At 40.5% G+C, this 72,089-nt stretch overlaps 1 long non-coding RNA gene across 1 annotated transcript; it reads right to left on the bottom strand.

Moving 5' to 3' along the window:
* Positions 1-17,788: 17,788 nt before the first annotated feature.
* On the bottom strand, positions 17,789-59,688 carry LOC114671699 (uncharacterized). Its single transcript, XR_013412582.1, has 3 exons — positions 59,660-59,688; positions 40,425-40,518; positions 17,789-17,817 (listed from the first exon to the last, which is right to left on the bottom strand). It is a non-coding gene; the product is annotated as an uncharacterized LOC114671699 (long non-coding RNA).
* Positions 59,689-72,089: the final 12,401 nt, after the last annotated feature.

The following is a 72,089-nucleotide window of genomic DNA, read 5'->3' as shown; positions in this document are numbered from 1 at the left end:
CACCCAATTCCCCCTCTCTTCCAATTTTAAGTAGCTAATGTTTTGTTTGGCTGCTGTTTTATTTGCTGTCAAAAAGAATTTGATGCAAAAACCATTTAAGCATGTATACAACCCATGGAGGGATTCATTTGACCTCATTATACTGCAATAAAGAAGAAATCCAGTTTGTTAAATATCACCGAACCGCATGCATTTCACATCAGATCATAAGAGCAATGCTTCAAAAGATTATTCCAGAAAGTGCTTAGAAAGATGGAATGGGTTAACTTTGCTTGCCAGAAGGTGTACTGACAAACACAGGAAAAGAGAGATATGTGCAGCCCCCTTTAAGAGCAGAGCAACTGAAGAAAAAAGAGATTTATGCTTTTAATTAATGGCAATTAAACCATGCCTGTTGGCTTGGCCTATGGCAATTGTTCCCTGCAAAAAGGAGGCCGAGCTGGTGACAAGCATTTGAATCCGCTAAGTTCTGTCAAGGGAGCTGACTCTGCAGGCATCAAAACCAAACTAAATCAATAAAAGAATTAAACTTTTATAAATTGCATTTTGACAAGTATCAGATACCGTTAAGCTTTGATATTATGAATTCCTTGGAGGTGATGCAAACAAGAAGGGCCGCAGTTAGAGATCCAAACAATCAAAGAGGCTTGTTAACATGCGCTGTCAAATGCATCAGTGCTATTAATTACTACAAATTAATGTGACTCTCTCTTCCTCTGGTGATTGGAATAATAATCAGCCAGATTTGTGGAATGAGCACAGAGAACATATGCAACCCTGCCAAAAAGAATAAGTTTTAAATACAGTAGACATTTACAATCTTTGCGTTCAAAGACTGGATGGTTTTCTGTTGCCAGTTGTGACCTCACTTTACCCCATCTTCCTGATTCCTGGGATCCTCTTCATGTGCTTTTTCCTGTGTGATGACAGAAGGAGGCATCATCCTCTTGCCAATGATTATTGGAGCATAGAATAAAATCTTTATTGTGCTTCACTGAGGTGTGGGGGAAGAATAGCCCTATCCAAAGTGATGCTTTTCTAGGAAATGAACCCAAATGCGAGAAGTCCCATAATTTGGCCTCTTCCTAGCAAGAAAACTTTGCTTTGCAGTAGGCTTGATAATTAAAATTACATGATGCTTTCTCTCTGGCAGTGCAGTAGGCAGGACTCATGGGGAAAATAGGAACCCTAATTATTCCTAATAGGAATTCTGGGTACCCAGAATGATTCAAACAGAAGAATTTCCGCTAGCATTTTATGATATTCTACATCTACAAATGACCATTGCTAGGATTCATCTGTTCCCCTTCAGATCCACATTTTAAGATAGAATGTGAATTTCATCTTAACAGCTAGAAGAATTGTGATTCTAGATCTCTCCCCTACTCAGTGAAATGCCACAACAGACTAGAGCTAAAGAAATATTTGTCATCATTAAATGTAATCATTTATGTTTTCAAAAACTGTTTTAAAGCAAACATACTACAAATTAATTAGTAATAACATACATCCTTGTGCTTTCTAACACATAACAATTTTTCTGTTTATTTTACTAATTTGGACATATTAATACCCTCCTTCCTAAAGTCTCTTTCTGCTTTTACTTTTTACTTTGTGAACCAATGGCATATGGTTTCTCACATCTGAGGAGTTTCCACACATTTGTACTGCATTTTCTTATTAATTGAAGAATGGAGTTTAGCCACAAACTATGGGGATTTATAATTTGGGGGTTCTTTTGTATGGTAGGCACTAAACTTCCTAAAATATGAACAAGTTTTCTTTTAATCAAAGGAGGTACGGGGCAGAGGTGGGAGTGACAGGGAGTGAGCTTCTAATCTCTTGCAGTTGGAAGTAAAATTTCTATTTGAAATAACATTCTGTCTCTTCCTATTGTCTTGGGATGATCTATGCTCTAGAAAATAATCAATTCACTAATTGCATTAGTAGGCTACAATGGTTACTCTATATTAGTTGGATGGGCTGTCTTAATTGGAGAGACACAGAAATTATAATAATGTACCTCCTAACTTGTAGTAGGAATGGTGCCAGGTATATATGGTGTTTGGACTAATTATTTGATTTTTACTATTGACTGTATCTAAGCGTGTGTTTTTAACACGGAGAGGAATTATCTTGACACCACCTGGTAGCAGTTTTTTGTTGTTGTTGTTGTTGTTGTTGTTGTTTGTTTGTTTTTTTATGTCTGACAAAATTTAAAACTCGGTTTGAAGCTTGGCCAGTGATAAATATGGTCAGGATTCTATGTGACCTTGGTCAACCTCTGACCTTATACATATCAGGGCATTTGTCTCAAACTGTGGTTACAGTATTTTATTGATGTGCCTAATCTGTTACCCAGGAACCGCAGTTCTTACGATAGATAGGATATTTGCTTGGATAGTGACAAGCAAGTTTGGGATGATTTTTTCCCCTTTTTCATTGTCAAGAAATGGATCCTGGCTCTAAGTCTGGATTTAAGTTTACGTTTCCCATTTCAAGGGCTTCTCAAAATCTGTTCAGAAAGAACATTAAAGGGGGAGAAAAGGGGAAACAAATGATTATAAAGGCTCCATAGAAGAGTCTGATAGATAAAAGTCTGGCTCTAAAGATGTGCTTATTTCCTTCCCTATGTGCTCTCTCTGCAAATGCAGAGGGAATTTATTGCTGGAAATTTGTGTAATCATTTTTATATGATTACTTGGCAAGATGCTACATGAGCTTGAGCTTCTCTCTGTTTTAGAAATCCTGGTTTTATTATAAGTATGCTTCAGTTCCTCCAATGTCTTTGTGGATTTGAAGGGGCTACTCAAGGTTTGTCACTGTTTTTAACAATATAATTTTCTAAGAGTAGAACATTCTTGCTATAAGCCTGATATGTGCTATGTAAGCACATATTGACCATTTGCTACTACTTTAATACTTCCTGGCAGCAGCAGTACACCAGGCAGAGTTCAAACAACATGTTTATTTGGAGTTCAGTATCCAAGCAAATCAAATTTGTCAGCTTTCTATCTTTTAATAGTTTTTTTATTTTTATTGAAATTCATGATAGCATGCCTTGATTCTAAGCAGGTGGAAAAAGTAACTAAAATGCCCCTGTTAATACAATAATGTAATGTCTTAATACAATAATGTAATTATCTTTTTCTGGACAGTTAATTTACAACACATTTTCATTTACTTCATTTTTTTTCAATATTATTTTGAAGGCCACTCATTTGTAAACGTACACATGTTTGGTTATGAATATGTGTATGTATTTTCATGGTGCAAGGAGAAAGTTCTTTCACCCCTCATTTCCACTTTGGCTTCCTCCACCTTTTCTCCTTTTTAAGCTTATAAATATTTTTCATTTTAGACTGGGAACTCAATTCACAAATTATATTATCAATCAGATAACAAAAAAGTTTGTGAATCCTCATGAATTTTATACAAAGATTTAAGAACTATTTTTCAAAATTCTTTCTTGTAAAAAAGGAGGGGGGATTGGTGGTGATGAGAAGGGTATTCAAAATTTTATACTCAGGTAGAAATATAGATGTACGTTCAAAGACACATTTATTTACATACATGTACACCGGTATAATCTATGACTGTTGATTTCTTAGGAAATGTCTTCATTTGAAAGGTGAGTTATCTTTTTTTTTTACTTTGCTCATGAAGAAAATGGCAGATGAATGATCAGCTGTTTGTTATTCCTCACCATGTAAAGTGATAGATGAACAGACACTTTAATTTAGCCCCTTTGTGTTTGCACAGAGTTTAAGATACTTCTGTTTTTTATTATAGTGTTTCAGATACGGTATAGCTCCATATAGTTAGTTCAACTTATAATGAGACAAATTGCAAATATAGATGTTGATATTTTTCTCTATTTATGACACTGAAAATTGTCCCAAGAAGAGATTTACAGGAGATACTTTGGATATTTCATAGGTGGATTAGTAACTAATGAAATACACACACACACACACACACACACACACACACAGAGGCACTGATTTCAACCAAGTTATAGTTGCTAGAATTGACTATAGTTCTCCCCCATATGACAATTTTGTGACTTGGGAGAAAAGAAATGACAGTTTTACTTCACTTCACCACCCTTTCAGTAGTTTCTTAGACAAGGGGGTACAGAACTGGATACTACTGCTGAACTTGATTTATATTTTTATGGTCATTATTTTTATGTGGAAAAAATAATAGCAAATGTTAACCCATTTCTATAAACCAAAGAAAGAATACTTCAATAGATATATCAAAGGTTAAATATAATCTTGAGTTATAGAGCATTTTTTTCCCAGCTAGCTATGCAAAAGACTTCTATAATCTGACCTTTCTGTAACCCAAATTGTAAGATTTGGGACCAGAATATATTAACTATCAACACTACTGGTTGAAGATATGGCCATCTCTTTCCTTCTTGGCTCTGGGAGGTAGCCCTCTTTTCTTCACTTACCTGCTTGCTCTGGTTTGATATTTAGTACATTCTATTCTGCTAGTTAACCCAAATGCAAATGTTTAGTAAATCCATTCAGTTTCACAAAGTACAACTCAACAACCATCATCAAACACTTGCTTTATTTAGTCATACAGTTAAACTTTAGTGAATGTGCCATTCTTTATTCAGAAATGGCAATAGGGAGTATAGTTCAGTGTTTGAACAATTCATTGCCGAAATGGCAACAATTCTGGCATGGTGTATGTGGTGCTTCTTGAGCAAAAAGAAAAAAATTAATATAGTAAAGATGCATACACAAGCTGATTTGTAGAGAGCTACATTGACACCCTGAGATCTTGGGTAAGTCATTAATTTAATGGAATTCTGTTTTCACATTAGAAAAAAAATGATTATGGCCAGGTGCGGTGGCTCACGCCTGTAATTGCAGCACTTTGGGAGGCCGAGGCGGGCGGATCACAAGGTCAGGAGATCGAGACGATCTTGGCCAACATGGTGAAACCCCATCTCTACTAAAATACAAAAAATTAGCCAGGTGTGGTGGTGCATGCGCCTATAGTCCCAGCTACTGGGGAGGCTGAGGCAGGAGAATTGCTTGAACCGGGGAGGCTGAGGTTGCAGTGAGCTGCGATAGCGCCATTGCACTCCGGTCTGGCAACAGAGCAAGATTCTGTCTCAAAAAAAAAAAAAAGAAAAATATTATATGTTACATGTTATTCATTCCACAAATGTGCCAGACACATTTCCAATCCCAATCCCAGAACACAATCTCAATCACTTAGGGACTGTATCCCTAAGGATACAATCATAAACAAAATAGGTAATCCCTGAGTTGCCAGACTTTATAGGCTGGAGAAAAGAGAGAATACAATAAATGTATTACAAGGGAGTTGATATGTAGAATGGTTGTAATATTACACATGGCCATGGGAGCACAGGGGAGGGACATCTAACCAAGCCCAGAGATGGCACAAAGTGTTAGGGAGTGCTTCCTGGAGAAAAGTACCCCTAAGGGAAGGGCCTAAAGGATAAGTAGATATTGGCTAGAGAAAGGGAGATGGAGAAAGGAGGAGAGGAAAAAGTGTTCCAGGCAGCTGGAAAGACAGGATGTGGAATAGATACACTAAAATTTATGGCAAAATCAAAACATGAAAGTCATTTATTTTGCCTGGACCAGAGTTTGAGGGAAGACTTTACATATAAGATAAAAAGAACTTTCTAATATTAGAGTATAATTCTTTAAAAGTACTTTGTACTACTAGTCTTGATTGCGTAAATATCATTACTAGCAGTGACGGCCTTGAATATATTCATGTGACCATATTTACTAGAGAGATATCTGATTGATTCAGTAGCTTTAAGGGTTGATCTGTATCATTATATAGAAAAAAAATTGAGGAGACTTAACATACATTTTGTTTCTGCTGATCTCTCACATGTGAGAGATATAAAGCCCTCCACATACATTAACTCATTCAATCCTGAGAACAGTATGTGAGGCAAATTGGACAGGCTTGGTGGCATGGCCCTGTAGTCCGAGCTACTCAGGAGGCTCAGGCAGGAAGATCTCTTTATCCCAGGGTTTTGAGGTTGCAGTGAGCTATAGTTATACCACTGACCTTCAGTCTGGGTGACAGCACAAAACCCTGCCATGTCTCAAAAGTAAAAGTAAAAAAAAAAAAATTGTGAGGTAGGAATCTAAGGGTCAGATCTAAGAATTATATCATTTCAACAACTGAGTAACATAAAAAAGATAGTTGACACGTTTGGAGAAGGTGGGCCTAAATCTGGCATTCACCCTGTAGTCAACTTTTAAGAAAAATACTAGGAATTAGAGATTTTTGTTTTTCTGGTAGTAAGCAGAAATGAAACCAATAATTTGGCTGTCTGTTCTATTTTGCTCACTTCATAGATTCAGCATATCGGCTGGGTGCAGTGGCTCGTGCCTGTACCAGCACTTTGGGAGGCTGAAGCGGGTGGATCACCTGAGGTCAGGAGTTTGAGACCAGCCTGGCCAACGTGGCGAAACCGGGTCTCTACTAAGAATACAAAAATTAGTTGGGCATGGTGACGCGCATCAGTAGTCCCAGCTACTCGGGAGGCTGAGGCAGGAGAATCGCTTGAACCCGGGAGGTTGCAGTGAGCCAAGATCGCGCCACTGCACCCCAGCGTGTGCGACAGAGAGACTTTGTCTCGAAAAACAAAACAAAACAAACAAACCAACAACAAAAAAGCATAGATTCAGCATATCTTAATGTTAAAATCTTTTATCCAGTCCTTAAAAAAGGGATCTCTTGCCTTTTGCTTGAATGCTGAATTCTAAGGGAGGGAAGCTTCCTTCTATTGAGATAGAATGTGGCATTCCATGACTTGCTCCACTGGTCTTAGTTCTTCATCAGCACAGACATTCTCAGTTCTTCTACAGCTTCTGGTAGGAGATGGTTTCCAGTTTCCTCACAGTACAGTGAGTGGATAAAGCTCAGGTTCTGGCGTCAGGGCCCATATGTGACCTCAGCAACTCACTATATGACCTTTGGCAACTCAAGCTTTCTAATCCTCAACATGCTCAAAGGTAAAATACAGTGAGGAATAAAAATGTAACGACCCATGTAACGCGCTTAGCACAGAACACAGTGTTTTTTAAATTATATTTTATTATGATCATTAATCCTGACCACTTCAGAACACACTCTAGTTAGTCAAAGTGCCTCTTAAAATTCAGCCTCCAGGCCGGGCGCAGTGGCTCACGCCTGTAATCCCAGCACTTTGGGAGGCCAAGACGGGCGGATCACGAGGTCGGGAGATAGAGACCATCCTGGCTAACACAGCGAAACCCCGTCTCTACTAAAAATACAAAAAATTAGCCAGGTGCGGTGGCGTGCGCCTGTAGTCCCAGCTATTTGGGAGGCTGAGGCAGGAAAATGACGTGAACCCGGGAGGCGGAGCTTGCAGTGAGCAGAGATCACGCCATTGCACTCCAGCCTGGGAGACACAGCGAGACTCTATCTCAAAAAAAAAAAAAAAAAAAAATTCAAGCCTCCAAATTCAAGCAAAATATTTCAGATGTAAGCCATATGTTTAGTAATTAATGAATTTGATTAATGTTCCCCTAAGGCTTGGCAGAAGAGAACAGCTCTTTCAATACAATAAACAAACCATATGCATAAATAGCATGATTAGATTCAGATATGTAAATAGTGACATGATTTTCTAACTTCAACCAAGTTATTTTAAGGATTTGTTTCCTAAGGTGATCTAAGACTATGTGGCTTGACTAATACTTACCAAGCAGCAAGAGTTCTTTCGCCAAATGTAAGCAAAAGACTTGCTCGCTCACACCACCAAGGCCCTCACTCCAGCAACAAAATTGAGTACTGGGACACAGAAGGGAGAACGCTTGTAGGCGGGAGTCTGTAATCTCATTATCAATAGCTGGTATATTGTAACTATAGTGGCCTACTGTTTTAATATTGCAGCACACTGGGCTGTTTTTCAAATACATTCTCTTTAGCCTGGAATTACCTCTTGGAAAAATTCATAGGTCCTGCCATTGTTATGATGCTGTGTTATAGACTAAAACCTTTTTCTTTACTCAGGTAGGAGCCAAAACAAACAAACAAAAATCAATAGCTCCCCCATTTCCTACTTCCCTTCTTCCATTAACTCTAGAAGGGAAATAGATGCCTTCTCATATCTTCATAGAGTCTCATGCGCATACATGGATGCATGAAAGGAGAGATTACCCAGCTGGATGACTAGATGGATGTAGAATAATAGAGGCATAGACAGAGGAAAGAATAGAAGGATAGATAGACAGGTGGATAGATGATGGATTGATTGATCTATGATTGCTAGGCAGAGGATGCTATCATAGAAAGCATCTCAGGCTGAGTATCAGGACATTTGAATTCCAATCTCGAGTCTGCTATTAAGTTGCTTGTGATTTTACTTAGTCCCTTAACCTCCCTTGGCTGTTGCAGTAAAATAGAGGTGTTGTCAACCAGCAAGTTGGGCAAATTGGTAGGCCTTGAACTCTAAAGAGGTAGCTCTGCAAGTTCATTATCATTGCCCTGCTTGCCACAATTCCTCCCTGTCTGCAGTTAGCCAGGATTCTCAGTGGAAGGTGTGCTGTTACTACTCACATCTCCCAATCACCCTCTCAGAGATGTCCATGTTTCCTGTGGAAATTACAAATTATTGGAAATTATTTATACATGAATAATCTCCTTAATAGGTAAATGAGAAGTGGTTTAGGTTATCTGGAACCAAATAGCATCTAGGTTCCTTCCATGCTAAATTCTGTTTTACCACACATAAAGATAGCCTCCTAACTATTGCTACTCATAATATATTTCCTATGAACATAATCCTTTATGTAAAAACTAATTTTTCTAAAATCTGAGGAGCAGGCCTGGTTTTACAGCTACCTGGTTTTCCTTGGCCCAGCCCAGTTTAAGGTGCTCAAATCTTAGGCAAAATGATGACGTGAAAATGTACCTATAGTTTCAGCTATATCATTTTGTGCTGTATCTTTGCACGGTGTCAAGAGCCCTTGTTACTTTTAACTTCCAACTCTCTATAAAACAAGGAAGTTCACATCATAAAACACTACATCATTATGGTGGGAAGGGGCTTCAGGATTTTGCTGGAGTGTCTGTTGTCAACTCTGTTTCACCATCACCTGCTTCTAGTCAGGAATTACATTTCCCAGCATCTCCTTCTCCATGTGGTCCCTGGTCAGAGTCAGCATCTCTTCCAATAACAAACATTCCTTTGAGGCTTGAAAGGTTGGAGGGGAGAGGCCATAATTCTCAGGATTTTGGTTCCCCCAACTTTTTCAATAGTTGGTATGCCTCTAATTCTCTGCATTAAAATCCTTTATATTGAAATATATAGAGTGGCTTCTATTTTCCTGACTGATTCCACACTGTGTAGTCATCACCTGATTCAACTACACAGAATATTTGGGTCCCCTTTGTAACACATCTGATGAGTGTGCATTCAACCTGTTCTTAAACACTTAAGGAAATGGGGAAATTGCCAACTTCCAAACAGTCCTTTACAACATAGGACTGCACAGATGTTTAGTAAGTGGTATCATAATGTAGAGTAGAATGACCATGGGACCATGGGTGTTTTTTTAATTAGAAAAGCCTGATTTACATCCCGTTTGCCTCTTATGAATGTTGGGAAAGTTGCTTATCAGCTTCAGTTTTCTTTCTGTAAAGTGAGGGCAGTAATTGTACCTACCTTTCAAGGCTGTTACAAGGATTAAATGAGATGAAGTTCATAAGCCATCTTTTCCTTATACTAACTACAAATCAGCTCCATATAACTTTAAACATTTGGGCCTAATTCTGTCCTCTGGAACATGAAGATAAGGCCACAACTGGCCCACAGAGCCTTTGCAAAAACAAGAGGTAGGTGCACCCTTTGAGCTGACTCTACTTGGGATCAATGTATACGGCTTGATGAGCAGAACAAGAGTTGGATTCCAGTGCCTACTTACCGCTCAAGTGAGCACCTTTGACCACAGTTAGAATAACCATCCACTGTGTCACTGCAAGCAGTTTCAATATAATCTGCCAGGAAAATCCTTCCTATATTTAAGACTTCTCTCAACTCCTCAATTCCCCTTTTCTCCCATCTCCAAACCAAACATTACCAGCTGGACATGAGGACCACCCTATGGTGAAATAGTACACTCTTCATTAAGGAGTAATTCCAGAGGATGAGGAACTGGAAGACTAATTATACCAGCTAAAAGTCATTCACATTAAGGTGTCACCTTAATTGTGCATTTGCATTTTTAAATGTTACTGTGAAGGTTTATGTTCTTGTTAAAGATTGTTGGACATCAGTGAGAATGTGGGGAGGGACGTGTATGTGCCTCCTGCTGGTAAAGGGGAAGGTATGTGAAATCTTAACTTGGCCTGCCCAGCTGCACCCAAGGGCCTCTCTGGTGTCATCTTTAGGTTGACACACCAGGGGAGGGTGGGGCCCAAGGTTGATTCTACTTCCCCTCCAGGCAGAGGACCCGCTCCTAATATTTGTGAGGCCCAAGGCAAGAGAACAAATGGAGGCCTATAGATCACATGTCTAAATATTTAGAAGTTATAAATAAAGCTAAAAAACTGTTAAATAAATTATGTTGTCTCTTACCTTGACAAATATTCGTAATGACAAAATTGAGAAAATGTGTGTAAAGCTATGTGTTTTATGTGACTGGCAGTCAGCAAAATATCAAAGATGACTGAATTAATTATTATTGTGCATGTCTAGGTGCTCTGTTGATGAGCTGATGACACTTGGATGTGTAATAAAGCCAGACATAATTCATTAGCTATTATATATATTACACAAAATTAATTTGTCTTGCCTTCATTTAAAAAAATAACGAATTACATTGGTATAACCAAGATTTTCATGTGTGTTTCATTGACATTAATGAAATTAGCCAATATTTTTAAAGTCATTGTAGTTCATACATATATTTAGTTCATTTAGACTTGGAGAAACTTCACTCTGCTAAGGCAGGATCAACTGGAATTCTAAATAAAATTCTTAAACCAATACTGAAGTTAGGAAGTGAACTTTATACATGAATTTAACAATTATTCAAAAACTGTAATGCAGGCACATGTAACAAAGTAGCATTATTGCAGAACATATAATCTATTTTAATATTAAATGTGTTACTATTATTTTAACATAACTATGTTAAAGGAATATCTAGATATTAATAAATAAAATATTTCTTACATTTTTAATTTCAAACTTTCCAATGTTGGGTCATTATAAAGGAATAAAAATTAGGGGAAAAGTTAGCATTTATTAACTTACTCAAATCTCTCTTCATTTGGGACTATACTCTGAGCCTGGGCAACACAGTGATACCCTGTCTCTAAAAATAAAAATAAAAATAAACCATTAGTTGGGCATGGTGACTCACTGCCTATTGTCCCAGCTACTCAGGAAGCTGAGATGGGAAGATCATTTGAGCCTGGGAGTTTGACGTTACAGTGAACTATGGTGGCACCACTGCCTGTAGCCTGAGTGTCAGAGCAAGGCCCTGTCTCAGAAAAATAAAAAAAGCAGAAGATTGTACCTTGTGTACTCTGATCTACAATGGCCAGAAACATGGTTCCTATTGAAATTATAAATTGTTGGGAATTATTTATACATGAGTAATCTCCTTAATAGGTAAACATTTTCATTTCCTTGCTCAAATGTCCTTACATTTTATTGGAACAATACTTTTGTTTCTTATTTTACAAGAAATTTTGACTTAGAAAAGAACACTTTGCTCAAATTTTATAAAATACTTTTTAGCCCTTTTAAAAATGAAATAGCCAAACTTAGGTCTATTTGAAATTTTTTGTTAATTTTTGATAATATTATTAGTAACAATAAACAGTTCGCTTCAAATAACTGTGGATAGCATCAATTAAAAATTAAATTTTTCAGGCAGGGTGTGGTGGCTCATGCCTATAATCCCAGCACTTTGGGAGGCCGAGGTGGGTGGATCACCTGAGGTCAGAAGTTCCAGACCAGCCTGACCAATATGGTGAAACCCCGTCTCTACTAAAATTACAAAAATTAGCCAGGCATGGTGACATGTGCCTGTAGACCCAGCTACTCAGGAGGCTGAGACAGAAGAATCACTTGAACCCTGGAGGCGGAGGTTGCAGTGAGCCAAGATTGTGCCACTGCACTCCAGCCTGGGTGACAGAGCGAGACTCTATCTCTAAAAAAAAAAATTTAATTTCTCTCCAAAGATCTGACTTATATTTTATTTGAAGTTCTTCTATTGCTTAATTAACTTTTGTGGCACATCTTGTGTCTTATCTAAATTAAACTTAGTTGCTTAAACAGCATTTAAGCAGCATTTCTATCATATGTCCAAGAGTGATTTTAAGGTCATCACCTTGTTTCAGTGAAGTAATTCATCTTTGGGAAGATTCTGAAAATATTGTATATCATCTTTGAATTGCTATCGAAACAAAAGGTTGACACCACATCTCCTAGTAACAAATTCAAATGTGTGCTAAACATGACAAATGCAATTTTTAAAAAAATTGGCCAGTATCCTAGATGATAAATCTTTCTGTTTATTTATCACGTTGCCACCATTATCTTAGATGCTGCCCTCAGAGAATTTTTAAACAGTTTAAATAAAGTTTTCATTTAATTTTTTAAAAATGTAATGACATCTTATTAAACATTTTGATAAAACTAAAATTACTTGCAATTCTAATGCTTAGAATCTAGTCATTAATGCAAAGAATAAATATCATGCTTCCTGAAGGTTGCATCTAGACTTACATACACAATTTTAAGAATGATATAAATTATTGCAAAATGTTCTTTTTCTACCCCATGCAACTGCAGCAAATACTGTGCTATCTCCTGAGTGTCTTTGGAACCAAACTTGAATACAAAGAGAAGCAAGAAAATGGATACTTGGCGCTACCGGGAAATGATACTTCATTATGAAAAGATCTATAGCATTCACACTATCTGAGAGGAAGGATTTGACAAGTTAGTCTTTTCTCTTACCTAAGTGTTTCTACCACTCAAATCCTCCCTGCACCCCACGACACTGTCTTTTACACAGATGGTGGCACAAGCCACAAACCCTTGTGGTTTCAGATGCGGTTTAGAGGACAAAGGGGAAGAGATGTGCCTTCTCCTGGGTCTTGAACTGTGTTCCTCACAAGAGTGGGTCACCCTGTGTCAATACTGACCTCCTATCCTAATTGTCTTTAATATACATATATATTGTGTGTGTTTGTCATTTGTGCAGCCCCAAAGGGCAATACTACCAGCAAGTTCCCTTTTCTCTGTGGAGGTCTGACCAAGTCCAGCCCGTAGGCCCTATCTGCATCTTATACCAGATCACATGCCCCTAGACCTTCCTTGCCTGAAGGGGCCAAGTTTGGTCTCTTCATTTCCTTTCCTTCTGCTCCAAGTCTTTTATTTGGAGGGTCTTTGAAGCTGTATTGGGCAAAAATCCCTCTTTTACAGATGCTAAAATTGAGAGTCAGACAGCTAAAGCTATTAGAAGTTCCTCGTTTGTACATGGCAGACTAGGGCCCAAGTTTTCTCATTCTTACTGGTCAAGTGGAAGCAGTGACATCTTTTGCCCAAAGAAGTAAAATAACCTTTTATTTTTCCCCCAAACAAGTGCTGCAATATCCCCTAAACAGAAAAACATCTATGTGAGCCTAACACAGACATAGCATTGGCAACATCTTCTAAAGTCTAGGTGTGGATTTTCATATGATGAAGTTGAGTTTTACAGTACACACAATTCCAGGTTTCATACTGATAAGAAGTGTGGATCAGAATTGTGCCTGCTGTGTGAAGGTGATGGCCATCAGGTCAGCCATCCAAGCAGGATACACTTGGTAGACAGAGCTCCCACGCAAGTCCCCCAAATCCAAGCAACATGTGGCTCAGAGCTGCCAAAGACTATGCTTTCCTTTCCTGGCCCTTCAATGATACATCTCCCCAGTGCCTTCTCTGCATATTTTCTCTCTCAAATTCATGGAGATTCTCATAAGGAGAGCAGAAATGCCTTTATTCTAGCACTACTCATTTCCCAATGACTCTTTCCACCTCCTCCCCCCATCCTCCACCACCAACCTCCAAGTTCCCCCTTTTGTGTACATTTATGTCCCTTCTATTGCATCAGGTCTCTACTGCAACATTTATCTTCACAGTATATACCTCAGACAACACTCCTATGTACCCCCTAAATTAATCTCATCTCTACAATTAGATTTTAAGCAACTTAAGATCAAAGGTTTTGTTCACACTTTTATGTCACACATAGTACAATGCTGAACACATATAGGGGCTCAATCACATTTGTCAATTGATGGATTAAACAAGTAAAGTCTTTTTTTTTTTTTTTTTTTTTTTTTTTTTTTTTTTTTTTTTGAGACAGGTTCTCCCTCTGTCACCCAGGCTGGAGTGCAGTGGTGCAATCATAGCTCACGGCAGCCTGGACCTCCAAGGCTCAAGTGATCCTTTCACCTCAGCCTCCTGAATAGCTGGGACCACAGGTGCGCACCACCATGCCCGGCTACTTTTTTGAATTTCGTAGAAACAGGGTCTCACCATGTTGCCCAAGCTGCTCTCAAACTCTTGTGCTCAAGCAATCCTCCTGCCTCAGCTTCCCAAAGTGCTGGAAGTATAGGCATGAGCTACTGCACCAGCCTAAACAAACAATTCTTAAACTTTTTGGTGTTATTCCCTTTATACTCTTAAAAATTATTAAGACTTCAAAGAGATTTTGTTTATGAGGGTTTATATCTATCAGTATTCACTACATTAGAAACAAAAACTGAGAAAATCCTGAAATACCATTGCAAAACAAGACAACAGAATTGTACTTCTTGTTATGTTTCTGCATAGTTGCAAGGTAAACGTTGGGATTTTAAACTAACAATTTATTGGACAACACTGAGGTTACAGAGATTTTACCAAATATAATTGACAATAACTACTTACAGCCTAGGAAGTACTGAGAATAACAGTTAATCTCAGAAAATGCACATTTTTAAATCTAAATCTACCTTAGAAAATTGTAGAAAACACAAGGTTATACAAGCATACATTTCATAAGCTGTTGGGGCAATGACATCATCTCATACATGCAGCCTCTGGAACATTACACCACATACTCATGAAATAATGAGAATGAAATCAGTAAGTAACATCTCAGTTAAAAAAAAAAAAAATAGTTTGATCTCATGGATTCCCTGAAAGACTCTTGGGGACCCCCAGAGATTTCCAGACCAGACTTTGGAAACAGGTAAATTACAGTCTTGGTTAATAAGACAACTTAAAGATGCTTGTTACACAAAATTACTAGCAGGAAATTATAGGACAATTGGAATTCATTTTCTTGTGACTGGAATTTGTATTAGTTATCTAATGCTGTATTCGTTCTCTCACTGCATTAGTCATCTAATTACCCCTAAAGTTCATTCCTTAAAGCCATAAGCATTTATTATCTCACAGTTTCTGTGGGTCAGGAATCTGGGTATCACTTAGCTGTCTGCCCTGCTCAAGATGTCTCATGAGGTGGCATTAAGCTTTGGACCAGAACTACATAGTCCCAACTTGCAGAGAATCGGCTTCCAAGCTTGCTTATATGGTTGTTGACGTACTATTGGACTGAGGCCTCAGTTTCTCACTGGTTGTTGACTGGAGGTCGCCACCACACAGACCTCTCCATAAAGCAGCTTACAAAGTGGCAGAGCAAATGAGTGAGAGCGTAAGAACGGAGTCCCAAGATGGAAGCCACAATCTTTTTGTAAACTAATTTGGTAAGTGACATCCATCTCGTTTGCTGTATTCTATTTGTTGGAAGCAAGTAAATAAGTCAATAAGTTCAACCCAATGCTCAAGGGGGGCTACCAAGGGTACAAATATAAAAGGCTAAGATCATAGAGTTGTGCCTTAGAGGCTGCCTACTATAGCATTTTCCTCTTGCAAAAGGAAAGGCATGATTCAGCAAATGATTGATAAGCCAAAGACCAGTTCCTTGCATTATTCTGTTCTTTTTCTGCCTAGCTTCCTCTTGTCGTCATACCATTCTTTTCTTCCTTGTCTAATACTGCTGTTACCAATTAAGTGGTGTCATGTTGGTGAGAAGAGCTCAAGATATTTTAAGATTAGAACTTTATGGTCTTGGTTCAGCTCATTTGAAATGTGTTGGATTGCTATCTTAATAAATATTTCTCAGCCATGGGCATGTCAGGCCACTAGTTGTCTTTCAAAACCTATCTTTTCCATATTTCTGGGCACATGGCCATCTAGCTAGCAATTAGGTCTTCCAGCCCTTTGACAGCTAGAAATGACATGGGCCTAAAGTTTGGGCCAATGGGGTGTGAAAGAGATGTGTGCAACTGCTGTGTTCTCTCCAACTTAAGAAGGGGCCCATGTGCTGGATTTTGGCTCATCATCCTCTCTACCAGCTGGAAATGGTGACAACTTGAGCAGCCTTGGAAGCCATATGTTGGGGATGGCAGATCCACCCTGGCTTCATGGGACAGAGCTACCCCTTTAATCTGAATCTGTCAGATTGTTCCATGAGAGAAAAACAAACCTCTATCTTATTTAAGTCACTATTTGGAGGCCGTGTTTGTTATTAGTAGTTCAGCTTTTTCTCCAGCTGTCATACTTGACATAAATTAGACAAGGAACCCAAAGACAAAACTGTTTTACTCTCGTTTAAAGTACTGTTTTAGTTGATAGTTGGGGAGGTTATGTGTGTGTGTAAGAGGATAGGGGTGTGTGGGAATGCTATTCGAAAACAGCATTTTCAAATTTGCTGTGAACCTAAAACTGCTCTAAAAAATAATGTTTGTTAATTTGAAACAAAATAAAACACTGTTTTATACTTAGCAAATAGTAAATATTTTATTGATTCATCCATTGACATCATTCAATAAGTATATAAGCACCTACTACTATGTGCCAAATACACTGGGGACATCGTGGTAAACGCCATGTTCTCATTCTTTATTTTCATCAAACTTTCTCTTTAGGGAAAACAAAGCTATATAAGCAATTACGCATGCATTAATTAATTACAATTATGGTAAATGATAAGAAGGAACGTATAGAGTGCTATGTGGTATATATAGAGAAACCCTAACCTATGAAACTCTAATAGAGATCATGTATTTTTAAAAAACAAAATAATAAAATCTCAATGAAAATAATTTCAAATTGTAATACATTTTAATCTCTTGAAAGAGATGCTCTAAGCAGTAAAAAATAAAAGTTGATATGTGACCTTAGCCTCTTTCCTCACCTGTAAAGTTAAGATAAAGTTTTCTCTTCCTATTTCCCTATCTCCATACCAGTTCTTCACACGTATAGCATTTTCCAATAACTCTTATGGTGCTGAATCTAGACAAAAAGCTCTTTGACTTCAAGAATAACCTGAACATGTGTGGAAAGGGACACATGTATCTGTGTTTCAATGAGACAAAATGGGCATGAAGGAGAAACCAGTCTCAAACCTAGGAGAGATGAGTTCGAGGTTAACTTGATATTTCATTTTTTGTTGTTGATTTGTTTTATTTTATTTTATTTTATTTTTAAAGCACAATGTCTGCCCTTCTGACACTTTGCTAACATACTGACAACTAAAAAGTTAGTTTGTAAAGTGCTTTGGGCCCCTTGGTGGTTAGACAGGCACGAAGTCATACATCAGAGAGAAGGCTTCCTGAAGATGACGACTTGGAACAGTTGAGGTTTCTGTCTGCTGTGACACCAATTGTCCCTTTGCTCTTCTGTAATTCTTCGCCTGTAGAGATAGCATGGGAAGCAGGCTGGAAAGTAAATAGAGAAAACTCGAAGCTTTGTACTCATGAGAAATCAGAGGTAGTATTGTGTAGTCAATCAATAAGCACACAGACACTACCTCCAGCCTCCTTGGCTCAAACCCTGGCTCGGACACTTATTAGCTGTGTGAATTTGTTTTATTTTTATTTTATTTTTTTCTTCTCATTTCTTAAGGAGTACAAGCTATGTGAATTTGAATGCCACTTAACTTCTCTGTTCTTCAGTTTCCTCATCTGCAAAACACAGGAAATAATAGCATTGATCTTATTTGTGTGAGAATTAACTGCGTTTTAATCCATGTCTCATCCTTAGAACAGGGCCTGCATGTGACAAGTATTTGTTACTAGCTATTATTATTAATCATAATTGGATGATTTTTTGTTTACAGTAGTTAGAAAATTTTGAGTTAGATTAATTTATCAACAAAGTGAGAGAGGGTGGAAGAGGCCACACACAGAGGTTAAAAAAAAAAAAAAAGTGCAGAAAACAGTTCTTTAAATAATTAGGTGTTTTGTTCTCAGAGAAAACTCAGTTTATTTCATAAAAGACCCCAAAGCTCTGCCTGGCTTTGCCCTTTCCTGGTTAGAAAAATTAAAGAAAAATGTCACTCTTTGTTCCCTGCTCTTTATCTTCATTGAATTTGGATCCCTAAATACAAAGTAGAGCCGTGATCCAAGTAAGTTTTTCCACCAAAGCCTACACTCCGTTTGCAAATACATCCTTCCTAGTCCATTGTTTTTCCTTCCTCATTGGAAAGAATTTAAAATCTCATCAAAAGTACCAGGCTTTCCCAGCAAGTCACACATCCCCAAAGCCAGGTTCAATCACACCTCTCAGTGAAAAGGAACCCACTCTGGAAAGACAGGGATGGCAGCTCCTCAGCACTGCGTAAATTAATATCACAGCTGCCACTTTCATAAGAAAAATCAAAACCAGAGTTTCGGTTTGTAAACATACACTTCACAGACCCACTGCAGGATAGAATGCTCCTAAGTATTCTGAATTTGTAACACCCAGAAAAACCTCCAGAGTGTTATTTACAGTACTTGCTTCATAGGGAGGAGAATTAATGTTTCAGTGTTTTAAGGAACAAACACAGACATAGGAAAGAAAGAAAGCAAATTATTTAATGAATACTTTTTAAAAATATGTCACTGTGCATAAAAGTGTTTAGAGGTACATTCAAGGCCCATGTCACTGTATGACACTTCTTCATTATCACTTCAATAGCAGTGAATCCAGGGGGTGGGAGCACAAATTCTTGCTGTGTATTTCTTCCATGTAACACTTCATACAAAAAAGAATGACTTTAGTCCTTTAAGCCCCACCCCAATACTTTCGAAAATACTATATTCTTGCCTTAAAACAGTGCTTTTGTGTATCTCAAACGTTTGATGCACTGTTTGCAGTAGTAATATTGAATGAGCATTTAATTGTATTTCGCCATTCCTCATGATGATCAATAATGTGTTCTTTCCATATTCCACCTTAAAAAAATTTACAGTGGGATAAAATAAAAACACATCAATGGAAAGATTGTCTTCAGTTGGCAATGCTGGGTGAATTTTAAATTTCCCTTTTCACAATGCAGCCATTGCTATGAAACTCTGAGGGCGGATTAATGCTTTTCTGGTACTTCAATGTATCAGAACATGGATTTGCCGACAACAGCTGCAGCAAATTCCCCTGACTGAGAAGAATTACAAGTATTATCACCTAGATCATTAAACTGGGTTCATAGATTGCAGAATGTCTTCAATCAATTCATCTAAGATAACTTGAAGCCAGCTGGACCCCCTCAGTGAGAACTTGACTTAATTGGCCAATAAGTGGCTGGAAAAGGTGCATGCTATTTGATAAAATTACCGAGTGAGCAAGTGATTACAGTTTGGAGAAGCACCGACGGTAGACTTCAGGTCAGCCCTTTTGGGGAGGGCTAAGTTAATGTCCACTATTAAGTGCTGCTGTGAAAAATGGTGGCTTGCATGGAGCTCAGATGGAAAAGAGGATCCAGGTCAGGCTTCAGCTGATGGAGTGGGCAAGAGGCACACATTTATCATCTCTTTGGCCTCATTTCTGCCTTGGTAATAGTCCCACACTAACCACTCTGCCGTTGCCTGGTTTTCTGTCTCCCTTCCATTTTATTGGCATAACTAAAAATATTGCCCTAGCCAATGAATCCATCTGGAAGGAAAAACCACTTTTTCCTCAATAGTATCCCAAGGGTCTTTTCCACAGAAAGGTTAAAGAATCAAGAAGTTGAAGAACACGCCATTTATACATACATATCGATAATTATTCTCTTCCTGTAGTGAGGAGAGTGAAGTATTATTGTTTGCCTATGACATATGTCTACATATTATCAGCAGAGTTTAAGAAAATGGGTAAATCAAAATTAAAATATGTTGCCAGCCTGTTGGCAAAAAATATTAAGTAAAAACAACTCTTCATGTTGAAACAAAGGTTTCTTAACATTTCTTCCATGACATTTTTTTTTTCTTGCCGCTAAACGTTTTAGCCAGTTTGCAAAAAAATAAAACTTTTGACAGATTTAGTTCAAGATTTCAGGTTAACAGACCTGCAACAACACATTGTCACTTGAATTATTGGTGTTAGACAATAATGTGGTATTATTCAGGGGGAAGTCCCAAGATGAAGGTTCCAGTACACAGTGTACTCATTTCTTATCCAGAAATCGACCTGTTTCATGGATTTTTACTAAACAATGTAATTTTACTACATAATAAATAGCATTGGGGTTTTCCACAAGCAGAAAGATGGAAAATAATTCAAACTAAGGCTATGTTTGTATTACTGCCTAAGCTATCATACACATTTTAAATCTGCCTGGTGTTCATAAGATAAATGAGTTCATCAGTTTGCAAATGCCAATTGCATTGCTAGTATCCTTTCAATTCTATTTGTTAACTTACTTTTGGAGGTAAGTTCAATGGTTCTGAGCTCTGCTTTCCTCATTAGTGTGTCATTTGGGCAGACACACTATGTACTACGGAAGAAGTCGGCCTGCTCCACTCTGGCGCCACATGCCTTCTTTCCAAGTGGGAAGTATATGCACACCTTGGAGCCTCTGCACCTACTGTTCTCTCTACTGGAAAACTCTTCCTCGTCTTCAGGCCTGTGTTCATATGTCACAGAAAGACCTTCCCAGGCAGTCTATTTAAAATGGCTACTTGCCAATCTTCCCTGTTTCTTGCCCTGCTTCACCGCTATTGATATCATATCATATATTTAGATTCTTATTTTATATCTACATCACTAGAATATGGGCTCTGTAAAGATCAGGTCATAGTTGGTCTTGTTCACATCTATATCCCCAGATTATATGCTCAATATACATGAATGAGTGACTATCTTATCCAAGAGTCACCAAGAATGAAATCCATAGGTTGCCATAAAGACAAGCCAACACACGCTCACCAGAGGCATTCCCAAGTAAAAATTTCTTGTTAGATACCAAGGTAGTTCGAGAGCATGTCTAGTATGATTTCATTGCTGTGCAGCTCATCACCCTTCTCAAGATCCACATGTCCCCCAGGGCCCTGCCACAGTCCGGTTTATTTCTCCTTGAAGCCTTTCCCCACTGCTCTTGCCTTTCATCTCTCCATGCCGTCCCAGCCCTCCCGTTTGTCATTGCTCCTTCTCTGGCTCCATCTTTCACCAGGCTTGCTCTTCATTTTCCTTTACAGTTTCATGTCCCCATATCATTTTCCCAATTAATTGAAGACAAGAAATAGGCTCATTGAAGGCAAGAAATAGCTCCAGATAACCTTTCTCAGTCCTCATTGTTTCAGTCTTATAAAAGGTACATAGTAAACACGTGTAACATTGGAAGATTTTCAAATAGAAGCCATTGATTTGCATGGCAAAAGCAGCTAACATTTACCTAGAGCCTAGTCAGCCAGGCAATGTGTATCCCATTTATGGAATAAAACAATGTCACTTAATCCTCCCAGCACACCATAGGGGTAGTTACTATTATTGCCTCCACCTTACAAATGAGGAACACAAGACCTAGAGAAGTAAAGTATTTGGATCAGGTGACGTGAAGATGTGGCGTGCACCTGGACTCAAACAAACCCTGGTCTTTCTGCCCCAGAGTCTGAGCTCTAAGCGTGTTGTTCTGTTGCATTTGTGACTTGCAGTCTTTAGGCTTCTCTGTCAATGCATCTTTACTTAGGTCCCAGATCTTCCAAGGACAAATTGAAAGTCAAACATATTCTGCAAGTGTATGTTTTAAGTTGTCTTATTTTTATCATAGCCATGAACTATTTCCAACTAATGAGAAAGCAAGTCGTTTTCAATGCAGCAGCTTAGAAATCAACATCTTATGAAACTTCAATCTGCATTGATTTTCTAAACAGCAGAATTTCACCTCCACACCACCAATCTCCTGCTTCTAAAATATTTCTTCAGAGTGATATCGAAGAAAAATAAGGCAGGAGGTAGGGAATCATCTTCACAAGCTTTTTGATGACCACATTGTTGTTCTATCAGCTGTTTGAAATGGAAATCACCTTCTGGGTGGGAAAGAGAAGTAGAGGTTACAATTTCCACCTCCCATGGTATATTCCTAGAGTATTTTAGTGAAGAGTTAAATCAGAGAGCACTGGACTGGTACACACATTTTTCTGTTACCCTGAGATCTTTTGGGTGAAAGGGCAGCACTGAATTAAGCATTTAGTGTATTCAAAATCTGTGACCCAGAGCTGGTGTCTGAAAGCATCATTGATAATAGGGCTGGAAGCACATTATACTTTCCTGGTACTTATCTCATCTTGCCTCGGACAATCTACTCCAGGAGTCATAATTATCCCACTAGGAAAACTGTCCCATTGTCTGCTAGTCTTTACTGGCAGGAAGTTTTTCTTGCTCTCTCCCTCTGTATCCTTTCTCAGCAGGGCCCATTATTTCTCATTTAATTAGTAGCACTTGATATAAATAGCCCTTTCCTCTTCATTTATGTTGTTTTCATTTAAATAATTACAAAGTACAATGTTCCCACTCCCTATAGGCACATGTTTTATAGGCTGAGAAAGAGGATTGCAAGCCACAGGCTTCAGTTTATCTTTCAAGCATGACTCCACCATTTTCAAATGACCAAGGCAGACACCTTTGTGCTGATGATGGACCTTCAGGAACATGGGCAATTACTCTGTTTCCTCTAGGAATGGATACAGATAGGAACTGGCTGGCAGGGAGATGGAGCAAGCTACCCAAACCACCCAATGACACAATTGTTGATGTGGTCTACTGGAACATCTGTTCTGGGCAGGACACCAGGCAGGTGCTGTAGATACAACAGTGGATAAGATGCAGGCCTTCCCTCATGGGGCTTGCAGTCTTACAATCTAGAAGAGAGACTTGGGTCAAGGCTCTTGGACAGTGCTCAAAATTTATATGCATACGAAATTATGGGAGATTTTGTTAAAAGATAGATTCTCATTCAGTAGATCTGGGTGGTGCCTGAGAGTCTGTATTTCTTTTTTTAATTTTTAATTATTATGGATATGTAATAGTTGTACATATGACACATGTGATATTTAATACAAGCATACAAAGTGTAATGATAAAATTAGCATAATTGGGATATCCATCACATCAAGCATATATCTTTTCTTTGTGTTAGGAGCTTTCCAGTTCCACTTTTTTTGTTATTTTAAATTATACAATAAACTATTGTTAACTATAGTCTCCCTATTATGCTACTGGACACTAGGTCTTATTCCTTCTATCTAACTGTATTTTTATACTCATTAACCATTGCTCTTTATCCTCTCTCTCCACCACCCTTTCCAGTTCCTGAGAGGTAACCATCATTCTACTCTCTATCTCCATGAGTTCAATTTTTGTTAAGCTCCCACATATTAATGAGAACATGGGATATTTGTCTTTGTGTGTCTGGTTTATTTCATTTAATATAGTGTCTTCCAGCTCCATCCCTGTTGGTGAAAATGACAGAATTCCATTCTTTTTTATGGCTGAATAATAGAAAATATGGTACACGGATGATTTCTTTTTTTTTTTTTTTTTCCTGGTCTGTCAGATTTCACAGCCTTTTATTTTTCTATTCTATTTCAGAGAGTCTACATTTCTAACACACTCCCAGGTGATGTGATGCTGATGTTGCTGCCCCAAGGACCACAGCTTGAGTAGCAAAGAGTCTAGAGAGTGGCATCGAGACTCATCTCGGCATCCCGGCTGCCAAGTGAACGTTTTGCATTTGGGCAGGTTCCTTAGAGAAGTGAAGTCTTACCCTCTGGCAAATGGGGCTCTAATATCATGCCCCCAAGTTTTTGTGAAGCCAAATAAGTGTGAAAACATTTGATGCATTTTTATGTGCTGTACAAATCTATACTATTACAAGGAAATTATATTCTTGTACTCTGCATTTTTGAACATTTTGAACATGCTTTTTAAAAATTTTAATTAATTATTATTATTTTTGAGACAGAGTCTCATTCTGTCGCCCAGGCTAGAGTGCAGTGGCACGATCTTGGCTCACTGCAATCTCTGCCTCCTGGGTTCAGGCGAATCTCCTGCCTCAGCCTCCCGAGTAGCTGGGATTTCAGGTGCCCACCACCACACCCGACCACACCCGGCTAATTTTTGTACCTTTAGTAGAGACAGGGTTTCACCATGTTGGCCAGGTAGGTCTCAAACTCCTGACCTTAGGTGATCCGCCTGCCTCGGCCTCCCAAAGTGCTGGGGTTACAGGTGTGAGCCACTGCAATTGGCTAAACATGCAGTATCTTTAACCAAAATCTGATGTTACATTGTTTTGAACAGTGATTACTTCCATGTCTCTTAAACCGGACTTTCAAAGCAAATGTCTTTAATTTTAAGACCAGGGGAGTTGTGTTTCCAAGTTAGAATGCCACAGGAAAAGCACATTTCTATGGTTAAAGCACTAACACATTTTGACTTCACTGTGAAATGGCATGGGCACCAGGCACCACCATAAAATGGTCTTTGGATGGAACTTGAATTTTTTGATACTTTTATTAAAAAGAACTAGGACATCCATTTGGCTGGGAAATGTTGATATTGGGGATCATTTTAAGTACATTTTAGGTGGGCATGGTGGCTCACACCTGTAATCCTAACATTTCGGGAGGCCAAGGCAGGAGGATCCCTTGAGGTCAGGAGTTAGAGACCAGCCCAGCCAACATGGTGAAACCCCATCTCTACTAAAAATACAAAAATTAGTCAGGCATGGTAGCCGGTGTTTGTAATCCCAGCTGCCCAGGAGGCTGAGGCAGGAGAAGCGCTTGAACTCAGGAGGCGGAGGTTGCAGTGAACCGAGATCACACCACTACACTCCAGCCTGGGTGACAGAATGAGACTGCATCTCAAAAAAATATATATTTATATATACACATGTGTATATATACTTATATATATATATATTTTTATATATACACATGTGTATATATATATACACACACACACATTTTAAAGCCTTGGGTTTCTCTGTTATTAAGTGTGGTTATAGGCAAGGGTTTTGGTTTGCAATGTATCAGCAGTATAACCTAGAGCAAGTTACTTACCCTCTCTAACTCTAAGTTTCCTATACTACAAAATGGGCACGATGACACTTCCTAATTAAGGATGTTATGAAGATTAAATAAACCAGTGCATTAAGGGACCGAGGTACAAAGCAAACTAATATCAATACCTACTTCTCTTTACCAGTGTTTGGAAGAACTAAATCTGGCCTTGTTCTGAGTCATCTGGTATCTTATACGTGTTCTGGCTCCTCCTTTAGCCAGAAGCCCTGTCCTGGGCCCATTACCCCTTCTTCTGCGGGTTCCCATTAGATTGCATGCTGATATTTAAAAAACAAAAAAACAAAAAACAAAAAAACAGGCTATTCCTTGTTTTTAGTAAGAAAATAAAGATTTAATAATTCATATTCATTATGATTGCAGTGTTTGCCCTAATTGTTTTTCGTATGGTAAAATATATATAACAAATTGCCATCTTAGCCATTTTTAAGCATACAGGTTAGTGGTATTAAATACATTCATAATGTTATGTGACCATCACCACCAACCATCCCCAAAGCTCTTTCCCTCTTGTTAAATTGAAACTCTGTACCCATTTAACAATAACTCCTCATTTCTGCCTCCCCCTAGACCTGGCAACCATCATTTTACTTTCTAACTCTCTGATTTTCACTGCTTGAAGTACCTCATATAATTGGAATCATACAGCATATGTCTTTTTGTGAGTGGCTTATTTCACTTAGCATAAGGTCATCCAGGTTCATCCATGTTGTAGTACATGTCAAAACTTTCTTAATTTTTAAGACTGAATAAGATTCCATTGCAGGCCAGGCGCGGTGACTCATGCCTGTAATCTCAGCACTTTGGGAGGCTGAGGTGGGTGGACCACCTGAGGCCAGGAGTTCGAGACCAGCCTGGCCAAGATGGTGAAACCCCGTCTCTACTAAAAATACAAAAATTAGGGAGATGCAGTAGCACGTGCCTGTAATCCCAGCTACATGGAAGGCTGAGGCACGAGAATCACTTCAACTCAGGAGGCAGAGGTTGCAGTGAGCCAAGATCGCACCACTGCACTCCAGCCTAGGAGACAGAGCGAGACTCCGTCTCAAAAAAAAAAAAAAAAAAAAAAGACTCCATTGCATGTACAAACCACATTTTGCTTATCCATTCATCTATCAGTGGACCCTTGGTGATATGGTTTGGCTGTGTCCCTACCCAAATCTCATCTTCAATTGTAGCTCCCATAATCCCCATGTGTCATGGGAGGGACCGGGTGGGAGGTCTTTGAATCATGGAGGTGGGTTTTCCCATGCTGTTCTCATGATAGTGAATAAATCTCACAAGATCTGGCCGGGCGCAGTGGCTCATGCCTGTAATCCCAGCACTTTGGGAGGCTGAGGTGGGTGGATCACCTGAGGTGGGGAGTTGGAGACCAGCCTGACCAACATGGAGAAACCCCATCTCTACTAAAAATACAAAATTAGCTGAGCATGGTGGCACATGCCTGTAGTCCCAGCTACTAGGGAGGCTGAGGCAGAAGAATCGCTTGAACCTGGGAAGCGGAGATTGCGGTGAGCCAAGATCACGCCATTGCACTCCAGCCTGGGCAACAAGAGTGAAACTCCGTCTCAAAAAAAAAAAAAATTCTCACAAGATCTGATGGTTTTATAAAGGACAGTTTCCACACACACATTCTCTTGCCTGCCACCATGTAACAGGTGTCTTTGCTCCTCCTTTGCCTTCCACAATGATTGTGAGGCCTCCCCAGCCACGTGGAACTGTGAGTCCATTAAACCTCTTTTTCTTTATAAATTTTATTAGCAGAGTGAGAACAGACTAAGACACTTGGGTTGCTCCCACATTTTAGCTATTGTGTATGATACTGCTGGGAACCTGGGTGTATATGTATCTCTTTGAGACCCTGAACAAGGACTATTTGAAACCTCAATCTTGAAGATACTGATCGGGCTAAGAATGAAGATTATTTGTAGTATCCAGAGCTATACTGTCCACGTGAAAAACTGGTATAAAGATGGAGAAAGGGAAAAAACAAACTATCAAATCTGTTGAGCATTATTACATATTGGGCACTGTGCTGAACACCATACAAACATTACCTGTGCCTTAGCTCCAGATGAGAAAACTGAGGTTCAGTGATGATAAGCAACTTAGCCAAGAGCTATGGACAATAATATTTGAACTCACCCACTTAACTCCGAGGTCTGTGATTTTAAAAACAGTTTCATATGCCTCGGTCATGTGATACTGCCTGCCTGTGAAGGAGAAGTATCTGTACCCTGCTCCTGCTGCCACTTTGTGCCCAACACACCCTAAGAGGACACCAAGGTCAAAGAGGTCTGCGAGTATCTGCTGCCTCATTGCCCACTGGCCAGCATGGACATGGAATAGTTTGTCACTGTGTCTTACCTGTCTGTTGTAGGTCAGGGTTCCCCAGGAAAAAGACTCTGAGATTCGTGCATAAGAGATTCATCAGGGAGTGCTCTGTGGAACAACGTCTGTGAGGAATGAGGGATGTAGGAGAAACACCTCACCCAATCCCACAGGGCACTCTGATACCAGGATGGCCCTTGCGAATTGTACCACCTTGAGGCAAGGGAGGAGGCAAACTTTTTGCGACAGGCTCATGCTCTGCTGGCCACGCTGCAGTTCAATGATGTGATCATGGCTCACTGCAGCCTCAACCTCCTGTGCTCAAGTGATCCTCCCACCTCTGCCTCCTGAGTAGCTGGAACTACAGACATACACCACCACACCCAGATAATTAAAAAAATTTGTTTTGTAGAGACGGAGTCTTGCTATGTTGCCTAGGTTGCGTAGACTGTTAATCTCTCCTATTGACCATATTTCTGCAGGATGCTTGTGGTTGGGGATAGGGGCATGATTTTAATAACCCAAGGAGAGTGACTTAGCTGAAAGCCATCAGCCATCAAGAACTAGAGGGATGAGTGTGTCAGTCTGAGGGGAACTGGGTGGTCACTACAGCGTTCACTACAATAGCCCCTTGCTTCTTGCCCCCTCCTCCTCCCTGGGCATTCTTTCCTATGCCAAGAGGTTAATTCCAGAGATTGGGAATGGGGGCGGGGGGGCGGTAATCACATCTCCTGGGATGTTGCAAGCTGCATTCAGTCCTTTTCCTATCTGATAAATTATGTGATGGAGGTGGGGGCAGGGGAATGGTACCCAGACTCCTGCCAGCTTGGTTGCAGCAGCACAGAAGCACATCTAATCCCCAAGCACCACACTTTGGGCATTTTATTTGCATCCCTGGGATTTTTAAGTTTAAAAAAAAAAATTCCCTATGTGAGAAAAAAAAAAAAGGAGCCAGAAAATAGTCTAAAAGCACATTACCAGGAAATTGTTTCTACTGTGTTTATGACTGTTCTTAATGTTTTATGAATATGCTAAAAAAATGCTCAGGCATATTTCCTTGGGCACTCTAGTTAATTACTTATTCTGAGTGCTTCTACTCCATTCCTTGCAAAATGTGTTGTGCATTAATTCTGATTACGTACAAAAACCCACCTGCAAGGAAAAACTCTGAATCAGTAATGCTGATAAAATGAGCAGCCCTCCTGGGGCTCCACTGAGAAGGAGGATACTGGACAGAATTAGAATCTTGTAGCTAGGGCTATTCATAATGTCATTAACATAAAGGCAATTAAATGAGTTTTTAACCTACAACCCTTTATTGTTATTAATGAACATTAGAAAAACACAGGAGATAAAATTGGTAATTATCTCTGCACCAAGCTATGCAATAATGTGTTTAAATATAAAAACAAAACAAATGATTATTGTTAGTATTTTCAGTAGCAGAAACCCCAGGAGCAGCTCCGTCATATTTAATCACATGGGCCCACACCAAGAGGGTTAATTAAAAGAGGGTTTTTCCTTCTATGTGCCTGGTTGTTCAGTTTAATATGGAATCAACAAACGTAAATGTAAATTTGCAAAATGTCCTGAGCAGTTGTTTCTGCCTGCAGGTTAACCACCTTTACAGAAACACTGACTAATTCCTCCTCCTTCAGGACAATGGTCTATGGCTCCATAACTAAGTTTTTCCTTTCTGAAAAAATTACCACACAATGCCTTCAAAGCCCCTTTCAAGAACAACTGTATAAATCCAGGTTCATTGCCTAAGCTTGCTGTTCAGTAAAAATAATTTAAGCATTTGAAGAGACATGTAGATTTAAAAAGTAATAATAAATGAGATCTCAGCACTATACCATATTCAAAGAGCCTCTGATTTAATTTTTTTCTTTCTTTATGCAAACTCTACAGCCTATAAATAAGGCCTCCTAGATAGAGCTTGTTTATGAGGATACAGCAGCTAATGTATGGCGGAACACCCTGCATCTAATAATAGTTTTCCATTAATTAATTCAGTTTGTATAGCTTACAATTGAAAATGTTAGTATCACATCCCTTAAAATTTGTTCCAAACTGGCTTTGTTTCCAAAGCCCATTTTTAAGATGATGCATACTTCTAATTTGTCTTTACAGTGGAGCCCAGGGCAAACAATGCCACACAAATGTGACCCTTGGAAACAGATTTTGAACAACTGCCATGTGGCAAAGCTAGTGCTTTTTGTGTTCACTTGATTTTTCTCATACATTCAATTCTACAAAATAATATAATAATAACTGCTGCCTATCTTTTTAAAAAATAAAATAACTGTAGCAACAACAGATTACATTTGTGTATTACTTTACAGTTAACAAAACACTTTGAATAACTTTGAGAGATGCGGAGATGAAAATTATGACAATCCACATTCACTTTCATATTTCATAGGCCTATTCTTTCTCATACATTGTATTACATGGATCAAGCTTCCCTACCTATATGCAAACCCCTTAAGGGTTGAAATTGAGCCACAAGTGCCAGGATCAGAATTTAGGTATGGGAAATAAAGGGGAGCAGTTTTCTTTTTTTAAAAAAGTTGATTATGCCACCCAAAGCTGCTGGGGCTCAGAATTTAAGGCCAAGGATGAATCCCACCTGGCCAACTACCTGATAGATCATTAGAGGTCAAGTCATCCAGCAAGAGCATTGATGAGGCCCAAGGTGAGCCCCTCAATTTTCTCCCAAGCTGCATTTTAGAAGGAAGGAGACAGCAGTGTCTGGGGCAGTGCCTGGGCCAGGGGAGTGAGGCAGAGCAGTGGGAGTTCCCCTAAGGCGTCAGTCCCTTCCATACCAGCTCAGTGCGCTGTGTCCCGGCTGGACTGAGAGAGCAACGCTGCATGCAACCCCAGGAGCACACACAACTGCCTGGTCTGTTCTACACGGACCCATTGCCAGTGTCAGATAAGTCCACAGTAGTGCCTTTACCTTCTCAGTTCTGGATTATGGCTCTCATAAAAGGCCAAGACACCTTCTCTGTCTGTAATCGCCCTTTGGCCACTGCCCTGAGCTGGGATCAAGTCTCCTGGGTTCAAGTGATTCTCCTGCCTCAGCCTCCCAAGTAGCTGGGATTACAGGCACCCACTACCACGCCCGGGTAATTGTTGTATTTTTAGTAAAGACAATGTTGACCAGGCTGGTCTCAAACTCCTGACCTCAAGTGATCCATCTGCCTCGGTCTCCCAAATTAATGGTGCTTCCCTAGGATCTAGGAAAGTCAGGCTGTGAGCAGGGGCTTTGACAGGATGGGTTTCTGTTTATGGAATATCTCTGTGCTGAAACTGTACTTTTAGATGCAGAGCAAGAAGTAAGTAACTTTTCCCTATAAACTGAGAAAAGTTTCTTTGAATACACGGAGCTTTGGTGTAGGGGGTGGAAGGGGAGAAGTATTCATTAAAGCCATTTGCATTTTCAAGTTCCATTATTCCTGATCCTTCAGAACATGCTGCCCGGCTGGTGCCTCTGCCATGTGGCAGACGCAAGCTCAAGGTCAACCTCCGGCTGTTAGCCAAACAATTGGGATCCGCAGCACACTAAACTTCCCCCTTTCTTGTCACCCTCCCTGGCTATTAACCACCCCTAGGGCACCCTCAGGGGCCGCAAATTTTCTCCTGGCGCCTCCTCTGACTTGTGAAAATTCTAGAGGCCTGTGAGGTGAATGAAGAGCAAGCACAGGGCCATATGCAAGGGCCTTTGATGATCTGACATCAGACAGCCGAGGGAGGAGGGACGGTGGCTGGGTGGCTGCTGTATTGTCCACCCTTTGATTTGACTCATTCTGGCTGCCCTGCGTGGCTGCTGCCAGTGGGCCGGCCAGAGAGAAGGTGGCCAAACAGCAGAACAATGGCACAGCCTTTCACAGCTGGAAAATCATTTTTTAAAGACCTCCAGGAGGCACCAGTTGGTCCTGGCAGCTGATATTTGATCTGGGGAGTGTGGAGCAGCTGATGCCAAAGCAGGAGTCTCCAGCCTCATTCCAACTGCAGGCTGGCTATAGAGCTGCTCGTTCACTCACCTCCCTTCTGCACTGACCCAGCCTCCCCAAAAAAGCCTGGGGCATATCTCCATGCTAAATCTTCTGTATTCAAAGACAGAGTCACCTGAGCTCTTCTACCCCTCCCTCCCCGTCCCAACACACACTGGTTTTTCACCAAGCTCTCAGAAAGAAAAACAATAAATACTATTCATAAGACAGATTTCTGCAAGAAAGAATGTCAATTTCACATTCCAGAAACTCAGAGAAACAGGAAAATTCTTTGCAAATGGTCCTGCTTGGACAATTTTGATGGGCTATTTATCTATGCCCAAAAGAGTGACATTCATTCAAAGTGATAGTTGCTTTTCAAAAAATACTAGTTTGAATACAATTTGTCTGCAGTCAGTGCAATTTGGTCTAAGTTGAAATGACTACAATTAAGAGTATATTATATTTAGAGTAACCATATAGTTAATCATCCAAAATATGACTTTTTTTAATTTTTATTTTATTTTATTTTATTTTATTGAGATGGAGTCTCACTCTGTTGTCCAGACTGGAGTGCAGTGGTGTGATCTTGGCTCACTGCAACCTCCATCTCCCGGGTTCAAGTGATTCTTCTGCCTCAGCCTCCCAAGTAGCTGCGATTACAGGCACCCACTACCATGCCCAGGTAATTTTTGTATTTTTAGTAAAGACCATGTTGGCCAGGCTGGTCTCAAACTCCTGACCTCAAGTGATCCATCTGCCTCGGTCTCCCAAAGTGCTTGGATTACAGGTGTGAGCCACTGCGTCCTGCCCAAACTATGACAATTTTTGGAGTGAAAGGGGACTATTATTAACTCCAAGACTGGCATAAAGTGCACTGTGCACTAGTTAAACTGGGATTCCCACATCTTCCTATTGTTTTCACATCATCCTCACAATATCCTTTGCAGAGTAAAGAGTCCAGAATCCACAGAGGACAGATCTACTTTCTATTATTAGTCTGATCTTCTCACTCTTAAAAGGGAGAAACACTTTAAGTCTCAAACCACACATCTAACCACTACATAGCAAAAAGGGAACAAGCATAAAACTCACATTGTCAGGTTTTGGAAAAAGGACTGAAGTTGGAGTCAGGATGTGTGGTTTAAATCCTAGTGTTATAAAAACAGGTCCCAATCCAGACCCCAAGAGAGGGTTCTTGGACCTCTCACAAGAAAGAATTTGGGGCAAGTCCATAGAGTAAAGTGAAGGCAAGTTTATTAAGAAAGTAAAAGAATAACAGAATGGCTACTCCATAGGCAGCGCAGCGATATGGGCTGCTTAACTGAGTATACTTATAGTAATTTCTTGATTATATGCTAAACAAGGGGTGGACTATTCATGAGTTTTCTGGAAAGGGGTGGAGATTTCCCCCGGAGCTGAGGATTCCTCCTCTTTTTAGATCATATATGGTAACTTCCTAACATTGACATGACATTTGTAAACTGTCATGGTGCTACTGGGAGTATCTTTTAGCATGCTAATGCATTATTAGGATATAATGATCAGCCAGGATGACTAGAAGTCACTTTCTTTTTTTTTAATTATTATTTTACTTATGTATTTATTTATTTATTTTGAGACAGGGTCTTACTCTGTTGCCCAGGCTGGAGTGCAGTGGCGGATCTTGGCTCACTGCAACCTCTGCCTCCCGGGTTCAAGCACTTCTCCTGCCTCAGCCTCGCAAGTAGCTGGGATTACACGCACTCACCACCACACCCAGCTAACAGAAGTCACTTTCATTGCTGTCTTGGTTTCAGTGAGTTTGGGCCAACTTCTTTACCACATCCTGTTTTATCAGCAGGGTCTTTGTGACCTGTATCTTGTGCCAACCTCCTATCTCATCCTGTGACTAAGAATGCCTGACCTTTTGGGAAGGCAGCCCAGTAGATCTCATCCTCATTTTACCCAGCCTGTATTCAAGATGTAGTTGCTCTGGTTGGAATGCCTCTGACACTAGCTCAGCTGCTCCTGATGCTGCTATAACATCTATTACTACTACTATTACCCCTGGTAGTAGTACTGTTACTACTAATGCTACTGTTCTCCTACTGTTACTATTTCTACTAAGAGCTACTATTTATTGAACAGTTACTGTGTACCAGGCACTGTGTTAATGGGAACCTGTGCAGAGCCTCATAATAGTCTCAATAAGGAGGCTAAACAGGGGTTTACCATATGATAATTAGGTACCTTATAGGCACAATAATCTATGATGTAAGTGTCATTATCATTCTCATTTAAGAGAGGAGGAAACTGAGCCTCTGGAAAGTTGAGTAGGTCTGATTCAAAGCACACATTCTTGACCACTGTACCACATTGCCACAAAGAGCTTGCCACCTCTTCTTCCAGCTCCCCAATGGCATTCTCTCAGTGTTGGCTCTTAAATACTTATATATGCATAACATAAAATTATGTGGCTTCACAGGCCTTCGAAAATGCAGAAGGCATGACCAACGAGCCACAGTAAAGATGATGTAGGGCAAAATAGCTGAGGATGAAGATCACTAAGATTCCATGTAAATCGGAATCATCAGACCAGACTGCAAGGCCCAGATAAATCACAAATGCAGAGGAGTGCCTGGCACTTGGTAGACCTTGGTGGATATCAGTAGAGTGATCTGCCCATCAGATGCTCACAGTCCACCTCTACATCACTGTGCAGCTTCTGCTTAAGCATTTCCAGGGACAGGTTGCTGACTACCCACAAAGGGAAACCATTTCCTTTTACAGCAGGGATGGCGATTATAAAATATTTTCTTATGTTAAGCCAAAATTCCAACTTCCTATAATTGCCACTCTTTGATCTTTGTTCTACTCTTTACATACCTACATAATACGTTCTCTGCTCCACATATTTTCCAGTAGAGAAACGTCTCTATTTACCAACAAGTTATAACTTGATACCTGTCCTTGGGTCCATTGGTTTCCAAGTCCACAGAGGCAAAGAAAGGTTTCTGTTTGCAGTCTCTGGATGCATTTTCACAAAACAGAAATATGAGTTGATATTTCAAAGCTTTACAACCAAGCATAGTCTCTTCTTTACTGCTAGTTTTATTGGGCCTCCTTTTCCATTAGTAATCTAGCATTATCTCTTTTTTCACATATGCTTTTCTTTTTTAAAAATATAATTTTAAATTCTGGGATATATGTGGAGGCTGGGCAGGTTTGCTACATAGGTAAACATGTGCCATGGTGGTATACCTATCAACTCATCACCTAGGTATTAAGCCCCACATGTCTTAGCTATTTGTCACGCTGCTCTCCCCCACCCTGCCCTTCTGACAGGGCCCAGTGTATGTTGTTCTCCTCCCTGTGTCCATGTGTTCTCATTGTTCAGCTCCCATTTATAAGTGAGAACAGATGTTGTTTGGTTTTCTGTTCCTCTGTTAGTTTGTTGAGGATAATGGCTTCTAGCTCCATCCACGTCCCTGCAAAGGACATGATCTCATTCCTTTTTATGGCTGCATGGTATTCCATGGTGTATATGTAACACATTTTCTTTATCCAGTCTATTATTGATGGGCCTTTGGGTTGACTCCATGTCTCTACTATTGTGAATAGTGTTCCAATAAACATATGCTTGCATGTATCTTTATAATAGAATGATGTATATTCCTTTGGGTATATACTCAGTAATGGGATTGCTGGATCAAATGGTATTTCTGTTTCTAGATCTTTGAGGAACCACAACACCATCTTCCACAACGGTTGAACTAATTTACATTCCCACTAACAGCATAAAAGCTTTCCTATTTCACCACAGCCTCACCAGCATCTGTTGTTTTTGACTTTTAATAATCACCATTCCGACTGACATGAAATGGTATCTCATTGTGGTCTTCATTTGCATTTCTCTAATGCAGTGATGTTGAGCTTTCATGTTTGATGGCCACATAAATGTCTTCTTTTGAGAAGTGTCTGTTCATGTCCTTTGCCCACCTTTTGATGGGATTGTTTTTCTCTTGTAAATTTGTTTAAGTTCCTTGCAGATTCTGGATATTAGACCTTTGTCAGATGGATAGATTGCAAAAATTTTCTCTCATTCTGTATGTTGTCTATTCACTCTGATGATAGTTTCTTTTGCTGTACAGAAGCTCTTTAGTTTAATTAGATCCCATTTGTTAAGTTTTGCTTTTGTTGCAGTTGCTTTTGATGTTTTTGTCATGAAATCTTTGCCTGCGCCTATGTCCTGAATAGTATTACCTGGATTTTCCTCTAAGGTTTTTATAGTATTTGGTTTTACATTTAAGTCTTTTTATTATTATTATTATACTTTAAGTTCTGGCGTACATGTGCAGAATGTGCAGGTTTGTTATATAGGTATCCAGCTTGAGTTAATTTTTGTATAAGGTGTAAGAAAGGGGTCCAGTTTCAATTTTCTGCAGATGGCTAGCCAGTTTTTCCAGCACCATTTATGAAACAGGAAATCCTTTCCCCATTGCTTGCTTTTGTCAGGTTTGTCAAAGATCAGATGGTTGTAGATGTGTGGTCTTATTTCTGAGATCTCTATTCTGTTCCATTGGTCTATGTCCCTGTTTTTGTACCAGTACCATGCTGTTTTGGTTACTGTAAACTTGTATAGTTTGAAATTGGGTAGCGTGATGCCTCCAGTTTTGTTCTTTTTTGCTTAGGATTTTCTTGGCTATACGGACTCTTTTTTGATTCCATATGAATTTTAAAGTAGTTTTTTTCTAATTCTGTGAAGAATGTCAGTGGTAGTTTAATGGAAATAGCATTGAATCCATAAATTACTTTGGGCAGTATGGCCATTTTCATGATATTGATTCTTCCTATCCACAAGCATGAAATGTTTTTCCATTTGTTTGTGTCCTCTCTTATTTCCTTGAGCAGTGGTTTGTAGCTCTCCTTGAAGAGGTCCTTCACTTCCCTTGTTAGCTGTATTCCTAGGTATTTTATTCTCTTTGTAACAATTGTCAATGGGAGTTCATTCATGATTTGGCTCTTTGCTTGTCTGTTGTTGGTATATAGGAATGCTTGTGATTTTTGTACATTGATTTTGCACCCTGGAACTTTGCTGAAGTTGCTTATCAGCTCAAGGAGTTTTGGGCTGAGATGATGGGGTTTTCTAGATGTAGGATCATATCGTCTGTAAACAGGGACAGTTTGACTTCCTCTCTTCCTATTTGAGTACTCTTTATTTCTTATTGCCAGGTTTCTCTTGCCAGATTGCCCTGGCCAGCACTTCCAATACTATGTTGACAGGAATGGCAAGAGAGGGCATCCTTGCCTTGTGCCAGTTTTCAAGGGGAATACTTCCAGCTTTTGCCCATTTAGTATGATACTGGCTGTGGGTTGGTCAAAAATGGCTCTTACTATTTTGAGATATATTCCATCACTACCTAGTTTATTGAGAGTTTTTAACATGAAGTGATGTTGAATTTTATTGAAGGCCTTTTCTGCATCTATTGAGATAACCATGTGGTTTTTGTCTTTGGTTCTGTTTATGTGATGAATTACATTTATTGATTTGAATATTGTTGAACCAGCCTTGCATCCCAGGGATGAAGCCGATTTCATCGTGGTAAATAAGCTTTTTGATGTGCTGCTGGATTTGGTTTGCCAGTATTTTATTGAGAATTTTTGCATCGATGTTCATTAGGGATACTGGCTTTCAGTTTCCTTTTCTTGTTGTATCTCTGCCAGGTTTTGGTATCAGGATGATGCTGGCTTCATAGAATGAGCGGGGAGAAGTCCCTCCTTTTCAATTGTTTGGAATAGTTTCAGAAGAAAGGATACCAGCTCCTCTTTGTACCTCTGGTAGAATTCAGCTGTAAATCTGTCTGGGCCTGGGCTTTTCTGGTTGGTAGGCTATTTATCACTGCCTCAATTTCAGAACTTGTTATTGGTCTATTCAGGGATTCAAATTGTTCCTGGTTTAATCTAGCATTATGTATGTGAATCATCTGTTGAGAAACAGAATTTTCCTTTCCTGTTAATCTCTGTCAGTGTAGTGGAAACCCCTTAGCAGGGTTGGTTATTAATAGTACATAGTTGTACTAATTTAGTACATTATCTGTACTTAGCTCCTCACCATTCATTTTGATGCTGTAGAAAATAAAATGTCCTCCAACTTAGGAACCCTCCGTGGCTGGGGACAACCTTTCAATTGGTTTGTTGAAATCAATGCGTTCAACAAACTGAGGCTCCAAGTTCTCAAACTAAATCCTTGGCTTCTACATCATAGTCTTGGAAACCCTCTTTCATCCCCTTTTGAAAACTGTGATTATATTTGCTCATTTCCAATTTTCCTGGGATGTAGTAGGTTCATAAAAATCCTCAATATTAGTCAATATTCTCCTTTCCATCTTCTTACCAAGACTTTAATGAACATCTTATATGTAAAGCTTTTGTTTCTCCACCAAAACAATAAAAAAGGAGCAAAGAGGAATCAGATCCAGCCTATAGAAAACCACAGGTAATGAAGACCCACTGTAGTAAATTATACTTCTGAATCTGTTAGCTATACATCATGTGAGATATATACATAATATGTATGCTTCAGATTAACTCTGGATTCAGGCAGAATCGGGTTCTGCACATGATCCATTTATCCTATGACCTCAAGAGGTGCCAAAGAGCATTTTATAGATAAAAACACAGACCAAGGGAGCCTCGCCCCCACAGCTCCCCAGTTTGTGAATCAGGATTCACGTGTGGCTGGTTCATCCAGTGATTCACTAAACAAATTAAGAAAAATGACCAATGAGCACAGAATTCAGATTTTAATGGATTTAGCACAAAGCACTTTTCTTTTGTATGTGCACACAGAACATACACTCTGTCTCAGCATTCTCAGCTTTCAGTTAGTGAGCAGATTCAGGGGCGATTCCTCAGTCCTGGTTACACTCTAGGAAAAACACAGGCAACTTTGATTGCACTATTGATGAAATTCTATTCCATATACAATTCTGGAATGTTGTACCAGGTCTCCTTTGGCTGGAGTTGTACCATGTTGCATTGGCAATCTTTTGGCATTTGAACAATAGGCAAGCATCTGAACACCTGTGTCTACATAAATGATTTTTCATAGTGGTTCTTTGAAACTTGATTTAAATTCCTATCCCAGGAACACTATGCAAGTGTCTGGGAGAAGTAATCTTGCATAGCAATGGCGATAAAGTCTCTCTTCAGCCAGGCTTTTTCTTTGGCGTGTGTGTGTGTGTGTGTGTGTGTCCATCCAGTTGTGCATGCATTTACTCATGTGTGTATACACCTACAAGTACACGCATATAAACACTTGATTGATAATTTTTGAGCACTTACCAAGTGCCAGGCCCAGTGCTAATTGCTGTCAATCAAATTAAGGTAAAAGATTGTAAAAATCCACAGTACAGTAAGAAAGACAAACAAGTACTATAAAAGAAATAGGAAGTCTGAGGAATAGGTGTGCACAGAGAGGAGAGGGTGTCAGGGAGGGCTTTAATTGAGCTGGGTCTTTAAAGATAAGTAGACGTCTGCTAAGTAAATTAAAAGAGAGAGTAGTGTAATCAGAGAGGAGTCTGCACAAAGATTTGAAGAGTGTGGCATTTCAGGGGACAGTGGGAGTTTAATGTAGTATAAGATAAGGCAGACAGCATTAAGGGGAGAACAATGAAGCTGATGGAAGCAGGAGTACATCTGGAAGGGGTTCGAACATCAGTTCTGAGAGTCTGAGCTTTATTGTGTAGGCATATGAGAGGCTGACTCCATTTGGGCAATGATCTGGGGTTGCAAATGGTTATGGAAAAGATACTCCTATAAGCTACTCAGGAACACTATATAGAGAAATTATTACATATATTACTAAAGCTATATTGTGCCTCTCAGGGTTCCCCAACCTTAGCACTACTGACATGTTGGGCCAGATAATTCTTTATTGTGGGGGCATGGCCAGTGCATTGTAGCATGTTCAGCAGCATCCCTGCCATCTGCTCACTAGATGCCAGTGGCTCTCACCCCCAACTCGTGACAACCAAAAATGTCTCTAGGCATTGCCAAGGGTCTCCTGGGGACAAAATTGCTCCTCATTGAGAACCACTGGTATAGTTCTTGTGGTAGGTGCTATGCTAGGAAATTCTTCCAGAGGCAAAGTAGAAGTATAGAGTGAGTTGGCATGGAAAAAGAAACACTTTAGCACAATCTGCAGTGGCTGGGGGCAGTCTGCTCTTCCAGATTCCACTTTGAAGAAATCCAGAATTTTTTTCTGTCATGTAGCCTATACATCCCAGGTAGACTCTATCTTTTGACTGTGTAATTAGGTAATCTTATCCTGGCTGTTGGCCCAGGGCCACACGAGACCAGAGCATCCACTCTGAAGACCACCCTTTAGCCAACTGTATTAGAAAAGTAAAACCTGATATACCCTGGCATCCAGTCAAATAGACTTTGTTGTCATAGGTGATTTTTACACAGGAAGAATACCGAGATCAAGCCTGCTTTCAGGAAAATGAGCAGTGACTGTAAGGCACATGTACTGGAATAAGAAGAGATGAGGGTCAGGCCCCGGAGCTCTAATAAGGAGGCTGCTCCTATACTCAAGGCAAGAAGTGCTGAAAACTTGACTGAGGAAGTGACACTAGGAATCGGAGGAAAGGACCACCCCAGAGGACAGTTCCACAGTAAAATGACAGAATTTACCAGCCAATCAGATGGGAACAGAGAAGTAGGACCTGCACATGACTCCATTGTTTCTGGCCTTGGAGACTGGCTGCACTCTAATGTTATTGACCATCTGGAATAGAAAGAGACCAGATTCAATTTGATTCCTGTCGCCTTGTTGATCTATGATAAAATAATTTGCTAAATCATTTTAAGAGTTGCCATTATAGTTACAACTAATTAATAAATCCAGAGCCATTATAATCACCATTAATTCTTACTAACTTCATAGTATCCCATATTAATTCCTTTGGGGAAAAAAAGAACTAGAATATTCATGCCTTACCCTCCAGAAATTCTGATCAAATTAAAAAGACATACATTTATTTAAAAATTGAATTATGAAACAAAACAAGACTATCAAAGAGGGTCTAAATAAGCAACCCGTGTGTTTCTGGCAATGAGTTCTGTGAGTTCAGAAAAGGGCCAGAGTAGAAACACTCACCCAGAGCTTAGTCAGATGGAGGCCAACCTTAAAGGGCACATACGGGTTGACATTGAACAGGCATACGGTATGTTCTATCCCTTAGAACTGGGGCTCTCAAAATAAGGTCTGGGATCCCTGGGGATCCTCCAGACTATTTCACAGGGGTCTGTGAGGTCAAAACTATTTTCAGATCCAATCAAGATTTTATTTATCTTTTTCTCTCTTATTCTGACATAACGTTTACAGAGGAGTTTTTCAGAGATCAGGTGATGTGATGACATCCTTATTCTGACAGTGCATGAAATGTGTCCTTTTGTATTAATTGAGTTTTTAAATGTTCCCAGTTTTAGCTTCTAACATGATAAATATCTCTATCTATCTATCTATCTATCTATCTATCTATCTATCTATCTATCTCACATTAGCCCACTGATATGGTTTGGCTGTGTCTCCACGCAAATCTCACCTTGAATTGTAGCTCCCATAATCCCCACATGTTGTGGGAGGGACCAGGTGGGAGGTAATTGAATCATAGGGGTAGATTTTTCCCCATGATGATCTCCTGATAGTGAATAAGTCTCATGAGATCTGATGGTTTTATAAAAGGGCAGTTCTCACGCAACCTACAGAATGGGAGAAAATTTTTGCAATCTACCCATCTGACAAAGGGCTAATATCCAGAATCTACAAAGAACTTAAACAAATTTACAAGAAAAAAATCAAACAACTCCATCAAAAAGTGGACAAAGGATATGAACAGACACTTCTCAAAAGAAGACATTTATGCAGCCAACGAACACATGACTAAATGCTCATCATTACTGGCCATCAGAGAAATGCAAATCAAAACCACAGTGAGATACCATCTCATACCAGTTAGAATAGCAATCATTAAAAAATCAGGAAACAACAGGTGCTGGAGAGGATGTGGAGAAATAGGAACGCTTTTACACTGTTGGTGGGACTGTAAACTAGTTCAACCATTGTGGAAGACAGTGTGGCGATTCCTCAAGGATCTAGAACTAGAAATACCATTTGACCCAGCCATCTTATTACTGGGTACATACCCAAAGGATTTTAAATCACGCTGCTATAAAGACACATGCACATGTATGTTTATTATGGCACTATTCACAATAGCAAAGACTTGGAACCAACCCAAATGTCCATCAATGATAGACTGGATTAAGAAAATGTGGCATATATACACCATGGAATACTACTATGTAGCCATAAAAAAGGATGAGTTCATGTCCTTTGTAGAGACATAGATGAAGCTGGAAACCATCATTCTGAGCAAACTATCGCAAGGACAAAAAACCAAACACCACATGTTCTCCTCATATGTTGGAATTGAACAACGAAAACACTTGGACACAGGAAGGGGAACATCATACAATGGGTTCTGTCGTGGGGTTGGGGGATGGTGGAAGGATAGCATTAGGAGAAATACCTAATGTAAATGACGAATTAATGGGTGCAGCAAACCAACATGGCACATGTATACATATGTAATAAACCTGCACGTTGTACACATGTACCCTAGAACTTAAAGTATAATTAAAAAAAAAAAAGGCAGTTCTCCTGCACACACTTTCTTGCCTGCTGCCATGTAAGATGTCCCTTTGCTCTTCCTTTGTCTTCTACCATGATTGTGAGGCCTTTCCAGCCACGCAGAACTGTGAGTCCATTAAACTTGTTTCCTTCATAAATTATTTAGTCTCAGGTGTATCTTTATTAGTAGCATGAGAACAGACTAATATGCCCACAAAGAGCTCTTTGGAGTCCTCACTAAAATTTTTAAGAGTGTAAAGGGGTCTTTAGAAGAAAAAGCTTGGGAACCACTGCCTTAGGAAGACTACTGAAAGGTATGCTTGACTCCAGCTGACCAAGCTGCAGCATGTCACCTCAGTAACCCCATGCTTTCCCCTAGGCCTTTTCATCCTGTTGTCTCAAAATCTCTTCTGTTACTGATAATTTAGCTTCTCTATAGATCTGAAGTCACTATTCTGTCTCCTACTTTTGCTTTGTTCTGATAGAAAATCATTTTTGTTCCATGTTTCCTCAATACTGTCTCCTTAACATGAGCTGGTATCCTAGACTTCAAGACCTCAGTCAGAAATACAGCTCACATACTTTACAATTCTACAGAGGCACTTATATTAATATTTTTGGAAGTATCTAAATGGAATCAGATTCTACTGTCTTTCCAAACAAGATAAAAACCTCAGAATAATATGTCTGTCCCCAAAATTATCCACCCCAGTTAAAATCCACGTAATTGTTTAGAATTTTAGTTCTAACTTGTTTTATGTAAAAAATTATTGATAATATTATAGTTAATATTATTGTACTATCTATTTACATTTAGATTTGGGTATTAGATTTGTGAGAATCTGAGGATTGTAAGTTTTCAGAGTCTTTGTCTATCTGAAAATATGATTATTTCATCTTCATTCTTGAATAATAATTTAGCTGAACATTGCAAATAGTATATTTCTGGTTACAACCTTGGGTAATGAGCAAAGTGATTTTCGTTCCTGTTCATAAACATGCTGAAGAGACTTTGGCTTCTCGCTTCATGTGGAGAGCCTGGTCCCAGTTTCCTATCACATGCTGCAGGTATTAGGTGCTGGTCCCCAAGCTGGTGTTAAGACTCCAACCTTGGTGACCTTATTCACTCTGGGCTCCCCATGTGCTGTGTGCAGCTTCAGTTCTTGCTAACCACTGGGTTTTCCTTTCTGTTTGTGATCCATAAAGATTTTCCTTTTTTGTTTTAGATTGTGGCTATGCATTTATATATACATATATATTTAATATTGTATCTATCATTCCTATGTGTTTGGAGAATAGTGATGTTTCTGCGTGTGCTCAACTCACCATCTACAGGTCTAAGCCCATATCCTTATAATGGAGCTAAGGGATATATTTGCCAAGGTCTAGAAATACTCATTCTTTTTGACTTACCAAAGCAAGCACAAAATGCAAAGCACTAATTTAGATTTTGTTAAAGATCTTAAATTAAACCTGAGCTATGCTGCATTTGGATTGGTTATTGCAAATTAAACAGAACTATTTCATTTACATTTATGGTCATGTAGGTTAATTAAAAATTTCTCTTTAGAAATACAGCCCCCAAGACTCTATGTAATTTAAATGGGTTCTACATTCATGCAGAGTGAGAATGGCAGTTTCAATATTTAATTCTTGCTTCATAAACTTTGAAGGCTAAAAACACATCATCCCCAAGTTCTGAACTCTCTTTATGTTGGAAACAACTCACTAACGGCAACTTGGAGTTGCTAGGTAACTTGGTGTCTGTGGAAAGCTTCTGATAAAATATATTTAAATCAGATTTCCTGGAGCAGATGGGCAAACTGAAGTGGAAAATAAATTCAAATGATCTGATATTGGCTTTTCATGCTAAAACTAAAATCTCCTTGCAGTCAAAGCTCACACATATCTTCTGAACTTTAGGGTGGCCTTGCTGCAGAGAGCATCACATCTCATTCCCCACAACATGGTACCATCTGAGCTTTGTGAGCTGAATTACTTTCTAGCAATTGGGAAAGATCCCTGAAGAAGAAAGACTGCATGGAGAAGAAAGCGTCTTTGAATGTGTCTGCTTTCACCACTTCTTCACTAGGTAAAATCCTTTCTCATAAGTTAATGGACCCTGGTTGGGGTGGTCTTGTCTTTAGTTCCTCAGATCATCATCATAAAATCTAATTATAAAAGTAGGGTGGAGCTGCTGGGAAGTGAATCAGCTAAGCTACAATCCCCTAGTCTTCAATGGCTCAGGCTAGAAACTCGGAAACCAGAAAAAACTGTGGACTTACTCAGTGAATGCACATACTATGAGGTAGTTATAAGCGTCACCCAATGATTGAATTGTACTGTTTGAGCTTACATCAGTTGAGAATAAATAGAAGCTGCCAGTTATTTTTTGATATTTTTGTCTATGACCGGGGGTAGGTCGTGGGACTGGTGGGGGTTATATATAATCTTCTATAAGGAAGACTTCAGGAATCTTTTTCTGAAGGAGAAACTTCAGTCACCCTACAACCCACAAAAGTCACTTCTTTGCCAAAGTCTCTATAATCTTTTAGGGTTGGTGAATTTGTACAAAATGATACAAAAGGAATCTGGCAGTTAACTTATTAGTTCTGGAACCAATTAGCAAAGAATACTCAAATTCCCAGAAATAATGCCTCAGAGAAGTGTCATCACCTCTCTAATGACATGCAAAAGCAGATGAAATAAAAAAAGAAAATGATTATTGGCCAGCTCAATGGCTCACACCTGTAATCCCAGCATTTCGGGGGGCCAAGATGGGAGGACGCTTGAGCCCAGGAGCGCATGACCAGCCTGGGCAACAAAGTGAAACTCCTTCTTTACAAAAAATAATAAAATAAAATAAAAAGGAGCCGGGGGTGGTAGCATGCACCTGTAGTCCCAGCCAGCTACTCTGGAGGCTGAGGCGGGAGGATCACTTGAGCCCAGGAAGTTGAAGCTGCAGTGAACCATGATGGCACCACTACACTCCAGCCTGGGTGGCAGAGTGAGACCCTGTCTCAAAAAAAAAAAAAAAAAAAAAAAAACTGATTATCAAACTCCAGCATATGTGACTCTTGTTACCTCACTGTAAGAAAAGGGCATACCAGCAAGAGGAGTCACCCCAGTGAGAAGCAGGTATAAACCAGAATATCACATTAGGAAATTGAAGTTAAGGGAAATGGCTCGTGCTGAGTGGCTACCGTCTGGCAGGCAATGTACTAGGTCCTTCAATTGCATCATTTCACTGAACTATTATAGCAGTTACAGAAGGTTGGTTTTGTTTGTTTGTTTCCAATTCATAGGAGAAAAAACTGAGGCCCCAAGGGGCCTACTAATTTAAAAGTGGTCACAGGGCTAATAAATGACAGAGCCAGGATTCAGAAACCTGTCTGTCTGATTTCAAATCCCAGGCTACTTTGTCAGGAGACTCGGGAACCTTGGGAGGGAGTGGAATCACAGACACTCTCACACACTGCTAATGGGAGCGTAAATTGGTTCAAATTTTAGCGATATGTGTCAAAATGTTAAGTGTACACACCATGAAATTTAGCAAAATAGTCTTGTAAGAATTTATTCTAGACATGCACTTTCACAAGTACACAATTATGTATATATGGGTGTTCATATCAGAATGATTTGTAACAGAAAAATTGGGAATATCTTTAAGTATCTCATTAATCAGGGATTTGTTAGCAATTCCTGGTAAACCCCACAATAGAATACATTTACTCGTTAAAAATAATGAGGTAAATCTATATGAACACATGAAAAGATATTCCCAATGTTGTTCAATAAAAAAGTAAGTTGCAAAGGAACAATACCTGTGAGTTGTGTGGAGGGGGTACAATCCCCTTTGGAAAAAGGGGACTGTCTGGAAGCATACCCAACTCACTGTTGTCAATGGTGAACCTGCAGGGAGTGGAGTGGGGGTGTTTCTTGGTCAAGTGGGGAGGGACTCTTTCACTTTTCACTTTGCAACCTTCTAAATTCTCTGATTGTTTTTCCCAATATGCGAGTATTACTTTTATAATAAAAGAAAAAAATTTAAAGAAGATCCTTTGAACTTAGAAAATAATGGAAGGTTTTTGTAACACAAAAATGAAGTGGGTCAGGATCTGTTGGAGAATAAAGGGAAGGCAGATGATGATTAAGGAGCTGATGATTGCCAAAGGTCATTTATGCCTTCATGCTAATTGCCAAGGCAGATTCACAAAGAACTTTAGCATTGGAGAGGGTGCACCTTGAAGGCAGAAGACCAAAAAGGAAACTCTTCGTGATATTTTGGATAACTTGTCAAACCAATGCCCAAATGCTTTGATATTCTCTCAACCTTGTTCAGTGCATGGAATCATCAACACAATTGTTCTGTTCATACAAATTATGAGCAAAGGAATACTAGTAGGCAGCTCAGGTAAGAAGAGAAGTAGTTTTCCCCCAAAAAACTTGGCTACGGCAAACGATTCTATCCCCAGGATGCCTGGAGTTTGTCAGTGACAGCTGCAGCCCTTTCTGCCTGGAAATATTCTCCTTCTGATGTGGAGGCAGATTGCATTTGCCTGGCTAATCCGGCCATACACTGGAGAAATGACGTAAGGCCCGAGCTACCCATATGTCCTATAGATTCCAAAAGACGAGCTACCAACAGGTTTTTTGCCACTGCTTTTTCTCATGTCAACATGGCCATTATTGTTTGATTAGTTTTCTTTGCACTGAGACTAAAAGGAATTTCTGCTGAGTGTCTCCGAGATGCCTCAGGCATCTCCGGGCACTTTTTGCAGGACACAACTGAATACTTTTTGTAGAACTTTCCTTACAGTCACTTACTTTGTGCTGTATGAAAATATGATTTATCTGTTTTCCCTTTACTGCCTAGTGTTTCCTATTCTTATAATTTTGTTCTAGTTAGGTTTCCTTTCGCTTTTAAAAAGCCATTGTTTGTACTTTCCCTGATAATAGTAATAGCTCATCTTTACTAGGGCTTATGATGTACCAGGCACTATTTTAAGTGTTTTATGTAAATTAATTAATTGAATCCTCATTATAAATCTATGAAGTCGGCACTGTTTTCATTAGACAAATGAGGAAACTAAAGTGTGAGGAGGTTAAGGAACTTACCCAAGCAGTAGAGCCAGGATTCAAAACAGACCTGTCTTACTCCAAAGCATGTTTATTTAGCCATGTACTACACTGTATCACAACAAAGACAGCAGTCTGTCTTATAGAAGGCAGTCTATCTGTCCTGTCCTTGCCTCCACCTCTTCTCCAGGGCATTATCATTTCACCTTCCTTAACAAGGAGGGACTCTACTCAGAGTCCTCAGCTCCCCACCAGCCATGGCTCAAGACACCAGCTCCTTTCCTGCCAACTCTAGCCCAACTGATCTCTTCCTTCGCTAACAACTTTTGCCTTTGTTGAGAGCACCATACAATTAGCATATATTTTAAAATACCCTGTTATCTAATTAGCTGAAATACATAATTTAACACTTTCTCACAGTCATACCTGCCTTCCCAGGTTTTGAAGGTATATCAGACACCTCTTAGGCTTCACCTCATATCCTCTTAACCCACCTTTTTTTTCCAACTTTTGCTGCAGCAAGCAGCTATGCCCAGGTATAACCAGATAAAGATCTTGTCTCAGCTGCACTGTGAATCTGTTCCACTCTCTAGCCTGAGTTTTTCTAACCTGAATAGATGTCTGCTGGAATTTCCTCAGCACTCATACATATGCAAACCTAGACATTCGAGAGAATTAACATTCCTTGGGGCAACCCTTGACTAATAAAGATAGGATCTGGTGAGTAGAGCTGCCCTCTCTGGCCCTTGGGCAGAAAACTCTGAGTCACTTTCAGAGGCCTACAATAATGACCAGCTTTCTAATGTCCGCTTTTATTGGCTTTTTCTATAAGGAATTACGGGGCCAAGGCATATGGATGGACCTATGAGGATAGGCATAAAGGGTGAGGATTTTTTAAATCCTATGTTAATGCTCATGAGCATCCACCATAGTGAATCAATAGAGCATCAACAACCAAGTAGACAGGATGACTTGTCTTCTGGATGTCAGTGTCTCTCCTTTGCCATTCCAGTACTTTTGCAATTGGCTCATTAATGGCATGGCCCTAGTGACAGGAGTAGAGACTAGGCATGGACACAACAGTATCAAGTCCTTCTCACCAGGGCTGATATAGCTCCTGTCATTGCTGAATATTTTTCTTGCCAGAGGACAGGCTGGCATAGATAAGGCACCATCCTCAGAGATACTAGCCAGGCACTTGGCAGCAAGTTGATGACATCACACCTAATTCCATTATTAGAACTGACACCTAGTTGGATACGGTTTTGCCTTCCCTGACATCAGTGCTGTTGCTGACACTGATATCTGAGGACTTGTGGAATGTGTTCTTTACTGAAATGGGATTCCACGCAACTATGCCTCAGACTAAGGGATTCATTTGATGGTAAGAGGGTTGTGACAATGGGCACATGATCATGGGATTGATTGGTCTTACAATGTACTTCTTCACCCAGAGGCAGCCAGCCTAGTAGAATAATGGAACAGCCTAGTTAATGTGCTAGCTTGGGCATAATACTCTATGAGGTTGAACTGTATCCTCCAACATGCAGTATATGCACAGAACAAACAGTGCTGATTCTCTACTAGCTATAATATATGGGTCCAGGAATCAACTGGTGGAAATAAGATTGGTTCTTTTCACCATCATTCTCAATGATCCACTTGTGAAATGTTTACGAAGCAATTGACCCCGATTCCTATAAGGAAATAGGGTTGCTATTAAACAGTGGAGGTGATAGGGCAGAAGGGAGTACGTCTAGGACCCAGGGATTCAATGGGGCATCTCTTGGTGGTAACTCCAATGCCCACTGATAACTGTAAATCGGCAACCGCAGCAACCTCAGCCCACAGGGGCTAACGCAACCCAGTCCCCTTGTGGGTGAAGGTCTGAGTCACTCTTAGATGACTCCTAGGTTGCTGGGAGGCACCCTAGACCAGCTGAGGTGTTGGTAAAGGGTGAGACAAAACTAGAATGGGGTGGAAGATGAAGGTGACAAATGCTAATTATGGCATTGGGATCAGTTGTAGCAGTGAGGACTGGACCTCATCACATTAACCTTCCTTTATGAAGTCTTGAAGGCTCTGTGAAGAAAAATAAAGCAGATTAGGGAGATGGAGAATAGCAGGATTGGGTGACTATTTAAAAAGAATGGTCAAGGAAGCTTTCTCTGATTAGGGGACATTCGAGCAGAAACCTAAATGAAGTAAAGGAGCAAGCCAGATGAGTACATAGGACAAGAGCATTCCAGAGAGAGAAAGTAGCAGTCCAGATGTTCTGAAGTGAGAGCATGCTTGGTGTGTTTGAGGAGGGTAGTATGGCTAGAAGGGGGCGAGCAAAGGAGGGAAGCAGGAAGAGAAGTGATTAGGAAGACAACGGGGCTCAAACCATGACGGGCTTTGCAGGTAGAAGGAGGACTTTGGGTCCCATTTTGTGTGAGGTAGGGAGCCATCAGTGGATTCTGAGATCATATGATTTATTTTGCATTATATAGAGCCCTCTGCTGCTCTGTGGATTGGCTATATGAAGTCCAGGAGGGGTGCAAGGAGATCAGTTAGGACACTACTGTGGTAGCATGTTTAGATCTCATTTAAGATGGTGTTTCTGGGTGCATAGGGTAAAGGCATGGGGTTGCTGAACATCGGGTCTTGGATTAAGAGTGGTATTACTGTTCTTTAGGGTTGACTTTAAGCTACTCCTGAGCAAAAACTAACTCTTCTACTTCTTGGGTGTAGTGGTGAATGCTCAGAAAATGCCTATGATTTTCTCATTTGAACACATATTTAGCCTTTGCTAAGAATTCATAGAAACAATCTCTCTACATTAAAACACATAAGTGACATGTGGTTTCCAAGATCAGGCCTATCATTTTAACATAGGTACCCAGATCATGTGCTAGGAAATGTGCTCCTTGCTACACACATACCTTCTCTTTTAATTCTCTTAACAACCTTGGCAGGTGAAGTTACTCTTTACAAGGTACAGGTGGCATTATTCTGTGTAAGTTATTCATACAAGTTTCTGTATGAAGAAACAGAGACTGGGGGTAGAGGTTGAGTAAACTGCCAATGGTCATCAGAGGGTAAGGGACAGAGCTCTGGATCTGAACCAAAAGCTGATTCCAGAGCCCACGCTTAACAACAACTCTGAATTATTCATCCACATTCTTTGGTGGCCTAATCTTATTTTTGTGATCTTTCAGATTCCTCTGACGATGAAAAATAACTAACATTAACAGGAAGTGCTGATTTTTTAAGCCTCATTTGCCTGGAGGGAAATAACAAAGGTAATGATTCTATTTGTTTATTAAGATGCCTGTCAGAATGATCCTTTTGCTCCTGGAAAATCATTTGAGCCAATGACAAGAATGGGTGGGCATTTTATTCTGAGCTTCTTTGATGATATCTGCTGCAATTTTACTGCTGTGTGACTTTTTTTTTTTTTTACCCCAGAAAGCCATAGTTCTGCCTTATTCCTACTTTCAAAAATCATTACTATAGTTGCATCACAGAAGAAGGGGAAAAAAAAAAAAAGACAGACGTGTGAGCTGCCCATGAAATAGAGTAGTTTGCCACACATGAGCACAGCCCTTTTCATGTGCTGGCTGTGAGCCTGTCCTCATGCTGGGGTGGAGAAGCTCATTACTGCTCAAAGTAACCAAGAAACAGCGCCTGGCAAAGGGTAGAGGGAGACCAAAGGCCCAGAGTGCTCCCACCAAATTGGATCCTGGAAAGTCTGACACTGGAGCAACTACTAGAGTCACTCGGCAGCCGCTTGCTTGGGCTTTTTACAATGAAACTGCAGGATTAAAGGAGGCCATTTTGGTGAACTGGAGCATCGCCCAGTATTTGCCAATGGATAGGAGGGTCACAGGGTTGGAGGCCATGTAGAATAACTGATGCAAAAGTAGCAGATACTCGTTTGTCCAGACTGCAAATACCCAGTTTTAATGTCTTGCTGAATCTGCAGCTCTCCTAGAAGCACAATGAAGTGTCTGCAACTCGGAACACGTTTTGTGCCTTGGACACTGCATGTGCCCTTCACTCCTGCTTTCCACTTCTATCTTCTTGGCCACCCTGCCTGTATTTTGATGAACCTCTGCCACTGGAGTTGGTATGTCCGCCTAAATGGCATTTCAGCATGGATTTCCCCAGGTGCCTAGCATCCTTTCCTAGATTAACGTGTCAGTGGCATATGGTGCAAATGGCCTGTCGTTCAGTTTCAGAATCAGTTTAAAATATCTGCCAGGCTGCTATCTCCTTTGGCATAACGCCTGTGGCCCCAGTGTTTGAGAAAGGAGAGCAACATTGTCTGAAAATTATTTAGAGTGATTTTTTTCCTCTGATAGCCAGAATCTGGTTTCCTGTCTTTCCGCATTTCTCTCTCTCTCATTTCTTATCCCTGGTATCTGAGCAAAAGAAAGAAGTCTATGTTCTGATATTGAGTGCCTAGGAGCAGGGAAAATGTTGAGAGCAGCCTTTGGTGCATTGGTTCCTTTATTGTATTTATTTTGTATTTGTGTATTTATTCATTTATTTATGTTTGAGACAGAGTCTCTTGTCACCCAGGCTGGAGTACAGTGGTGCGATCTTGGCTCACTGCAACCTCTGCCTCCCAGGTTCCAGCAATTCTCCTGCCTCAGCCTCCCAAGTAGCTGGGATTACAGGTGCACACCACCACAACTGGCTAATCTTTTGTATTTTAGTAGAGTCGGGGTTTCACCATGTTGCCCAGGCTGGTCTCAAACTCCTGAGCTCAGGCAATCCACCCACCTCGGCCTCCCAAAGTGCTGGGATTACAGATGTGCGTCACCACACCCGGCCATTGTATTGGTTCCTTTACAGGCTCTTTTTCCATAAAGGGGAGTATATTGCTTTTTCAAACACTGTTGCATTTTATTCTCTTAAAAGCCCCTGTGTAGGTATTAGCTCCATTTTGCAGATAAAAGAATTGAGGCTCAGACAATTTTCAATGTGGTGAAAGCATACTACAAAGACGTAGAAGAATAATAGTTCAGACCCAGGTTCTCTGACTTCACAGTCCAAAGTCTTTTCACTCTATTAAGTCCATGCATTGACCGTTGTCTGAACTGATATCGTGCCCACATCCAAGCATCTCTGGGGAAAGGGATCTATTTTTACTGCAGTTCAACAGGCAGCGCTCACAGAAGCCTGCGTCTCTGTAGGCATTGTCAGCAAGTGCTCCTGGCTTCTTCTTGTACAAACTCCTCATCGTGCTCTTCTCTCAGTGTGTTTAATGGTGGGTCATTGTTACTATTTAGTTGCCTGATGGGTTTCTGGCTCCTAAATCCAAGTAACGAAGCAGATCCTGCTGTCCCTGGGATTATCCCCTCTTGATGAGTGATGACCTCAGGATTGGAGGCAGCCGACCTGCGGGCAGAGAGAGGGGGATGTCAAAGGTTCCTCCAGCTCAATTTGGATTGATGAACCAGAATAATTCAGGCAGCAGGGCTCGTGGAATTGGCCTCAACTGGCAATCTTTTTCCAGAACTGTTCTTTCTCAATTTTTGTATTTGAGGTGGAGTGTTTCTGCCAATTTCTCACTTACATCCTCTCTTTTCTACTACAGGTATTTGGAAAGCACCCTCACTCTCATCTATTGGCTGGATTCATTGTCTCCACAACACCAAACAATCGGATGGACCCCATTCACCAACTAGTCATTTCCACCTTTATGCTCTACTTTGCTAGAACCTTCCACTGAAAACACCTCACAGGTCTTTATTCTGTCATCAAAATTCTGTACCTGCTTCCTGTCCAATTCATCACCTTCAAGAAATCTCCAAATGAGTCTATCCAACTAATAGCTTCTTTATTCCAAATTCCTTCCAATGATAATAACAACAGTACTTCTTAAACATTTTATAATTGTTAATTTAAATAAGTAATATCAGGTGGCCCAACATTTAAATGTACACAGGGTATACAAATAATCAAAGTGAAAATAATTTGTGCTCTTGTCCCAGCTCCCTAGCTCCCAGCTCAGAGGCACTCTGTGACCAGTTCCTTTTGTCTCCTTCTGAACCTTCCAGAGATATCGTTATATGTATATATACTTTTAAAAAATGTATCAACAATATATGAGAATAACTGTTAACATATATTAGTAATTATTATTATTATTTTTATTTTACTTTAAATTATAGGATACATGTGCACAACCTGCAGGTTTGTTACATATGTATACATGTGCCATGTTGGTGTGCTGCACCCAATGACTCGTCATTTACATTAGGTATATCTCCTAATGCTATCCCTCCCCCCTCCCCCAACCGCATGACAGGCCCCGGTGTGTGATGTTCCCCTTCCTGTGTCGAAGTGTTCTCACTGTTCAATTCCCACCTATGAGTGAGAACATGCAGTGTTTGGTTTTTTGTCCTTGCAATAGTTTGCTCAGAATGATGGTTTCCAGCTTCATCCTTGTCCCTGCAAAGGACATGAACTCATCCTTTTTGGTGGCTGCATAGTATTCCATGGTGTCTATGTGCCACATTTTCTTAATCCAGTCTATCATTGATGGACATTTGGGTTGGTTCCAAGTCTTTGCTATTGTGAATAGTGCCACAATAAACATATGTGTGCATGTGTCTTTATAGCAGCATGATTTATAATCCTTTGGGTATATACCCAGTAATGGGATGGCTGGGTCAAATGGTATTTCTAGTTCTAGATCCATGAGGAATCGCCACACTGTCTTCCACAATGGTTGAACTAGTTTACAGTCCCACCAACAGTGTAAAAGTGTTCCTATTTCTCCACATCCTCTCCAGCACCTGTTGTTTCCTGACTTTTTAGTGATCGCCATTCTAACTGGTGTGAGATGGTATCTCATTGTGGTTTTGATTTGCATTTCTCTGATGGACTGTGATGATGAGCTTTTTTTCATGTGTGGGCAAAGGATATGAGCAATTATATAAGAGATGCCATGCTAAGCACTTTACATGTATTATTTCATTGAATCCTCCCAACAACTTTATCAGATGTATCCTCATATGATCCATATTTATAAATAAAGAAATAGAGGCTCAGAAAAGTTAAGGAGCTTACCTATGATCACACAGTGTTGTAGCAGAGTTGGAATTTGATCCCCGGCTGCCTGACTGCAGAGCCCAAGCTCCTAACCACTGTGCTACTTGCCTTAAAATGACTCTCTGATTGTCTCATATACGTATGCATCTGGTTTCCCAGCTAAATCAAAGAGTCTTCAAAAACAAAAGAAGCAGTGTGGGATAGTGGAAAGAACGCACACTTGGGAATCAAATCCCGGCTTTGAAACTTACTAGCTATGTGACTACAGGTAAGTTTCTGAAACTCTCTGAACTTCCATGTTCTCATCTGTAAAGTTAGAAAACTGCTAACCTCATTAGCATTAGAGGGAGGCAGGCGTGTTGTGATGATCAGGGGAGATAAAGAATGTAAAGCATCTGGCACATTAGACGTTTGCAGAAATAGTAGTGACTTTCTCAAGAGCTGTGTCTTTTTAAAAATATATTTGCCTGCTTTAGCTACCCTGTGCAAGGTGGAAAGGTGCATAGGCAATCCTCATGTGATGTTTGACATAATATAAACCTGACCTTTCCAGTGGAAAATGCCATACAGAAGTCCCTGAAAGTAAATACAAGGCAACAGGCTCTTGTACCTAGGACCCATGGGTCTTGCTCTAGAGGGGATAGTTGGTCATTTGTTGGCTATTCAAAGAAATGTATGGAATAGTATACAAGATTGGCCTAATGGTCGTACATATTGTAAATCTTCACTGAGGTAAACAAGCATAAATGGAGTCTAAAGGGGAAAAAAAACTGAAGAAACACTGTCAGGAATTTTTTCTGGAACATTCTTCCTCCAGACACCCTCATGGTAACCCTTTCCCCTCCTTCTAGTCACCTCCTCAGAGGTCTCTCCTGACCTGCAACCTGTCCCAACTCCCACTTTATTTTTAATTTTTTCATAACACTTTGCACCTGCAGTTATGTAATATAATTATCCTGTCTTTTGCATATGTTTTTCATGGTCTGATTCCTCTAGAATGTAAGCTCCCTGAGGGCAGAGGCCTTGTTTTTTTCACTGATATATCCTAAGCCCTTCAAATAGTGTCTGGCACATAATGCCTGCTCAATAAATACCTATTGGAGGAATAAATTTTTCAGATAAGAAAACTGAGGTTAAGTGACTTGGCCTAGATAATTTTGCCAGTTAACAGCAGAGTTAAGACTAGAACTCAGTTTTTCTGCCTGCCAAACCAGTTGTCTTTCCATTAAATCGTATTTTTAAGGATGTAGGAGCGTATATGTAGGATTGAGGAAAGATTTGATTATTGAGGAATCCAGAAAAAACTGGAAATGAGTGCATATAGACAAAATAACTGAAACATGAAAGTGACAGTAGGAAAAAAAAAAAGCCATAGATGTGGGTGGCAATGTTGATTTTTTTTCAAAATTTTGTTTAAGTACCTGAGACTCTGCTGTCAGTTTATCTAGTGAAATAAGATTCATGATCAATATGTGGAGACGGAAATTTCAGACCTCATTATACACAAACTGAAGATTATTCCTTTGCTGTCACTGTGGCATTTGACACACCAGTGAAAACAAAAGGAAATCTGTCTCAGATGCCCCTTTTAGCTTTGACAGATGTGGAAATGCATGAGTTTGGAGCGTAAATTTTTGGTTGGATGTTACATGTGAGCATGTCCCAAGATACAGCTAGAGAAACCACCACCATGTTCACAGTTGAGAGCCACAGCCCTAGTGATGAGCTGAATTTCAGTCCAGGATGTCTGCTCCCATCCCTACTTTGTTCTCTTATCTTGAAAGCAAAAGAGGCACTCTGTCTTTTCCCAGGCTAATCTTCCATCTGAGCTTTTGGTCTCATCTCTTTCTCCCATCACTTACCCCTCTTTCTTGAATCTTAAATCTATCTTTTCCCCATATGTGCAAACATGTTCAAATCTCCTCCATGCTAATGCAAAATTATAAAAATCTTCCAACAATCTCTTCAATCAGTAACCTACTGATGTAAAAGCAAAACACCCCAAAACAGTGGTTTCAAACAGAAAGAACTTTATTCACAAATTGATAAGTCATCTGGGCCAGGCTCAATTGGTCTCTATTGACTTCAGCTGGGCCTGAAACAGTGACTACACACCCTCAAGAGGGTGCAGTCAGCTGGAGGGGTCAGCTAGGGCAGGCTGGTCAAGGGTGAGCTCACTCGCATGCCTGACAATTAAGCAGGTTATTAGTTATGGTGAAGTCGGTGACTGGGACACTGGTCGCTTATCATCCAGCAGTTTAGCTCAGGCTTGTTCTCATGGTTGCTGGGCAGGATTTCAAGAGGCAGAGAGAGAAAGAGAGAGAGAGAGAAAGCAGAAATACAAGACCTCTTGAATTGGCACACCAGCAATTCTTCCTCATTTTATTGACAAAAACAATTCACAAGTCTAACCAAGGGGCAAGGAAATAGGCTCTACCTTTTGATGGGAGGAGCTGCAAAGTCACATCACAAAGGATGTGGATTCAGGGAGGGATGGAGAATTAGGGTCAGTTTTGTAATAATCCTACAATATCTCTCTTCATCCTTAAGCTTCAGCCTAGGTGTCTCCTTTCCTTCACATCCAAACTTCCAGAAAGGGTCATTATCACTAGCCTTGGCTACTTCCTTACCAACCAGTCACTCCTCACCCAAGATGACCTCATCTTACTTCTGCCATCTCCCTTTTGATGGAACTACTCTCTTTAAAGACAACAATGGATCAAATATCAAATACTATGAACTTTCAGCTGTTATCTTACTTAACTTTATTGCACAATTTGCCCTGTATGGCTATTTTCTCCTGCTTAAAACTCCCCTCCCTTACTGCCTGCATTCGCTCTCTCCTGCCTCCTTCTACTCCTCTGGCCATTGCTCCACAGGTTCCATGGCTGGCTGGTGTCTGTCCTCTGGCTCGTCAATGTTAATGTTTCTGTTGTCTCTTTTCTTTTCTTCCTTCTCATGTTAAATTCTTTCCAAAATCTAATGTAGTCAAAGGAATACCACCTATATTCATCTTTATTCTAACCCCCTTTTAACCTGCAGGTATAAAGTGTCAGTGCCTACTGGATATTGCCATAGGCTCCTCAAACATAACATGTGTCTTCAACTGAGTTTAATATCTTTCTTCCAAAATGTGATTCTGTCTTCACTTTCTTTGTTAACAGCTTTTCAATTATTTCAATTCATCAAGCTGAAAATGGAGGACTGTCCTTAACTCCTTCCAACCTCGACTTCATACAACCCAAAATATTAGGTCCTATCAATTCTACCCCCCAAGTATCTCTCAGAGTCACCCCTTCCTCACATCTATGCTGCTACCTGAGTTTAGACTGTCCCCCTCTGTTGCCCAGGCCAATGCAGAGCCTTTCATCTGCTGCCCTGACCCTCTTCTGCAACCAGAGATCTTCTGAAATGCAAATTGGTTATTCCTTTGCCTTATACGCTTCCACTGGCTCATTTCTGCCAAGATAAAAATCTAAACCCTTTGGAAAAAAAAAGTACTCCATCTCATTTTAAGAAAAAGAAGGTTTATTATCAGGAAATAGGGGATTCTCATGAAGCAAGAAGTACAGCCAGGCAGCAGGGGAGTTGTCAGGAACAGAGTCCCCCGTGTGCTGGCTTCTCTCTCACTGCCTTCAATATCTTACCTCTGCGTGTTTCTTTGACTTTACCCCATTCTCCTGAAGACTTTCCCACCCTGTCTCTCTCTGCTTGTTCATTTAATGCACATGGCCCCCTATACACATTCTTAATCCAAGCCTACCTAACCATCATATCTCTCAGAACAAATTATTGAGAAAGAAAATCTGATTGGCTTAGCTCTTGGGTCAAATGCTCAATTGGCTGTGACCATGAAGGGGTGAGGTTATATGGACAAAACGTGACAGCGGTGGAGGCCCACATCTTCAGCGGAAGCTGTAGGGAAGAATGTTCTCAGAGAAGACAGTGTGGGCTGGGCAGGCAACTCAGACAGGCCCATTCTATTCCTTAATGTGGCATATGTTATTTTTCTAGTATCATCTACCAAATTTTCTCCCACTGCAATGAACTATCCACTTCAACTACATAGAGCTACTCCCCATTCCCTACACACGTCATGCTGTTTTTCATATGGTATTCCCAATACCTGCAATATTCTACCCCCCCAACTCTCTAGAAATCTCCTCCTTGTTTTTTATTTATTTATTTTATTTATCTAATTTTTTTTTTTTTGAGACAGAGTCTCACTTTGTTGCCAGGCTGGAGTGCAGTGGCGTGATCTCGGCTCACTGCAACCTCCACCTCCTGCGTTCAAGCAATTCTCCTGCCTCGGCCTCCCGAGTAGCTGGGACTACAGGCACATGCCACAACACCCAGCTAATTTTTGTATTTTTGGTAGAGATGGGGTTTCACCAGTTTGGCCAGGATGGTCTTGATCAGGTTGAGCTCGTGATCCACCCACCACGGCCTCCCAAAGTCCTTCTTATTTTTTAATATCCAATGTCGCCTATACTGTGAAGCCTCCCTTGCCCCTGTTAGTTGCTCTGTCTTCTAGGAATGCTTAGCACTTTGCACACTTAGCACTTTCCACTTACACTCTTAGAGTGTATATTATACCAAATTGAAATTGTTTGCTCCCTTTGCTAGATTATGGGCTTTTTTAAATTGGCAGGCACCATCCCCAGCATCTGCTATAGTGTTGGGCACATAGAACTGAATGAATTAAAATGTTAAGTGAACAGAGTTTCTAAATCAATTGTATTACTCCATTCTTACACTGCTATAAATAAATACCCAAGACCAGGTGCAGTGGCTCTTGCCTGCAATCCCAACACTTTGGGAGGCCGAGGTGGGTGGATCACGAGGTCAGGAGTTCGAGATCAGTCTGGCCAACATGGCGAAACCTCATCTCTACTAAAAATACAAAAAAAAAAAAAAAAAAAATTAGCCAGGTGTGGTGGCATGCGCCTGTAATCCCAGCTACTCAGGAGGCTGAGGCAGACGAATTGCTTGAACCCGGGAGGTGGAGGTTGCAGTGAGCCGACATTGCACCACTACACTCTATCCTGAGTGGCACAGCAACACTTCATCTCTTAAAAAAAAAAAAAAAGAAAGAAAGAAAAAATACCTGAGACTGGGTAATTCATAATGAAAAGAGGTTTAATTGGCTCACTGTTCTGCAGGTCGTATAGGAAGCATAGCTGAGGAGGCCTCAGGAAACTTTCAATCACGATGGAAGGGGAAGCAGGTACATCTTCACACGGCTGGAGCAGGAGAGAGAGAGAGTAAGGGGAAGTGCTATACACTTTAAAACAACCAAATCTCATGAGAACTCACTCACTATCATGAGACCTGCAAGAAGGAAATCTGCCCTCATGACCCAATCACCTCCCACCAGACCCCTTTTCCAACATTGGGGATTACAATTTGACGTGAGACTTGAGCAGGTACAAATCCAAACCATATTGCCAATGGTTCCCCAAGTGTGTTCCTGGATCATTAGCATCAGCATCATCTGAGAACTTGTTAGAAATGCAAATTCCTAGGCCCCTACACAAACATACTAAATAAAAAAAACTCTAAGAGTAGAAGTGGTAGGCACAACCTTGTCTCTTGCCCCCAGATGTCTATGTCCTATTCCCTGGGACCTGTGAGTATGCTATGCTACATAGCAAAAAGGAATTAAGGTTGCAGATGGAATTAAGATGAGTGATCAGCTGATTTTAAAATAAAGAGTTTATCCTGGATTATCCAGGTGGGCCTAATGTTATCAAAAGGGTCCATAATGGGGAAGAGGGAGATGGAAGGGTCAGAATCAGAAAGATAACACCATGAGAAAGACTTGATCAGCCACTGCTGGCTTTGAGGATGGAAGGAGGCCACTAGCCAAAGAATGCAGGCAGCTTCTAGAAGCCAGAAAAGGCAAGAAAACAGATTCCCCTAGAGTCTCCAGAAAGGAATACAGCTCTGTCAAAATCTTGACTTTTGTCGAGTGAGACCCACTTTAGACTTCTGACCTCCATAACTATAAGATAACAAATTGTTGTTGTTTTAAGCCACCCAGTCTGTGATAATTTGTTACTGCAGCAATAAGATACGAATACAGTAGAGCCCAGCAATCTGTGTTCCAACAAGCCTTCCAGGTGATTCTGAAATTTCCTCTCACTATGCACTGTAGCACCAGGTATTAAACTGACTACATTCTTCATCCTTCTTTCTTGTGTTTGCTTGTTTGACTGTCTCTGTATGTTCACCACTGTATCCTTGCCTACTGCTGGCACTCAGTAGTAATAATAATGGTAGTAGAAGGAGTTACAGTAGCAGCAGCAGCAAATGCTTGTTGAGAATGTCTATGTGTAAAGTGTTACTCTAAGCACTTTACATGACTTAACTCAGTCCTTGTAATAGCCCTGTGAAGTAAGTGATATTACTACCCATATTTTATAAATGAGGTAACTGATGTCCAGAGAAGAAAAACAACTTTCCAAAGATCCCCTAGCTAGTAAGTGGAACAGCCAGACCTCAAACTCAGTCTCACTTAGAGCCCCTACAATGTGCTCTGTAGGCAGAGTACAACATATGTTGGATAGGTGAACGAATGAATGAATGAATGAATGAATGATAAACAGTAAGTTGAACTTGAGGACTTTTTATTTTTGTAGATTTAGAGGGTACATGCACAGTTTTGTTACTGGATATATGTGTAGTGGTGAAGTCTGGGCTTTTAGTGTAACCATCATTCAAGAAGTGTACATTGTACCTGTATTAGTCCATTTTCACACTGCTATAAAGATACTACCTGAGACTGGGTAATTTATAAACAAAGGAGGTTTAATTGATTCACAGTTCCACATGGCAGGGAGCAGGGGGGCCTCAGGAAACTTACAGTCATGGCAGAAGGGAAAGCAGACACCTTCTTCACAAGGCAGCAGGAGAGAGAAGTGTGAGCACAGGAAAAACTGCCACTTGCAGATCCATCAGATCTCTTGAGACTCACTATCATGAGAACAGCATGGGGGAAACTGCCCCCATAATCCAATCACTTCCCTCCCTTGACATGTGGGGATTACACGTGGAATTACAATTCAAGATGAGATTTGTGTGGGGACACAGAGCCAAACCATATCAGTACCCAATACGTAATTTCTCGTCCTTGACTTCCTTCCCACTCTCCCACCTTTTGAAGTCTCAAGTGTCTCTTACTCGACTCTCACCTGAGGACTTTAGAAACTTTGGAAAGGAACAGTGGAGCTCTAAAGGCATATCATCCCAGCACTGATTCAGAGGAGTGGGGAGAAGACACATGCTTCTCTTGCATGGATGTCAAACAGAAGACACAGGAAAGCAACTAGAACAGGAGTGGAAAACAGGACTGGCTGAAGACGGCAGAGTATAGGAGTGGAGAGGGTGCACCCTGGGTAGGAACTGTGCATGGCTTCCTGAAATGGGGGAGCCAAGAGGTTTTTTTGTTTGTTCGTTGTTTGAGGTGGACTCTCACTTTGTGGCCCAGGCTGGAGTGCAGTGGCAAGATCTTGGCTCACTTCAACATCCACCTCCCAGATTCAAGTGATTCTCCTGCCTCAGCCTCCCGAGTTGCTGGGATTACAGGTGCATGCCACCACACCCACCTAATTTTTTGTATTTTGAGTAGAGATGGGGTTTCACCATGTTGGTCAGGTGGTCTCAAACTCCTGACCTCAAGTGATCCACCCGCCTTGGCCTCTCAAAGTGCTGGGATTACAGGCGTGAGCCACCTGGTGCCTGGCCAGCAAGAGTTGAAGGCTAACAGGAGAGGCAAGGCTGGAACTATATTCACCACAGTATCGCTAGCCTCTAGTCTAGGCCTGGAACCTCAGAAACCCAGCGCCTGAATATCAATGTATCTTTGTTGAGTAAAAGAGAATTTTAGTGTGACATTGTTCTGGGCTCTTCAGACATTCGTTTCAAGATGTCTGAGGAAGATCTGTGATTAGGTTCAGCAGACCTCTCAGTAGTAATGCAGACACTATGAGGGGAAAGGCTGATTTAAAAATCAACACACTGGAGGAGCTGGAGGCACAGGGAGCATAGACAGAATGGGTTCTGGTAAGTGGTCAAGACCCAGTGTCCAGGGAATGTGGCTATTTTCAGTCAGGTGCCTCACTGAGCAAGGGAATTGTAGCATTTATCTAATGCCCATTGTGAGTCAGCCATGGGACTAGGTGTTTTCCTTCCTTGAGCTCATTCGAGCAAAGTGCCCCAATATGTGAGGTGCGAACAGGAAGAGGAAAACAAGGGAATGACTCAGAGCCCAGGTTGGCAGACAGGGCCAAGGCCATCTCTCCATAGGGGACAGGTTCAACCTATTGGGTCGGTCCTATGGCAGGGTCCAGGCCCCAGGGAGAACTGCCTTAAACAAAGCAGGGCCATAGGGGTCAAGACATATGCCAGAAACAGAATGAAGGCTAGCTGATGGCACAGAGCATAGCCAGAGGCAAGGGGCAGAACTAAGTTTACGGAAGGAGAAATAACCCCAAAGTGCAGTGCACAGGGATGAGACACTGCAGTCAGGGAGGGAAGAGGTAGAGCTGAAGTCAGGGGAAATTCCTAAGAGAAATACTCATGATCAGAGTTCCTACAGTTACAAAGCTAAGTAGGTAAGAAAGATTTCTTAACATCAATGAAAGTGATGGTGAAGAGCCACAGAGTCACGTGCTTTGCCCAGGTTGAGTTCCTGACCCACAGATCTGTAAGCATAATACTTTATTGTTTTATGCCACTAAGACTTGAGGTAATTTGTTTCCTCAAATTACAGTTACTTCACCATTACACAAATATCCAGTAACAAAATGTGCATGTCCCCTCTAAATCTATAAAAATAAAAAAGTTAAGTCCTCAGGTTAGACTTACTGTTTATTATTCATTCATTCGTGAATTACACAGTTACCCCAGATTTAATTCCTAGAGCACCTATTTTCATAAATTTTAGTTTCATTTTCAAGATAAGGTTCGAGTCCAACCTCTTTTTTTTTTTTTAATACGGGAGAACTTGAGAACCCATTTTAAGTGGAATTACAGTAAGTGACCTTTTCCTAGTATCAAATTTCCTGCAATACTTTGCAGGGAACACTGTCTCAAACCCCTTGGCTCTATGTCCCATGGCAGGTAGAGAGATCAGTGGGCCCAGCCACTGGGAACCCTGGGAAGCCAGGGGAAAATAGATGGGTTTGAGTTAACTGCAAAAGGCCTAGAACTCAGTGTTGCATGGTCCTGGGATGGTGTTGTGGAAAGAGGACCACATTTGGTGCCAGATGGTACACTCGATAATTATGTGGTATTGGCCAAGTTACTCTACTTTTCTGAGCCTCAGTTTCCTCAGTTGTATCATGGGACTACTAATCTTCCCTTCCTGGGCTGTTTTACTGCTCACAAGTGATAATCTATGTAAAGTAGTCACCAAAGTTAGTTTCCAACTGAGGATGCCACTCCTACTATGAAATCCACTTTTATTAATGTGAGAAGGATTACTTTTTAAATCATAAAAAACAAAACGAGATAAAGTCATGTTCAAGTTTCACAGTTTCACTTCTTTTCTTCTTTTTCAGATCCTTCACCTTATTATTTTACTCCTGCCTATGTGCAGACCGTATTTTGATATCCCTATGCACGGGATAATAAATAGGATTCTTCTTGAGCACCAACTCCATTGAACTACTTGGAACTCTTGAGAAGAATTCTGACACTGAAACCAGACTCATTACAAAATGGTGCCATGATCTACTGGTGATATATGCTTAGGAGAGTTGGGTAGCATCACTATTGCCCACTTTTTATCAACTCTGTTATATCTTTCTCCCAGACACACTCATTGTATTCTCACTTCCCACTCCCCAGAGGAGTCGGATTTTTAGAAGCACAGAGTCTAAGTATAGTCTAGGATTCATATATCCCTAACGACTTTTTAGCTCTTTCCATGTTAAATAGAGTGCTGGGTTGCTGAAGTTCACACAAGTCAAATTATTTGGCTTAGATCACACAGCTAGTAAATATGAAAACCAAAATTGAAAGCTGATCTCTCCGATTTTGAAGCTAGAGCTGTGTCTTTAGTAGGCTGTCCCCTTCAGTGGCAACAATCTCTCAAAGTAGGCCTGGATCCAAGTGTAACCTAGGGCTTGTTCTAGGGATAGGGATAGAGTTCCCTTTCCTAGAAATGCCACATGTAGGAACTACTGACTATAGGCCACTAATTCATGCTGGGAGAAGCTCAAGTATAGAACATCTTCAGCCAGCAGGTGTAGAGAACAGCAGTGAAGGAGCAGTGCTTTGTAGATAGACCAGGTCAGGATCTGCTCACCAGCTGAATAATCTTGAGCAAGTTACTCAACCTTCCTCTTACTCAATTTCCCTGTAAATTAGGACTAAAAAGAACATTACCGACTTCACACGGTCATGTGGGGATCAGGTGGAGAGAATGTTTATGAAGAGCTCAGTACAGGCTGCAGCACACAAGTCCTCAATATGTATTGGTCATGAATCACCCTAAGGAGAGTGTAAGGGGTCTGCTCCTCACTGCACATGGGGGCAGTGTGTGCTAGAATATATAACCTGAACAGAAACACATCTGGAAGAAGTGCAGCCAAAGTAATAAAACAATCACATGATAAATGTGTGTATGCTTATTTTTTTTTTTTCACTTGACCAGGGAAATTCAGGCAATTAATGTTTGAAAGGGAATCTGAAGCAAATGTAATGGAGTCAAGCGTTCCCTCATAATGTCATGTGATCCCGCAGTCACCAGAGCCGTTTTGGTTGTGTGAAGAAGACTGTGCCCAAAGTACCTCCTTAAAGCTTTCCTAACAACAGCTCTACCAGCCACGAAAAATTGTTTCCTTCTCCCTTCCTGGGAAGTCACTCCGATTGTCTCTGAACAGAAACTCTCAAATAAACAGCACTGGAGTGTAATTAACAATGTTCCTTTCTCAGTTTCCTACTTGGCTGTACACCTTAGTGGTATTCTCCCATGATGAGAATTCACTGGATGGAAATACCACCCCCACACCAGGCCTGTGTTTATTCCATTTTCTCCTTCCTCAGGGGCAGCCAGCAGAAACTTTCTAGAAAGTGAATTAGTTTGAAAGCCATCATGCTTCCCTCCAGCACTTTGATGGCCCTAATGTCCTTTTAATATGAGTTGTTTTTGTGTGAGTGCCTCTGTCCATGAAACTAGAGGGGAAATATTTCTATCTGAAGAGAGTTAGAATCAATTGGCCCAGAAGCCTGAGTCTTAGAAGAACTTAGAGACAGTGATATGAACTCTCCAGCCAGGCAGTGACTTAGCAATTCAAAGGACATTTTCTCTTCTCACTAGCTTGTCAGTTGTCATGGGCTTTCTGCATTATGACATCTTGTTTTCTTTAGTAAAATAAGTCTTTTCATTTGGAATCTCATCTTCCCATTAATTGGTCACAGTGCTATCAGAGCCTCCTTCACAATCATATAATCTGGGCCATATCCTTATTTCTGTATCAATTCTTGCTGCCTTATCCAAGCCAACCAAGAAAGTCAGAATCTCCACCAAGTCTGTCCCCAGGGTACTTGTGAAAATACATTTAGCCTGTACTACTTCCTCTTAGCTATCTGTCTTTTATATGGGGTCTCTCTTCTAGCAGGCCTTTGTGTAAGGCAAAGTCTTTCTGGAGGCATTCTTTGCATTAAAAAAAAAGTGTATTATCAGTGAGTATCAATTATAATAAGGCATTTTTAGCGGGGCTTGATAATGTTGGAACCAGGGAACAGTGGCCTCTGAGCTGAGATCCTGGCAGCTGCATTTTATTAACCCAAGTCAGAGTGTTAAGCTGATTTTCAGACTTGATTGACAGAACCCTTTCAGCACAAACCCTGGAAAACTATTAGGAGGAAAGAATCCCATTGAGGCATTTTGCCTGTAATAGTTTTAATGCAGAAATGCATTTGATCAGCAGCACGCTGAGCTCGTATCATTTCCAGAGTGAGTAGCAATGTGGTTCCAGTGTCATTTACCACAACCAATTATGGTACTTCCTGACAACATTTAAAACAGATTGGATTAGGAAAAATGTACTCTCAAGATTGTGTTCTGAGAGGCAAAATCCTGGAATTTTTAGTGGATCTCATTCCCTATCTTTTTCATTACAAGACGAAGCTGAAGAAGAAGAAGAAGAAAACACTTTTAAGGGTAAAAGATTGAAAGCAAGCATAAAAAGCAGGATACAACTGCAGTTCACTGACCCTTCGATTTCTTCAGGACTCTTTTCCACTGCTGCAAATCTTCTAAATACAAGAGTTGGACAGTCTTTCTTTACGCACCAGATATACTTCCCCAAATCAGAGTATGCATTTCCCAGCCCTCTTCACCATTCTTATCCCCTGCAAAAAGCACTAGTTCTAATGAGTAAAAATCTCTGTGATATAAACATCAGCTATAAAGTCACTCTTGGGTTCAGAAGGTTCTACTCCATTGGCAATATTGACTGATCTCATGGACCAGCAGAGACATGTCTTTTAGATATTTCATGTGTTAAGAGGATCAGACAGCTATTGCTATCTTCTGAATTAACCATCCACAAATTTCACTGGAATAGTACACTGGAAGTACTTGCTTAGGAAATCAAATAGTTTTCTTTTTCTGGTTTTTGTAAGAGCTTTATTGGAGTTATTGGATTATAAAAGTAACAAATGCTTACTGCAAAACAAAACAAAACAAAACAAAAAACATACGAGAAAACAATGAAAAATTAAAGTATCATCCAGAGATCAGCACTGTTGATATTCTGGCCTCACCCAAATGCACATTTAGAAACAAAAATGTTATCAGATAACATGTGCTTTTTGCATCCAGCAATATACTGTGAACATTTTTCCATGTCAATAAATATGGATCTATATTACATATTTAAAGCTGCAGAATGTCATTGTATCATCATTATTTTAACTAATCCTCTTCTGATGAACATTTAGGCTCCCTGCTCCCTTCTGTTCCTCTTTTAAATAATATTGCAATAACATCCCTGTACATTAGTGATCCTCAAGCTTAAATGTGACTAAGAATTATCTGAGGCATTTTAAAAATATAGATGCATGAGCCTCACATCTTCAATAAGAAAGGCATAAGACCCAAGAATCTGCATTTTATCAAGCACTACAGGCAATATTGATACTGGTAGTCCTCAAACCACACACTGAGAATTATCTTTGCAAACTTGTCTAATGATTTCCTTAAGATAAAGTTCTAGAAGTGACCTAGTGAATGCAGTGCAGCATTTCAACAATCTACCTTGTTTGTAGTTATCTTGGTGATTAAAAAATGTTTAGGTCATTAAGGTAGGCATGTACTATAAGGTAGGAAATATGTTTGAGGCACAGATGAATAGGTTGAGTCTGTTCAAGAGCCCTCAGAATCAGCCCTTCAGATGTCTGTGGGATGCAGAAATTCTCCTGCCTTGGCTCTTCCAGGAGAGCCTGGCAGTAAGAGCTGAGCGGGGATGGGACGAAGACACAAGGTGAGAGTGAGTTCAACATGCTGGCTGGAGATGTTGGTTCCTGAGAGGAGAGGGTACCTGCCCTTGCCATTTGCACAGGAAATTGCTACCAATAAGGGGTCACCAAGTAAGACAGTTCCATCCCCAAGCTCACTTGTATAAAATTTGCACTTGACTAGCATTCCATTCCCATTTTAGGTTTCTCAGGAATTTGAAAGATAAGAGTAAAAGAACACAGGTATTTCTCCATTTCCAGGATATGAGCATGTTTAAATAAGCGTACATGTACTCACCCACATGGACAAGGGAGGCATATTCCCCAGCTTATAGTCTCCAAACTCCAGAAGGAGGACTTCCAATTACAAGCTTCACATAGAGAATAATTTTGCCCATGGCCACAAAATATGAAAATCGAACAAGCAGAACTCCAAATTAAATCACGTTAGGAAAAAAAATTTGTCCTCTATTTTTTCTGGTAAATGTTATGGAAGTAGGATATGCATACAGGAATGTGTTCAAATCCTAAATTTACAAACTTAACAAAATTTCACAAAGTTAACACAGTGGTGTAACCGGCACGCAGATCAGGAAATAAAGCAAGGCCAGGCGCGATGGCTCATGCCTGTAATCTCAGCACTTTGAGAGGCCGAGCCGGGCAGATTACAAGGTCAGCAGTTCGAGACCAGCCTAGCCAACACAGTGAAACCCTGTCTCTACTAAAAATACAAAAATTAGCCAGGTGTGGTGGCAGGTGCCTGTAATCCCAGCTACTCAGGAGGCTGAGGCAGGATAATTGCTTGAACCCAGGAGGCGGAGTTTGCAGTGAGCCAAGATCATGCCACTGCCCTCCAGCATGGGCGACAGAGCAAGAATCCATCTCGAAAAAAAAAAAAAGAAAAAGAAATAGAGCAATACCCTGATCCCAGAATTCCCCCGGTGCCTGCTTGCAGTCACTGTTCCCTCCAGGGGTAATCATCATCCTGATTTCTAACCGTTTTCATTGTCTTGACTTATTTTTGAGCTTTATAGAATCATAATATAAGAACTCTTTTCTTTCAAAAATTTTTTGACTAGATTTCACAGATCATTAGCTTAACTCTTTGTATCAGGTGCAGACATTTCTCAATATTGAAGCAGAACTATTCCCCAAAAAGAATTTTTTTTTTTTTTTTTTTTTTTTTTTTTTTTTTTTTTGAGACGGAGTCTCGCTCTGTCGCCCAGGCTGAAGTGCAGTGGCCGGATCTCAGCTCACTGCAAGCTCCGCCTCCCGGGTTCACGCCATTCTCCTGCCTCAGGCTCCCGAGTAGCTGGGACTACAGGCGCCCGCCACCTCGCCCGGCTAGTTTTTTTTTTTTGTATTTTTAGTAGAGACGGGGTTTCACCGTGTTAGCCAGGATGGTCTCGATCTCCTGACCTCGTGATCCACCCGTCTCGGCCTCCCAAAGTGCTGGGATTACAGGCTTGAGCCACCGCGCCCGGCCAAGAAATTTTAAAGTGTGTACTTCAAATAAGTCAGTGTCCATTTGTGCCATTAAAATTGGATGACTTTGTCAGACCAGCTACTTGGGAGGCTGAGGTAGGAGGATCACTTGAGCCTGGGAGGTTGAGACCACAGTGAGCCATGATTGCATCACTGCACTCTAGCCTGGGAGGTAGAGCAAAACCATATCTCAAAAAACAAAACAAAACAAAACAAAAAGGATGCCTTCGTATAAGTTGAGCCCTGAATCTCTGGGGCCCTTGTGCCTGTCCATAGCAAGGTAATGAGGATCCTAAAAGGCTACTCCCCAGTGTACAAGATAGACAAAATATAATGCAGTGGGAAAAAAGTTTAGCTTTGCAACCGTAAAGAACTGAGTTCAAATAAAATTGTCTCCACTTAACCAGCCGTACTATCTTCATGAAGTCACATAATCTCTCTGGGGCTCAGCCACTTCTACACCTGTAAAACAGGGGAATAGCTCACTGGATTGTTGTGAAAATTAAATAAGATTTCAAATATAAACTACTTGGCATACAATAGATACCTCATAAATGTTCATTCTCTTTCTCCCTTCAGAGACTAAACACTGATTCTTCATCAGTTTCAGCCCATTGTGTACACGCATTCTAAATAGATACGTTTTCAATGGCAACTATTTGAACCCACTGACTAGCAAGTTTAAAATCATTTGGAAATCAGGTTTGTGATCCAAGGGAATTTAAAGTTGCTGACACAGAGCCTTTTTCAGAACTGAGAAATGTCACCATTCATCCTTTGGAAACTGGTATGGCTTCATGTCCTTCACATTTTCCACCATGCTGGCCTGGTTGTTTATTTATTAATGATTTCCATCATGAAACCATTGTTATCTCAGCTTCCTGTGATGGCTTAAAAGCACACAAAATCGTCATTTTCTAACAAGAGCACAAAGCATCCAAATGCCTGTGCTTCCCGCGACATTTTTGTTGTATTAATAGCCATTATGCCAATCCGTTGATAATGGCCTTTTCAGTGAGACACACACACTGTCACGTAACGATCGTGTGATTTCTGCATTTTTACCCGTATAAATATTAAAATCTCTGACAGATTGCTAATGAGCTGATGTTGGAATTACAGAGTAGTCTGTTATCATTTGTCCATTCACAGTTTCCTCACCAGCCCATCTGTGCTCGGAACACAGCCACCGTGGAGCATGCAGGCTGGGACAGTTTCTCCATTTACACCTTTTGCCTTCAGAGGCCTCTGGGAAAGCCTGTCCCTAATTAAAGATTTTAACAAACATATTGCCAGCTTTCTAACACTGTTATTAAACTGCTCTCTTTTGTTAAAAAAAAAAAAGGTGCTGTTTGTCAGCAGTTTGTAGATTTAGATATTTAGTGTGTGTTTCTGTAACCTGGCAAAATATTTATGTTTTTAAAATAATTCAATTAGTATGTTATGCATGTATCTACCTGTGTGCACAATAAATGCACATGGCACAGACGCCATCAAAATCCTGTTTAATTATTCAGACTCACAAGGACAAAGAAACATGGAGTTTCCGTGGACACATGGACTTCTCTACAGAATAAGGTGGATTTGAACATTCTAAGGTTGGGGCTATTAAAATAAAATGATCAGATTGAGGTCATGGCTCAGGTAATTTGGGGCAAGGGCAAAGCACCTTTCACCTGAAATATTTGTATAATTAAGGTACACTGAAAAGGATCTGATATTTCTAGCAGAACATGCCTACTGGAGAAAGCAGTGTTCCCTCACCTTAAAGGCTTAACTGTTGGAGCCATGGTGCTCAGTCAGTGTGGGTGTGATTGAGACTAGGTGGGGAAAGGGGACATGAGGTCAATTGGGGGCTCTTCTGCGTGCTCTCTCCCACCCCCACCATCAAATCTGCCTAGTTGCAAATCACTGCAGCAGAGCTCCAGGGGAAGCGGACAGCTGCCAGATCAGAGAGCCTGCTGCCCCAGGAAAAGACTCTCAGATCATTAGTCTTGGAAGTGAATTCGTCTCACTCTTCCCAGGGTGAGTATACAGAGGGGTGGCCCCTCTGGTAGTAAGCCATGTAAGGTTTTACAGACTAAAGCGATCCCCTTAGAAAATCCTGAAGAGCCTGAGGTCTTCTCTGTGGAGGCAGGAACAGTAACTCCCAGGGGCTCACCACCTTGGAGCCCAGAAGGTGGCTCTGAAGGCTGCTTTGGAGTCATTCCCACCAGTGACACTGTGACACTGAGGGACTGTGAGATGCATCTTCCAGAGTGGAAGCTTTGTGGCCACTTATTGCTTTGAAATTTTAATATAAGTTTTGATATTTTGATTTAATCCTTGAATCAAATACGAACAAGTCTGAGGGCAATGACACAAATCATACAACAAAATACATGTTCTGAAAGAATTTGCACACTAGCGAACTACTACACATCCATAAAAACCATACGCTCTACCTAACTCCACAGGGTGGCCAACACTAAGAGCCAGATGACTGGCCCAGGTGCAGGGGAGTGCAGAGGCTGGAGACATCCCTTCTAGTGGGGATGAGTTAAGAAGGTTTCCCAGAGTGGGTAGAACCAACATTGATGCTG

The sequence above is a fragment of the Macaca mulatta genome, chromosome 1 (genome assembly GCF_049350105.2).
Source record: "Macaca mulatta isolate MMU2019108-1 chromosome 1, T2T-MMU8v2.0, whole genome shotgun sequence".
Classification (NCBI taxonomy): Eukaryota; Metazoa; Chordata; class Mammalia; order Primates; family Cercopithecidae; genus Macaca; species Macaca mulatta.
The sequence above is the reverse complement of the archived record's forward strand: the minus strand, read 5'-3'. Positions and strand labels throughout refer to the sequence as shown.